General features: G+C 48.7%; 6 protein-coding genes across 20 annotated transcripts in view; 2 read left to right on the top strand and 4 right to left on the bottom strand.

Annotated features, from left to right (window-relative positions):
• prag1 (PEAK1 related, kinase-activating pseudokinase 1) overlaps positions 1-14,412 on the top strand; it is a 20,419-nt gene extending 6,007 nt beyond the window's left edge. Inside the window, exons 3-6 of the mRNA XM_084483095.1 lie at positions 1-470; positions 8,085-8,242; positions 9,738-10,687; positions 12,666-14,412. The exon at positions 1-470 is cut by the window's left edge and continues 1,368 nt beyond it. Coding sequence (XP_084339221.1) covers positions 1-470; positions 8,085-8,242; positions 9,738-10,687; positions 12,666-13,871 — 2,784 coding nt within the window. The 3' untranslated portion in view covers positions 13,872-14,412. The remainder of the gene's footprint in view (positions 471-8,084; positions 8,243-9,737; positions 10,688-12,665) is intronic.
• A 4,132-nt stretch (positions 14,413-18,544) lies between these two features.
• On the bottom strand, positions 18,545-22,959 carry edf1 (endothelial differentiation-related factor 1). Its single transcript, XM_084483096.1, has 5 exons — positions 22,742-22,959; positions 21,874-21,925; positions 21,268-21,428; positions 19,768-19,861; positions 18,545-19,168 (listed from the first exon to the last, which is right to left on the bottom strand). Exons 1-5 carry the CDS (start codon positions 22,817-22,819, stop codon positions 19,104-19,106), a joined length of 450 nt encoding a protein of 149 aa, XP_084339222.1. The 5' UTR covers positions 22,820-22,959; the 3' UTR covers positions 18,545-19,103.
• Positions 22,960-22,962: 3 nt separating this feature from the next.
• On the bottom strand, positions 22,963-26,907 carry LOC311363150 (uncharacterized protein). The gene is made up of 4 exons (XM_084483097.1): positions 26,772-26,907; positions 26,032-26,167; positions 24,682-24,786; positions 22,963-23,659 (listed from the first exon to the last, which is right to left on the bottom strand). Exons 2-4 carry the CDS (start codon positions 26,164-26,166, stop codon positions 23,495-23,497), a joined length of 405 nt encoding a protein of 134 aa, XP_084339223.1. The 5' UTR covers position 26,167; positions 26,772-26,907; the 3' UTR covers positions 22,963-23,494.
• Positions 26,908-27,185: 278 nt separating this feature from the next.
• prrc2b (proline-rich coiled-coil 2B) lies at positions 27,186-57,353 on the bottom strand. Of its 15 annotated transcripts, none has more exons than XM_084483080.1 (31): positions 57,215-57,353; positions 53,355-53,533; positions 52,620-52,794; positions 51,795-51,912; positions 51,501-51,564; positions 51,231-51,374; positions 50,479-50,861; positions 49,932-50,062; positions 49,650-49,813; positions 49,154-49,241; positions 48,400-48,574; positions 47,012-47,423; positions 46,244-46,515; positions 45,147-45,345; positions 44,100-44,304; positions 41,009-43,378; positions 40,215-40,363; positions 39,656-39,762; positions 39,307-39,448; positions 38,937-39,013; positions 38,072-38,374; positions 37,618-37,719; positions 37,013-37,193; positions 36,513-36,652; positions 35,673-35,800; positions 34,683-34,923; positions 33,778-33,927; positions 32,511-32,599; positions 32,260-32,332; positions 30,802-31,017; positions 27,186-30,223 (listed from the first exon to the last, which is right to left on the bottom strand). In XM_084483080.1, exons 2-31 carry the CDS (start codon positions 53,467-53,469, stop codon positions 29,978-29,980), a joined length of 7,359 nt encoding a protein of 2,452 aa, XP_084339206.1. In that variant the 5' UTR covers positions 53,470-53,533; positions 57,215-57,353; the 3' UTR covers positions 27,186-29,977. The 15 variants fall into 15 exon arrangements, with proteins under 15 accessions (XP_084339206.1, XP_084339213.1, XP_084339216.1 ...); XM_084483087.1 differs by having other exon boundaries at positions 27,186-30,220; XM_084483090.1 differs by having other exon boundaries at positions 32,520-32,599.
• Positions 57,354-59,770: 2,417 nt separating this feature from the next.
• On the bottom strand, positions 59,771-64,906 carry LOC311362804 (inactive phospholipid phosphatase 7-like). The gene is made up of 2 exons (XM_084482684.1): positions 64,256-64,906; positions 59,771-61,716 (listed from the first exon to the last, which is right to left on the bottom strand). Exons 1-2 carry the CDS (start codon positions 64,758-64,760, stop codon positions 61,328-61,330), a joined length of 894 nt encoding a protein of 297 aa, XP_084338810.1. The 5' UTR covers positions 64,761-64,906; the 3' UTR covers positions 59,771-61,327.
• Positions 64,907-66,383: 1,477 nt separating this feature from the next.
• Positions 66,384-69,315, top strand: part of fam78ab (family with sequence similarity 78 member Ab) — a gene marked incomplete at its 3' end in the record, with an annotated part of 4,249 nt that continues 1,317 nt past the window's right edge. The window contains exon 1 of the mRNA XM_084483450.1: positions 66,384-68,049. Within this exon, the coding sequence (XP_084339576.1) occupies positions 67,727-68,049 (323 nt within the window). The 5' untranslated portion in view covers positions 66,384-67,726. The remainder of the gene's footprint in view (positions 68,050-69,315) is intronic.

The raw sequence follows: 69,315 nt of genomic DNA, 5'->3' as shown, positions 1-69,315 counted from the left end.
CGCCGGAACAACAAGACAACCAACCACCACGGCTCCGCCTGGAACTGCCGCATCGTGGAGGAGGAGGAGGAGGAGGGGGGGGAGGAGGGCGGCGGCGAGAGGAGGGGCCGGGACGCCAAGAGGGAGGCGGGGAAGTCGGCGAGCACCTCGCGGCTGGTCGGCATGGCCAACACCGCCGCCGTCTGGCGGGAGACGAGAGATTGGCGGAGCCAGGGAAACCTCCCACCCGTGGTAGGAACGGGCACGGCCCCGGGCCAGCCGCCGACCTCCCCCAACAATGGAGTCAGTCAGGGGCGGCGGGAGGCCAGCGGAGCAGGGGAGGAAGCCACCAGGCATACTGGGAGCATGCTGGCCAAGGCATCGCTGCTCGCCGCCTCCACGGAGCTGCTGCTGGCAGCGGGGAAGAAGCCCGCCGGCTATGAGTCCAACGCAGCAGTGCCGCCGCCGCCGCCGCCCAAGAAACACCACAGGTAGGAGGATTTACGGCCTCTCTCGGTGCACGGCCGCTCTCTTGTTTCCGCAGTCCAGGGTGAGGTGTCCTGTGGGGTAAGATCTGATAGGGGAATAAGGAATGATTGATTTGTGGTGTATTTTTTTTTTTTTTAATGGGTGGTAGTTATTTGAAAGCGCTCGTAAACTGGGGGAGTGTGTGTGTCGTTGGGCAGGGCAGAAGCTGTGTGAGAAGAACCCAAATAGTATTTTCTTTAAATAATCAAGATGCATTACTGTTTTATTAGGCACCTGTTGATCGTAGCCTTTCCTATTTCCAATCATAAGTGGGTAGTGATGGACATTAATATCATGCCTTTGTATAATACGTTTATGAGTAAATGGTTGATTATAGAAAAAAACATTTACATTCTATACACACCGGCATGCGAAAGCTGTAAGCACATTCAGGTCCAATTTCAACTCCTAAAATGTAATTGCTGGCGGATTCAAATTCCGTTTCAGTCAGGAAACATATTTATGGATGATTTATAGCATATTGAGTTGTAACCCCATGTCACACTCTCTCTCCCACACACACTGACACACACACACTAACACACACACACACACACACACACGCCAGTGTCCCCCCCCCCCACACCCTCATTCCATGCGAACCCCACTGTGCCCTCTCCTTTCATAGCAGTCTTATTCAGTTTTTTGCGTCAGCCTCCATTGGAAAACCCTCGCAGCGGCGGCGGCAGTACCAGGGTGCTCCGCCAATGAATCGCCTGTTTATTTCAGCGTAGGAGTGTGACATTTTCAGTTGTCTTTTACACAAAAGTCTCTTAAACAGACCCCCACAGTGCCATGCTGCAGTCCATTTGTCTTGGCTGCTGTACAATAGACACGAGCAAGTGTTAAGAAAAAAAGACACATCCCGACGCCCCGCTGATATTGACACACAAAGACAGACGCCTCTTTGTGTCTTGCCGGCGTTCCTTCCCAACTGATGGAGTCGCCTGGCGGTTCTTTATGTGAATCCAATATTAATCATGTTTAAATTTGACGGCTCCGTTGTTCTTTACACGCTCTAGTCACGCGTTGGACTAATCGCCTGTTTGAGATTTGTTTTATCGGAATAATTTATTTATCTAAGTGCTACAGTTCACGTGTGGCTTGCATTGTTGTCATTGTGGACTTATCTGTTGTTTTAGTAACACTATCTTGGCAGCACTTGCCACCGCCCATCAACCAGCGTTAATACAGATTTTTTTTTTTTAAACAGTCAAAACAAACACTTGTGTTTGAACCGCGTCAACACTAGACTAACAATACATCGCGCGAAGGGTAGCGTTACACTTCACTTAGAGGATTTAAATGATCTGCCCCCAAATAAAGCTTTTTGTTTTATGCCTCGACAGGGCTGTGGGGAAGAGCCGGTACGTTTCGTGGGGCTTTGTGGACTTATTTATAACCATACGCTGCTCATAAACGCCATGATCGCCAGGCGTTAATATAGTTTATAGAACAAGCATGGAGACTCCTTTATTCAGACGGTATTTGCTTTAGTTTAGTGTTGTTATTGTTTTGTTGTACTTGTTTGTCTTGGTTAAAATGAACTCTTCAGAAATCTGCAATTTTCTTTCAATGAAAAGTGCTTGAGAATTGTATTAATTACTGTTATTATAAGTATTAGTTATGGTAGCATGAGTAGTAGTAGAGTAGTACTGCTCAGCCAAAGTGCAGGCAGCGGTGACTCAAAAGTACGAAGAGTAATACTTCAAACAAAAGTCTTAACGTCGGCGAAAAATGCAAACGATCACGTCTTCTCCGACATTGATTTTGCCGAGCTGTGTTGTGCGTTGATATCCGAGCCCAGCCCAGCCCGGCGTGTCTGCAGCAGCAACACACCTCCATTGCCGCCCGCCCGCCAGTAGCTAAATAACACCTATGGGCGCTCATGTTTCAGGGGGCTTAATGTGCATTGCTAATCCTAGCTGGGATAAGTCTCCACGCTCCGCGCTTTGATATCGCTGGCGTTCAGCAGACTGATTAAAATACACTTAGCGGAGATGCACGTGGGAACGTCTCCCCGGTCCACAGCCGCCTTAGTGGGGGGATATGATATTATTTTATGTTTAATCAACAAGTGCGCGCACACACACACACACACACACAGACACACACACAGGCAGGCAGGCAGGCTTGGAAGAAGTGGAGGATTAATAATACAAAAGCACACACGGCCGTGTCTTTGCAACGTTTTAAGCGTTGGATTGACTACCTTGGTCTAAGGCTTAACTCTGACAGCTACTTCAATTTCAGGATTTAATACAAATGTGTGAATGGAGGAGTTGATAGATTTATAGTGGATGATTTGGTCCCAAAAAAAGTAAAACATTTATATATATATTTATGTATAACATGATAGAATATATAAATAATATAGACAAAATACATATTTACAGTATTCATATCATCATTTATAAATACATTTAAAAGATTCATTCAAACAGATATTTATGTAATAGTTATGATTATTGACCGGCTGCCCTGGTGTACCAACACACCCACCCAGTTTTAGAGAGTGTTTAGACGTGCTGAATCATTAAGAGACCCACAGATGGCCGGTTTTGGAGGATCATCCTCCTCCATCGATGCTATCACACTGGTGGATCAGTCAGAGGAATGCTCTTCATCTCTATCTGATCCCGGCCTTCCGTGTTACTGTGTATTATACTGAAGGTATAGGTTTCCACTGAAAAAGGTGTGTTGTGTTGTGTATGTGTGTTTGTCGAATGATGCATTCATGTACGTGCGTGGATGTGTGTGTGATTCATCTGTGTGTGCGTGTGTGTCTGTGTGTGTGTCTGTGTGTGTGTGTGTGTGTGTGTGTGTGTTGTAAGACAGGCGTGTCAAGCCAGTCAAGGAAGCAATGCCCGGAGGGGGGTGTGGCTGCTCCACGGAACAGATTGTTGCCCGGGGCAACTGACAAACTGTCCCGGCCCGGGCTTATATTCCGTTGCCACCCATAGACCTAGAATCCATAGAACACCCATGTCCGTACAAAGAGCGCGTCGGACAACCCTGCTCGATGATGTGCTACGACTCGCTACCGCATCGCCTCCTCTCCATCCCACACAAAGCCGACCCGATCTCCGTCTACAGCCCAGATAGCGTCTCGCTGCTGCCCGACCGAGGTTAGGGAAAACTGCACTAAAAAAAGCTGCGCGCTGGCAGGTAGTCCCGTTCTATTCTATCGCGGTGCTATGCTCAAGATACATTTTCATTCGGTGGCGTGTTTAAGAGTCACCCGTAGCTTTTTTCCCTGCTGAGAGGGACTTTAAATACACTCATGACCGGCGCCGGGGCCCGGGTTGTGTTACCACAACGCGCGCCGACGCGTCGATGAGCCAACGCGTCTGAATCGGGAGCGTTAATCTGTCCGGCACAGCCTCACACAGGAAACCTCCGATGCTCTCTGGTGCGAGGTAGGTAACGTAACGGCGAGTGTAGTACTTTAAAAAAACTAAACAGTACAAGTAGTTTGAGACGCAGCCGATATTTTTGATATCGAGCATTGTAACTTAGCAGCAATAGTGAGTGTCATTTTTGCTTTGTGCATAACATCATTGGACCCAGTGGGTGAGAGATTGTACTCAACTGTCTTGTTAAAGGCTGAGAAGTTGGCATGGGTGGGTGGGGTCAAGGTGTATGCTGGGGAGATAAGGGGTCGGAGTAAGGGTTAGGTAACGCTGATGCAAGGAAGATGGTAAAACGTGTGTGTGTGTGTGTTTTCACCCCCCCCCCTTTCTTTCGTGCATTTGTCATGTTTACCTTCTATTCTGTGCCTTCTTGCTATTTCTTAATAACCCTGGGCGTTATGTGGCAGTTGGAGGGACTAATATTTTGTTTTTTATAGATTTGATTGAAGTGTCTTTCTCTTTCTCTGTATAGCTCTCTATCGTTCAAACCTTCTTTATCTAAATATCTCTCTATTTGTCCATCTGCAAGTGTTCAGTGGCAAGTTGAAATGCATTTATTGATTTTTTTTTTTGAAGTAGACCAAGCGAGATACGAATGGATTCGACCACACGGACTGAGATGCAGTATCTCTCGGTTAAACATTAGGTCAAAGCTGGGCTGTATATGGCCTTAAAGATACCACAGTAAATATGTTATCTAGGAACAGGGAGAGTGCTTTCCATCCCCGCTAATGGACAGGCCGTCTGTGCTGTTTTACAACATGCTGCCCCTATTACGGCGGATTTAGCCTGCATTTCTTATCTCGAAAAAATCACAATCATGTCAAATGCAGGGGAAGTGTACGCATATTTGCTCAGCATTGTATCAACTTTAATGCACATATTTAGATTCAGATCGAATTATTTGCAGAACCCCCTCAAACAAAAACACATAAAGAGCACGTATACCATGGCCACACAAGTTAATATTGTTAATATTAATATTGATTTAGTCAATATATCGATTATATGTACGGACGCTCGTGTGTGTGTTTGTAATATCAACAGGTATAGATGCATACGTGTTTGTCTAAAACGCCGGTCTCCTATTAACACCGAGGCCCCGCCAGACGGCTGCAACCTGACCTAACGTTTAGTTTAGTCACCGTGACACAACTATCCCCGAGCTCGTTAAAGCCTCGCCCCTCCCCCCCATCCTGTTTTAAACTCCCCCACCGCATGTCACTCAAGCTTTATTAATACCACATACCATAATAGCATGTGTCCACATATACAATATGCCCGTGGCGTGCTTGTTTACGTTTTTCCGCGAGGCCCAGAGCGAAACCGCGGGTTTGGGTTTGTTATTAGCAGTATTATGCTAATAACACTGCTAATAACAAATATGCACCCCCCCCCCCCCCCCCCACCGGCTCTGCCTGCGTGCCTCCAAATGGGCTTCTGGCTGTGATTTTGTAATGCATGTTTTTGTGCATGAAAAACACAGCACTACAGCACAGCACACGCTGCCCAGCGGGCGTTTCCCTTGTCATGTGACACATCAGACTGCATGCGTTAGATTGACCCACAATGCAGTGCGGTGCACTCCTGTCATCTATCATTTAATATCTTGCGCGTTTTAGAGGGCTGAGCAACACCGTGCACGCACGCACGCACACACACACACACACAATCCGCGCAGGCGTCCTATCAGATCACAGTTCAGGAGAGCGCTATTATGGTATTAAATCAAGAGAAAAGCAGGGGGAATCCAATTTAATATTTCAAAGGTAAAATCCACGGGAACTAGACTAAAACCCACACATGCACGTGCACGCACACACACACACACACACACACATACACACACACACAAATACACTCGCGCACACACACGTGCACTCACACACACACATACACACACACATAGACACACACACACACACACACACAAATACACTCGTGCACACACGTGCACTCACACACACACACATACACACATATACACACACTCATGCAGACACACAATCACACGCACGCATGCATGCACACACACACACGCACACACACACACACACACACACAGCTGCCGTCATACTGTTGAATTACCATTTCACCCCTGCATCTCTATTTGCGCTGTCTTTCATCCTGCTGCTTATATTGTCTGCTGATATAGAGGATCCTGGAAGCTCAAAGAGCATTAAGACCTTGATCTTTCCTCGCTTCCCGGTCTGTCTGTCTCTCTCTCTCTCTCTCTCTCTGTCTCTCAGCCACTCTCTCTATGTTTCTCTTTCCCCTTCTCTCCCTGTGTTTTCTTTATTCATGTCCTTGTTGTCTTTATCTCTGGCTGTCTCTTTGTTCTGATGATTTATGTGCGGGAATGAAAACACAACGATCGCTCGATTGACAGAAATAGGAGGAGCCAAGTTCACCTGTGACCATTCCCATGAACAATACGACGCTACACACACACAACAACAACAACAACAACAACAACAACAACAACAACTCCTTTTTAATTGGACACCTTGAGCGGTTATGTTTTTTTTTTTTTTTTTATATTCCGGGCATGTCGCCATGGCAACAGGCGAACACAGGGAACGGAGCACATTAGCCGACCCGGACCCGAAAAGACTCCTTTCAGGTAGATAACTTAGTGGCGTTTCCTTAACACCGGCCCGATAAGACCGGAGACAACACAGGGCATTGTGCCTGGCTTAGGGAGGAAGGGCCGGGGGGGGGGGGTGGAAGTACAGGGATCACATCCACCTATCTGATGGGTTCTGAATCATGCCATTGTCACCCACCCACATGGGCGCTCTTTATTTGCCGAGGGTATTAAGTCCGGTGACGTTCGCACGCAGTGCTCGCTATACTGTGTTAACTGTGTATACTGTGTTTGTCTCGTTAAAGGTGCTGTAGGTGAGATTTAAGATATTGTTTGTGTGTATTTTGGCACAACCAGTGTGCGTCAGTCAGCTGTTAGTGAGTGAAACAGCGCGGTGAGAATATCTGTGAGAATATCTGTGCACTGCGTCGCCCTCTTGCATGAGAAAATGTAGGTTTTAGACGACTCTCGGGGTAATCTCTGACCAATCAGACATCTCTTCTCCGATTGGGTTCGGAGAAATCTTGCTTTTCAATCACGGTGGCGTGAAATGTAACACTTTTCGACGACCGAGAAACGCAGCGAGGGAGCTATTTGAGGCTCTCTCTCTCTTCACACCTCTTCGCACCGAGCACCTTGAAGTTCATGTAGGACTGCACTTGTACGGATGGAAGCCATGAAAACCAAAACCAAAGAATAAAATGAAATAAGATAAGAGCTAAAGTGCGACGAGTTGATGCGCGCGTCTGGCCGGTTTGCGTACATTTCTGTTTGGTTTGGAGGGCTATCCCACATTGCGCAATAACCCATCTGCCCTGTGACACCAAAAGACAAAGCTGTCTGACAAACAGATGGCTGTTAATAATTTCAGTGTCCATATTGTTTTCTCATTGCCCTTGACTAACTGATTACACTGACTTCAATGCGGTTGTCATCTGACCTCTCTCTCTCTCTCTCTCTCTCTCTCTCTCTCTCTCTCTCGCTCTCTCTCTCTCTCTCTCTCTCTCTCTCATCACTCAGTGCGCACGGACAAGATTCTGTACAACTGCAAACAAAACACACATGTGCATCGAAAAACCACAACGACAAAAAAATTAGAACACGCTAATCCGACAAGATCCGACCAATTCAATCATCAAATCACGAGCGCCCAAATCAGGGGATCAAGTATTAATGCCTGGTATTATCGCCGATGGTGTTTGCACTATTAATGCCTGGTATTATCACCGCTGGTGTTTGTACTACCAATCTACAACGGGAAAGAAAACCGACGGAATTCTCCGAACTAGGGATCGACCGATATGGATTTTTTTTTAGGGCCGATACTGATATGCTAACAAATCTCTCCATTTAAAAAAAGGAACAATTATTGAACTGTCTGTGACTCATGCCGGGAATAAAAAATAATCGGCCGATGTCGAAAAAAAACACAAATATCGGCCGATATTTATCGGTCGATCACTCCTCCCAACGCGTCACCAAGACTAAACTGTCAACGCTACCTCCTAACCATTCCTTGACCCTGGTTAACTCTCTCTCTCTCTCTCTCTCCCCCCCCCCCCCCTCCCCCCCTGCAGGGTCTGCGGGCGTCTGAGCGGCAGCAGCATGGACCTGGAGCGCTCCGCCAGCAGCCAGCCCGGGTCGGTGGAGAGCCTCACCCAGTCGTTAAGAGGAGGGCTGGGCAGCCCCACGCTGCCCTCCGCCTCCACCGACAGCCTGGCCGGGGACGCCACCGGTGGGTACCGCTGATGATGAGGAGGGGTGGAGGGTGGTGGGGGTGGTGGTGGTGGTGGTGGAGATGTGGAGCAGGAGGTTGTTTGAGGACAGTCGGGGACATGAGCAGCATGCTCATGGTTCAGAAAGGGGTGGTTATGCTCGGTCAACTGAAGAGAGGTATTATGGGAAGGAGAGGAGATAAGGAGTGGTTCCGTTGACGTTTAAAATCACTAGGACGTTTGTGTTTAAAGCACTGCTATGTGCTTACGTGCTACTCTGTGCCTACTAATAGGTGGGCTGCACAGTAGATTAAGATTTTACATGAATTGAATCCTCTCTCTCTCTCTCTACTGTCCTGTAACATTCACTGTGCAGTAGAATAAGATTTTACATGAATTGAATCCTCTCTCTCTCTCTCTACTGTCCTGTAACATTCAATGTGCAGTAGAATAAGATTTTACATGAATTGAATCCTCTCTCTCTCTCTCTACTGTCCTGTAACATTCACTGTGCAGTAGAATCACACACTGAGGTTTATTCATACTTTGGGACCCGCTATTATTAGCATCTGGAACATGGCTGAACCCATTTTTGGATCTCAGTTTGAGTTTAGTTTTCCTGATTTGGAAGTTTTTCAGAAGAGACGTTTGAAAGAGGAAGGAGGTTTTGTGTCCACCAGAGGTGCGTCTCTCTCTGCTCTTCCTCTTGTGACGTCTCTGTGACCCTAAAATACTGAACTGCTCGCCAGTTTCTGACAAATCTCTTCTTTACGTTGCTTTTCAAAGTTCCATATTAAAATACTTTGAATCCGTTTTTTAAGGTTAAATCACATTTGAGGGAGGTTACGTGTACAGTTTCAAAAAACAGTTCATACTTTGAAGTCAACGTCATCTGCAAAATCGTCTTTATCTAAACTTCATGAGGCTCGCATTTTCTTTTTAATTGCAAGCACTTCGTCAGGAATGTTGTTTTTTAAGAGATAATTATGGAATCCGATGACGAGTCAAGAGCGTGGCTTAATCCTACGGTGAATCATTTTATTTAGTCTCCGCCCACGCCACGAAAGCGCTTATTTTCGTCGATAGCACGCAATTATCTCTGCGTGTATCCCCCCCCATCCACGTGGACTCCCCAACCCACGGCCTTTCACTCACTACTCGGTGGCACTTGAACAGGAGCCGTTCTGTGTGCCACCCTGGAGTCCAGATCTCAGAAGCAGAACCTTCAGGAAACTCGTAGGTTGGGGATACAGGATAGTTGTGATAATCAGCAGGGAAAGAAAACGACTACGTTTCAGCCACTTTCTACTGTAGGCCACACATACAGGCAGAGGAAAAATCAACCGGTCGCCGTTCTTGACTCGACGGTCATTACTTCTACGTATGACCGCTTGAATGAAGGAATTAAAACGCTTTTCATGAAAGTCAAAAAAATCGAAGAAAGGCAAAAACTTCAAGTCAGATCCTTCGATTGTTTTCCCCTCGTGACTGACGTCCTCCCTCTGTGTCCCCCAGGTTCCCGCGACGCGTCCAGGATGGCCTGCTCCTCCCCGTTCGCCCGGAGCCCGCTGGCCTCCAACCCGGGCTCCCCGCAGCCCGACCTCTCCTTCAGCTTCGCCCACAACGCCACGCCCCCGCCCCTCCCCGAGAAGAAGCTGGTCAACCGCACCGTCTCGGCGCCGGACAGCGCCGGCGGCGGCGGCGGCAAACCCTTCGTCCGTGCGTATCCGCGGCTACCGTTCACCGGCTCCGAGACCAACGTGTGCCGGTCCGCCGCCGCCGCCGACCTCGGGCCCCTGGGCTCCGCGGCGGGCTCTGTCTCGCGCTCCAGCCTCCCCTCCAGCCCCGTGGACCCGCGGGGCCCGCTGATGTTCTCCTCCAGCGAGTCCCTGGAGCGCTGCCACACCAGCGCCGCTGCCGCCGCCGCATCCTCCACCGCCGTCGCCGCCCGGACCACCCGCTCACGGACCCTGGACGAGCCCCCGCCCCCACTCAAGGCCCGCGGCCTCGGTCTCGGTGTCAGCGGTGGCAGAAGCGTGGGCGGCGGTGGCGGCGGCGGCGGCGGGCGCCTGGGCGTCCACCCTCGAGGCAGCGTCACCTGCTCCTCGTCCCCGCAGCTCAGCTCGTCGTCGGCCCCGGAGACGACGGCGACCGGCGGGGGGGCGGCGGGGGCGGCCCCGGCGGCGGGCTCCTCCTGCATGCAGCTGCACACGCTGCTGAGCAACATGGACAGCCGCGAGGGCGTGTACTCGAAGCTGGGCGGGCTGTACGCCGAGTCGCTGCGGCGGCTGGCGCTCAAGTGCGAGGAGCACTTCACGCGCGCCCAGCGCAGCCCGCTGCGCTTCGACGAGAGCAACTGGTCGCTGTTCAAGCTGACGTGCAACCGGCCCAGCTGCAGCGCCGGCGACGCCGTGTACTACTCGGCCGCGTGCGCCTCCGACGCCAGCAACCTCTACGCCGTCAAGGTACGCAGCCGGAGGGGGGACGGGGGGGGGCAGCGCCGCTCGCTAAGGGTTCAAAAGCGTCCTGTGATGTCGTCCGTTACGTTTCGTAGCAAAAAGGGGAAAGGCTGGGAGGATGAGTTGAGAAGTGATCGGGTGTGGATCAAATTAGGGATGGGTCAGAATATTCGATTATTCGTTCCCGAGGGTCAAAGTCGATTTTTAACATTTGGACCGATAACATTTTTTCCCATTCAAATAAACAAGAATTAACGGACGGAACTAATGTTGGCTCTGTAGCACTATTATAATTTTTTTATTATTATATATATTTTTATTATTACTAATCATGTACAGAAAAACAATATACACAATACACAAGCATAAATATTAATATATATGCATACAACACAAACACTGATCACTGTTAAAGTTCGTTTTTTTTGCGTTTAAGATATTAAGTGATTTCTTGCCGATGATCCATGGCTGCCTTTGTGAATGTCGGCACACATCAAATAATAGATTATTCGTTCATACCACCCACTGATTATTCAACCATGAAAAATTTGTGTTATTCACATCCCTAGATCAAATGTGGGTTGTATCGGGTTTTTAACCGATTCGTTTAGGGTGAAAAAAGGAATAAGCACCATTTCTCGGCATATATATGTCAAAAAGTGTCTTCTATCTTCTAAAACTGAATTTCAAAAGCAGAAGAAATCAGCTGGAAGTGAGCTGAACCCATGCATTGGTAAACACTGCTCCCAAAGGGGACGGTTCATATTTGAATAGTTATTAGTGGTTAATTGAACTGTTATGTTTAATCTGCTTGTCTAAGGTCTGGTGGGTCTGGTTTGATCCCTGAGGTCGGTGTGTGTGTGTGTGTGTGTGTGTGTGTGTGTGTGTGTGTGTGTGTGTGTGTGTGTGTGTGTGTGTGTGTGTGTGTGTAGCCCACCAATCAAGCGGTGTGGATAGATTGATGACATTGAAGACAAAGATTTAACCAGAGCTGTGACTGCCTCTGCAGCAGCCAGCCAGCCAAGACAAGCAGCCGACAGGTCCTCCTGCTGCAGGCTGTTAGAAAGTTGCTCAGGTCCCACCATTACACAACCCCTCAGGGCGAGAGAAGACCGGCACAAACAGGGTGTGCTGCGACCTTTGTCCTCAGTCATTAACAGTAGCCATTTGTGTGTGTGTGTGTGTGTGTGTGTGTGTGTGTGTGTGTGTGTGTAGTCCTTGACAACAGGAGAGGGGGGTGTGTTACTATAAATCCTGCCTGGCATGTAGAGATGAATGGTTCCAGAGACATAAAGAAAGAGTCTGGGCACACACACACACACCTCCATATATAACCTAACCACACACACTTGTATCCAGCTTCATCTTTACTGTCTGCTTTAAATCCAAATATAGAACTCGTATGGATAACATATGAAGTGTGGGCATACTCTGTGGAGCCGGGCTATCAATGTTCATGTTAAAACAATAAACAGTCGGACACCTCGCCGGGCAGAGCGCGGTGTACCATATAGACTCAGTCCTGAACGTGGTGACCCCCGGGTTCGACTCCTGCCCTGTGGTCATTTTCCTGCACGTCCTCCCCTCTTATCGCCAATACCTTCCTCTCTATCTCACTCTATCAAAATGAAAAATTAAATTGTTTAAAAAAAAATAACATTAAACAATACTATTAATCATCGGGAAATGGATGAATCCGCTGTTGTGATTGGTTCCAATCATGTGACGTGCAAATGCCTCCTCAGAATCAACATTTGATTTGAGCAGTGCGTGTCGCGTGTCGATAAAACAAACTGAATTGTAATTACCGCTCAAACTGTAAACACGGTTATAAACAAAAATTGAAAAAAACTTACTACCTACAGAACACTTTCCTCGTCCAGCCTGACGTGTCGACGAACCTACACTCTCGATAACCCCCTCTCCCGCCTCTCTCTCCCCCCTCCCCCCCCCCCCCCCCCCCTGCTCTCCTCTCCATCTCCAGATCTGCAAGGGCCCCTCGGTGGAGGCGCGGCAGGCCCACCTGTACGGCCTGTCGGTGCAGCAGAGCATGCCGTCCCACTTCAACGTGCAGCAGGACTGCGGCCACTTCAACGCCTGCGTGCCCCAGAGCATGCTGCCCACCGACGAGGCCCCCACCACCACCACCTCCGCCACCGCCGCCGCCGCCGACCAGGAGCGCGTGGTGGTCATCACCCGCGAGGTGCCGCGGCAGAGCGCCGCCGACTTCGCCCGCGAGTGGGAGGCCTACCACCGGGCGCAGCCCGAGGCCTACGAGCGCCGCGTGTGCTTCCTGCTGCTGCAGCTCTGCAACGGCCTGGAGCACCTGAAGGAGAGCGGCGTGACGCACCGCGACCTCTGCCTGGAGAACCTGCTCCTGGTGCCGCACCACCGCCAGGCGCCCCCGCTGCCACCGCCGGTGGCGCCGGGGGCCGGCGAGGGCGCCGCGTCACCGTCACCGTCGTCTGACAACCAGCGCCACCTCCCCCGGCTGCTCATCAGCAACCTGGCCAAGGCCAAGCGGCGGACGGCCGAGGACGCGGCGGCGGCCGGCGCCGACCCGCGGCTCCGGCGGGACCACGCGCGGCTGGCGCCGGAGATCGTGTCGGCGGCGCAGTACCGCAAGTTCGACGAGTTCCAGACGGGCATCCTCATCTACGAGCTGCTGCACCAGGCCAACCCCTTCGAGGCCAGCCCGGCGCTGCGCGAGCAGGACTACCGCTGCCGCGACCTGCCGCCCATCCCCGCGCTCTCGCTGTACTCGGCGGGCCTCCACCGGCTGGCCCAGCTGCTGCTGCAGCCCGACCCCATCAAGCGCATCCACATCCAGGAGGCCAAGCGCGTGCTGCAGAGCCTGCTGTGGGGCCCGCGGCGGGACCTGATGGAGCAGCCGTGGGAGAAGCCCCGGCCCGGGGGAGGTGGCGGAGGAGGTGGAGGAGGAGGAGGAGGAGGAGGAGGTGGTGGTGGTGGAGGTGGAGGTGGGGTGTTGTTGGGGGACGGGGCCCGCCACGAGGGCCTGCTCAACTGGCTGGACGTGAAGCGCGCGCTGCTCATGATGAAGTTCGCCGAGCGCTCGCTGGAGCCCGAGAGGAACGCCGAGCTGGAGGACTGGCTGTGCTGCCAGTACTTCTCGTCGGCGCACCCGCTGTCGCTGTGCCACACGGCCGAGCTGCTCTACTGCCTCAAGTGAAGCGCTCGCTCTCTCGCTCGCTCTCTCTCTCGCTCTCTCTCTCTCTCGCTCTCTCTCTCTCTCTCGCTCTCTCTGTCCCCTCGCGTACACACATACACAGACGCACCCCAGCCCAGGGGGCGATGGAGAGAGAGAGAGAGAGAGAGAGAGACCCTGTTGGGTGGACGGAGAGAGAGAGAGAGAGAGAGAGAGACCCAACGATGGCCCGGGTCGTGGATTGGTTCGTTCTTCGGATGTTTTTTTTTTTGTTTGCAGAGAAAACGAAACGAGGAAAGACACTGGATCGGAAATAATGTGAACCTGCCTGCACATGCTAATGCTAATGCTACATGCATGACAGCCTGCTTCCGCCTCTCTACATACGCCCTTATATAGTCGTACTCTATTGCTTGGTTTCACTGGACTAACTGGACTGGCTGACACTCACCGCGTGGACTAAAGACAGGCCTGTGTGTGTGCGCGTCTGCGTGTGTGTACACGTGTGTGTGTGTGTGTGCGTGATGTGCGTGTGCATGATGTGCGTGTGTGTGTGTGCGTGTGTGTGTGTGTGTGCGCGTGATGTGCGTGTGCGTGTGTGTGTGCGCGCGCGTGATTTGCGTGTGTGTGTGCGCACGTGTGTGTGTGTGCGCGCGGGTGTGTGCGCGTGCGTGATGTGTGTGTGTGTGTGTGATGTGTGTGTGTGTGTGTGTGTGTGTGTGTGTGTTTGGCGCAGCCGATTGGGATGAGTTGAGTGAAAGGCTCTGCCGTTAAACCGTTGAAAACAACACTCAGCTCTAGCTGAGTGTGGCCATATGGAGCCGTAGCAGTCAGGCCAACAAGCGTTTGGTCCGATCACGGACAACTGTAATCGTATTCATCCACTAGCAGCCGCACGTCACGCCACCAACACAACGTTATAACACGTAACATTTTGAATTCGATTTTTTAAACACGCTCTGCAGCTCAGCTAAAGTTGTATTATTATTTAAAATGCTGATCACAGTAAGGTCTTCATCAGTTGTCTGATAGAACCGTACTTTACTTTGTCAGGCACACGCAAGCAGATAAACACAGAACTACACAAGCTAAGTGGAAGTGGAACTTCACCAAACTGCTTGACAATTACTGGTCACTTCCTTGCAATCAATAAAAGTCTTAATTGGGGAAAAAAGTGTCAATGTCAGAACATATTAGCCCAATCCTACTCAATATTTGATGTGCTAAAACAATATTTGCGTCCTTAGTAAATAGGATTTGTGTGGTTACAGTCCTGAAAATACATGTTTGTTTTTATAACTTGAGTCCCAGTGCCTTTTTTGTTCTCTGTATACGTTACAGTGACTGCAAACCTGTATATGTACATGTTTATATTTGTTTCTTTTCTTGACAGATATATATATATATTTGTGAAACTGGACTTTCACACTGTGTTCTGGAAATAAAAGGCAGAACTTTGTACAGACATTTGTAGATGATTTGAATAAGAGTTAGCCCAAGCAGGTCTTAAAAGTAAAAAAACAAAAAACTAAACTGTGGATGTAGCAGCAGTTACTGTTAATATTTATGACGTATCATTTGTTGTCCTGTAGTTGCCACTGGAACATCGTTTGTTAAAACTTTGACGTAATGTTTGTTTTATATTTCTTTCTGATCCGCAGCAGATGTCCGGGGCGGTTACGTTTCTCACTCTTAGCTCCCCCCGCCTAGGATGGGCTCGCTAGAAGTATTACTTAATTCATTAATTCATTAATTAAAGAACAAAGTTTCGTGCTGCCACAATTGTAAAAACAAAAAATAAAGTCCACATGCTGGGTTTTCACGGCGTATGTTGTGTTGAGATTCAGTACATGAGGACATGTGATTGGTTGGGCCTCACCATCATCAATAAACTTGCATATATTTTCTCACAATTACATCTGTGTTCATGTGTTTGTTTGCGAATATGATACCATAATGATAACTAGGGGAATATTTCAGTAGCTCATGCACAGTTTAATTCAATTGTGATTCCTGGGTTCACGATTTGATTCAAAATTGATTCTCGATTTGCAGCGATTCTCGGTTGTGGTTGCTATTAGGGACCTATTTGTTCGTCCGGTAAATTATAGCATGAAAGCAGAGTAACGTGTGTTTAGGAATAGTCATTTTTTATACTGTATATCTTATATTTTTTTAGATTTTGATTGGTCAACTAATTGCATAATGTAAACACACAAATGAAAACCTGACACAAAAGGAGAAAACAATAAATAGAAATCAATTAAATAGATTTTTGGAAGAAGATAGCAATTGTGATTCTTACATGAATCTATATTTTCCCATCCCCTACTGATTACAAATCGAACCAATGACTTTGTTCTTCCTAATGATTCGATTCATAGATCAATATGTGACATGCTTCAGCGGTTACAAATTTGATCTTCATGAGTTAGTAACCACTTATTGGGAATATAAATGCAACCGATTAGCCCGCTCCCTTGATGGATATAAATAAACAGAATAGGTTTTACTCTCAGAAGACAGACAAGAGCCATGCCCTTGATGTTTTGCTTCCGTATTTTCTCATCTATAGCCCATTTGTGATTACAGTGCAAACCCTATAAGAGCCGACAACATCAGAATCACCTGCTTCAGGCAGCTGTGGGTAATCCTGTTCAAAAAAAGGCTTCCGTTGAACAAATGTGCATATTTTGTGCCAAACAGACAACACCTGTAGGTAAACTATTCATTTAGATGTACCTTCATCCTAGCAAATGACGAGTTTTGTACATAATCAAAAGAAAGTAGGACTTTGAAGAAATCAACCAGTAAACGGGCTGTGAAATAATTCATTATTATGGTTTATTGTCTTTGAATTGTAATGTATCGTCATGGAATGAAGATATGGACTTATCGTGATGCCCAGTTTTAGTCTACATTGATTACAATGACAATATATGCACTTAAAATGATCCAATATGAGGTGCTAAATGTCAGTGAAAAAGGAACCGTAGTTTTAGTTTGATATCATTTTTTTTTATGACCACTGACCCTCAGTTAGACCATTTACAATGCATTTGGAAATCATTAGCATATCGTGATATTTATTTGAATCCTGTAAGGAGTTCCCCATAGTTATCATGTTAATACGTTTTCCAGGTCTCCCGGCCCTGCTAGTAAATTATACAGACAGGGGGGGTTGTGGTTGTGTCTGGGAGGAGGGGGGGGAGGGGGGGGGGTTGTCCCTGACTCCTCCCGTCTAACTTTCTGCTTCACATCACTGCTCCAAAACCACTGGATTTCTGTCCCATCATAGGTGGAGCCTTGTTGCCATGGTGGCGGTTTGACCAATAAAATGGCATTCCTGGGAATAACACGAAGTCAGTCACTCGAGAAACATTTTATGTTCCGCTTTTGATTGAACGCGGGCAGGCACACGCACACGCGCGCACGCACACGCACGCACGCACGCACACACGCACACACACACACACACACACACACACACACACACACACACACAAACAAGCTCACACGCACAAACCATGACAACTTTTTTTTCTATCTTTCTCTCAGACAAAGACACGCATACAAAGACAATACGTTGTGATCAACCATTAATTATTCCAGAAACTAAGCCTTGTTTGCCAAGTAAACACAAAACAATATTTCCATTTGTTTGTATTTTTTAAAAAGCCTCTACTGGGCTTATTTAACTAAAGCAACACAACCTCCAAGTTCCAAGACAAGTATTGAACTACAACAATCGTCAGTCTTCTTCTCAAGCTCAGACTGAGCGTCCTCGTGGTTCTCTGAATAAGTCACAATGCGCCATCTGCTGGTTATGGGTAATCGGTGCACCAGAGTGCTTACCTTTGTACAGGAACTGGAGCCGTGAACCACGTACGACCAATTCACGACTGGGCTCGCCACACCTGAACACTCAAGGGGCAATTACCTTTATTTAATTTGCTTAAATAAATAAATATAAACACATTTTCAGTAAAACTCTGGATATTTAGAACACGTGGATATTTATGGTGCGATAATGACACCTATTGGCTAGATTGGGCAACTACAGTTTTTGTCAACTGAAGAATCGAGCGATCACAATAATTATTCAAAGTGGTGCCATTTTAGCACCAGGTTTGACGTTGATCGTCATGACAAACCATTTCAAAATCAACGTGTCGTTTACTCAATGGAACAGCTCAGTGCTAAAGAACTCGTAACGCAAGGCTGCTATTCCACCTGATTAGGAATTAACTTTCAGGTCAAAGTGCATGTTATGGTTACATCTCAACAGTGGTATCCCACAGCTGTTGCAGAACTCTAGGTGAGGAGTTCCTGTTTAGTAAGTAAGTAAAATTTATTTATAAGGCACATTTAAAAAAGTTTTCACTGGCCAAAGTGCCGGTGAAACTGGTTTGAAAATGTCTTATAAATTTAAACTAGTAACTACTAGTTTATTTGGTCAATACTGTCAATTAAATGAGACTATATTACTTCTGACCGTTGTTGACAATGAGATCCCAACTGATGGCCACATCCCTTGTTTAATCGCCAGGCTAATGTACTCCAGCGAAACACAAAACCTTACAACCAGACAATGTGAACAGGGATTGTGGCCTTACTACAAGGTAAAGGTGCCACATTTCCATTCAAACTTCTTAACCAAACATGTGCCTCGGACAAACGTTTTAAAAACACATGAGTGATGATTTCCCAATTTGCCAAACTTTATTTGAACACCAATTGAAGCACAGCGATCATGCTCAACAAGAAGTTCATCTAATACCTCAAATAAAAAGTATAAAAATCAAGCAAATTGAAGTTCGATTCAGACCGTTCCGGTGATAGAAATCAATGCATTTGGCCATGACAAAAAAAATAAAAATACAACCAACTTAAAACAATAAAAGTCATACTTCTTTTATCATCATGCCAAAAAGCATAGAGCAAGCAGTAAGAAAAAAAACACGGCGGCGCGGTCAGCCTTTATAACGGTCACGTTTCAGCACAAGCGGCGAATCATTCGCTTATGCTGGTCGGAGAGAGAGAGAGAGAGAGAGAGAGAGGGAGGAGTCGTTGTAGTGGGTGGAGCCGGGATGCGGGTTCTTGTTGTTACTGCGGTGAGGAGCCAGCGTTCGGATGGTGGTCCGGGGGGGGTTCCGCTGGCCCCCGATCAGCCCAGACAGGAGGTGGGGGGGGGGGTGGCCTCCTGTAGGTCCCTCTGAAAGGCGGGACGGCGGGGCTGATTTCCGAGGCTTGTGCTCATTTCTTCTTAGGGGCTGGCGGGTCGACCGGCAGACCGATCTCCTTGCCCCGCAGCTTCAGGCCTGTGGCAGAGAGAGAGAGAGAGAGACGTGTGGAGGGGTCAATGGTCGAAGGTCAAAAGGAAGGACAAGAGCTGCGCATGAACAAGCTTGTATTCGAAGCCTCTGCGATACGCAGAGTTGATGTTACTTATTTAAAAAGGGGTGATATTATGCCACCGGGTGTGAGTGGGATTAGCCATTACAAGGAGTTTGGAAATCGACCTTTTCCCGTGTGTGAGTGACATCACAGGTGGGCGTATCCAACCAGATCCATGACGGATGGATGAGACAACATTTGTCCAACAGTCCACTGGGCAGGCCGGTAGACAGATATATCCAACATGCATCTAGATGGACACTCCCACTTGTGCAGTCACTAAACCACAGGAAAATGGGGATTTTAAACAGCTTGTAATGGCTTATCACACTCCCGACACGGGTGGCACAACATCACCCCTTTAAATCCTTTGTGGCTTCCTTGCCCCGGTGACGAAACGCGCGTGAGCGACGTCCAACCAAACCACGAGCGGGCTGGAGCTACAGAACATGGCAGCTGTGCCACCTTCAGCCCGGCCTGCACGCGCCCGGCGTGTCACGGTGTGACACAAGAGTGAACTCACCGATGGCCCTCTCGATCTTGCCCATGACCTGGTTGTTGGGAATCGCTTTCCCGCATTCATAGTCCGCGATGATCTGTGGTTTCTCGTTGATTTTCTGGGAGGAGGAAAAAGAAAGAAACAAGTCATTTTCATTGAAACACACGTTAATGGTTTCACATTTCCCTTCCAAATATGTACGCTTCCCTAGCGTCCTAACAATTCTGTGATAAAACAGAAGTGATCTTCCTCGTTCACTCATATTTCTTCTAGATTTAGTGTGTCGTTTCAGAAGAGTTCATAGCACCAAAGTTATGCACCAAATTGCGTTTAACTGCAGAATCGAGCACGAGTTACACTTTCCAAAGAGCCTGTTTACATTGTCTGCCAATAGCCCTGATTAAGTCGATGGAATGCAGTTAGGCAATCCTGTGTGTGTCTTTTTTTGTAGCACAATCACGCAGGACAGTTCAAACAATAGGACTACCTCGCAACCAAGGAATGAGCATCGCCCGAATGTTAACCGTGGCAAGGGGAAAACAACCAACAACATTCTGTACATTCTCAAAACACAAACTACTTATCTTTTTTTATCCGAGATTGATTTCCAATGTCTGCAGCCCGCCTTAAGGCGTACTTGAGCAAGATGTCCAAAAAATGAAATCCCTACAGGTCGCGTCGGATTAAAGGGATAGCTTTGTTGTTGACTATACAAGCCATTTCAACACATGGGAGTGTTCACCAGATCAGAGTACCTGTTGCAACAGGCGCACTGGGTAGGTCGGTCGGTCGGTTTATGCCCCACACATCTGGGTGGACGCTGCCACTTGTCACTATAGGGTTAATCTTTGGTACAGCAGTCCTATGTTATAGCCGAACTTCTGGGGCGAGACGGCACAGAGCGTCACGCCCCGTTTTTCAGTTTCGATGGGGAGATGTTCTCATTCTCGTTCTCAAGAGAAACTCATTTGCACGAGAGGCGGAAGCTTTCAAAAGGGGATTTTAATGAGGAGTATTTCTACATTATGAAGAAATTTCTACTACACAGTGTTGATTTTAAATCTTTATAAAGACACCTTTTCTAGTTTACGTTCACTGTTTAGCCATTTAGCCGCGCCTCCAGCAATGCAATGTTCATCTAGATTTGAGTTTGTCTGCTTTGGGAGACTACTAAAGGGTAGAATTCCAAATGTAAATTGTAGTCAAAACAATGCTAGGGCGGACCCGGAAGATGAATAACATTTTAGACCGTTCCTTTGTAACTGCTTCTTCAGAACAGTTAGTGATAGCGCAGTCCACAACACTGCATTCACCACTCAGCTCTCACGCTAGCGTAGCCCCGTTGCCGTGCACTCATCAACTACAACGACGGCCTTGACCACATTCGTTTTAATCCGTGATCGGATGGGCTAGTGTGCAGATCACACGACCACACAACAAATAAAACGCACCCAGTGCATCCCCAGCATCCCCCCCCCCCCCCCACTGGTTTGTTTGCGTTGCCCCAGCCTGCTTGGTACTCACGGTGGCCAGGTCCTTCTGGGTCAGGCCGTTGTTCTGCCGGCCCAGCTGGATCACCTTGCCCACCTCCAGAGAGACCCTCTGGTGGTGCAGCTCCTCTGTCTCACGGTCCAGCTTGGCCGTGTTCCTGGTCACCAAGTGCTGCTTGTTCTGACCCGCCGACCCTGGGGGGGGGGGGGGAGAGAGGAGAGGCCGACGGGCGTCACAGTGGCATCGCGTCAGCAGAATTCACTATCATGCGGCAAACGTTTGTGTGCTCCCTACTTTCCTCTCCTGTGGTTGTTATTGTGCGTTAAGGAGGTCACCCTTGCATGCATTCAACCTCAGAGTAAGTCCTTGTGATTGTTCCTAGCCTTATTGAACAATTGCTTTGGAATAAGGTGCGGCTAAAGGGCTATGTTGGTAACTCAGTGTTGCAAAGAGTCTGCACACTATCGCTCCAACAGTATTTGTTTTTATAACCATAAATACAATATAAACATTTAGATCACCTTTGAATCTACGACATGAAGGCAACTAGTTGGTCACTTGAGATGTGACCAACTAGTGGAGGCTAACTTGGCTGAAATAACATGAATGGAACCGATGCCAAGCATGGCAGCAACTTACATTTCTTGGTCGTCTCCAGGTCCTCCCCACGTCTCTGAGCAGCATTGATGGCCTAGAAAGAGCATGGGCAAGTACACACTTGAAACATGTCGCTCTGCGAGATCAAAACTTGTTTCAATGCGCCATAATGCACCGTGAGCGGCGATCCGGATGATGCAATATCCTGTTCAGACAGGCGGCCTGACCACCCGTGAGCTTCACTGAAGCAAAGAACTACATCTGCGTAGTAAACAAGCCATCACCATCGAACAAAACGTATAATCTCAAGTCTTCGAACTGAAACTCGGGAGTCGTATGTCGTCCCTTGGCACACATCTTCTGCGCTTCTACATATTGGATTTGCTTTGCTTTGTTTTGCAACATCGTGCATCTTTCACCACTGCGACACAAACGCGAAGAGAAAGGTTTTTTGTTGGCTTAAGAGCAGGGTGCCATTGTACGGTTCGAGCGGAGGGGCTCAACGCATGGGCCGTGTTCACGCATGCCCTATTGTGTAGTCTGGCTGGGCTAACACGATCGCTATCTAGTGGGGTAGACTACAATTGCAGGATATGATCGTAACCACTGTTTTAGGCCCGTCTGACCGACAACACAACGTTAAGACGACAAACGGGAGCCCACGACGCAGGTTACCAGATGGAGAAACGCGAGTTTTTTTTAAAACGAGCGTAACCCCAGTGTTATGGGATCGCTCCTCACAGCCCCGCGGATCCGTGGCGCACACGCAGAATAACACCCCCCTCCGTCGTCGGAATAGTCGTGTATAAGGTTTAGATTCGTGCGTCTGGCCGGTCTCGATATATACGACATTTTTGAGAGCCAGCCACCCGTCCACCCGAGGCGTTCGGTGTGAAATGGTGAACCGTACCTGCTTGGATTTGGCCTGGGCAGCCGTCGGACCCTTCTTCCTCAAGACCGTCACGGTGTCCCAGTCGCTCTCTGCCATTTTGACTTGGGTTTTTTGTTTTTTTTGTCGATATAATGTTACAAATAAGTTATTTACAAGGACTAAGTGCTCACTATGTGTGCGTATTAACTCGGCGCTACAAGACTGTGCGACGATACTTCTAGAAAAACAATCGCCACCCCTGGAAGTGTCAGCGTGCTACCGTAGCTTTATTTATAACGGCGTTGCCGACAGTAACAACAACGTGCAGGGAACACAGCGCCCCCTACGGGTACAATTTGGTTTATCTTATAACCTATCATGACCTCATCCATCCAATGTAGGCCAATACAAATAAAAATTCATCAGAAAAATTATTCAACACACAATTATGTTAAGAGGTTTCCCCCTTCTTTTTTTTTTAACATTTGTTAACTCAAAAAACGTTAAAGATAATTGTTTTACCTATTGGTCGATACCTTCATAACCTTCATGAACTCCAGATTGTACATCACACAACCTGTACCATCTAGCAATGTATCTATAAAAATATAAAACTAGCACAAATGAATGTTGAAACATTACAAAAAAAGCCCCCTGGGCCCCAGATAATAAAAAGAAAACACAAACCCTTGCAATGGCCCGTAAAAAAAAGTTATTATGAATTTATTACGAACTGAGACAACAGATACTACTTCTCCATCGTCAACTTTCAACGCGGCGTCCAGAATCCGTTCACCAGGAACACGACATCTCAGAGCCGGCGTCGCTGTCCCGGCGCCGGCGCATGGTCGGCCAGCCCATCTCTGATTGGGCGTCGTCTGGCGGATTGTAACGCCCCCTGTGGGGGTTCTGCCGGGTCCCCAGCTTCCCGCCCCACGCACGAGGCTTGGGGTTCATCTGGAGGATGAAGGAACAGCGACCGTTGTTTGTGAGAACAGGACTATAGCAGAGCACAGACTCGTCGTGCTGTAGTGTACGATTTACAGGCTAGCTAGAGGAGCATGGATACTGTTATATTACTGAATTCATTGTAGAACATTACGGTTTACTGATTGGCCGAGTGAATGTTGTTGGGGATGGAACCCAGTACTTTTTGTATGGGAACCCCCCCCCCCAAACACTCTCTAAGCTCAGATAGCTCTAACAAACTGTGTGTGTGTCAAGCATGTCAATAGAACCAACTCATATTCACATAGACTGCATGTTTCAGCCTTAACAGCCACGCTAACTCATTACGCACATTGGCAAACACCTACAGCGACATGTACCACGCTACCAAGGCAGTGACAGGCTCACTGGGAGCAGTCGGGGGTTAGGTGTCAAGAGCACCTCGACACTTCGGCCGGGAGTAACCCAAGGATGGAACTGGCAGCCCACCAGTTGTCAGGGGGCTGCTGAGAGGTCCTGAGCGACTGCAAACCGACTGAACCCCTGAGTGAAACCAGAATCCCACTTTGTGTCCTGCATTCATACGCAGATCTGTGATGTTTGATGTCGCTTCTCAGAGAACCGTAAACCGTTTTCTGTGTCCCTTTCGCATGAAAAAAAAGGTTATTCGTTTGGGGAATGAATAGTGTAGTCAATAGAAGGAGTGTAGTCAATAGAAGGAGTGTAGTCAATAGAAGGCGTGTAGTGAATAGAAGGCGTGTAGTGAATAGCAGAAGTGTAGTCACAGCTGAAGGGGTTTGGGATTCGATCCCCACAGCCTACCTGGATGGATTTCCTTGAGCAAGATGCCCTTACCTCTCCCTACCTTCCCTTTCATTACCTGAATATCAATTCACAGCAAGTCGCTCCGGATAAAAATTCTCTCCAAATGAAAAGTGAAATATAATTGACTCTCTGTGTGAAATTCAACAACGACGGCAACTTTCATTTTGGGTTCCCACCACCTAAAAGGATTGCGACATGTTTGTTACCTGTGCAAAGATGGTCGTGTTCATCTGAAGAGTATCCACCCGCTCGGACAGATGGTTCAACCAATCGAGATGGTCCGCGATGGACTGGCTCAGGTCACTGTTGCTCTGGGAGGAGGGAAAATCATAAGTTCATAACATAAACATCACATCAGAACAATCCACCGCAGTCATATGTGGACCAAGTGTCTCTCAGAAGGTCGGTGTTGAAGGAAAGCATAAATCAATTATTTACTTCTAATCATGTTATTCAGGTTGTGCATTAACTTAAGCACAATATAATTGTTTAGTATATGCTACACATGAAACTCCTAAGATGGCGCAATTTGATTGGTTCGCTATCTCGGGATATCGGGCAATATCCCGAGATTGAGATCTCAAACTCGGGATATTGTTTTCATCGCGCGTGACGGTCGTCTCGTCACGCTAATAAAAAACAAATAAACCTCTAATGAAAACAAATAAATCCCGGCCAAAAGTGTTATCTTATTTATTTTTGTATATAAAAATTGTTAAATAACACCTCCCCGCATGGTTGTGTCTAGCCCTTTGTGGGCTCTATGCTACAGTTTGGGGGTTCCAAAACCGGCCAGGTGTTCTGGGGGCCTGCATTTTACTATTAAACGCATCAATCAAATGTATGCCGGTTTGCCAAGAACCAGCAAAGTTAACTGTCGACGATTCCTGTGTCTAGATGGAATGTTCAACTCCCCTCTTGCTGTTAATGTGCACTGCAGTAGGCTATGTTTTAATGTACATTGGGCAGTTAGCAAGCCATTCACATCCATTATTTTAAAGAATTCCTCTGCGGCGTGCTAGGATTCTGGTGTGCAGCTAGGAGGATTCTAGCTGCATGCCTCTCAGTCTCTAACGTTGTTGACCCCAGCAATTTAAACCCACACAAGTGATGATCAATGGGAAACAACTGGGGCGCCTCTTCACCAAGAACTTCTGAAAAATGTAAAATGAGTGCAATCTGAATCCTAATCTGCATTATAACATCTTCTATTTACGTATAAATTCGCCCAATGCCTATTTATTTTTTATTTTATTCCCTATTTTCTTTCCAATGTTTCTTTTCATTTTAATTTTTTATTAGATAACGTTCATAGCTATATAGGCCTAGTTCATATTTCACAGCTTTTATGTATATATATATATATATATATATATATATATATATATATATATATATATATATATATATATATATACACTTTTATATATATATATATATATATATATATATATATATATATATATATATATATATATACACTTTTACGTATTTATTTGAAGGTTATTTTAAGTTTTTGAATCCTGTTTACGACTGTCCACTTTAAAGTAATGTACCCCAGATGAGTCTTTGAGCTCCGTGGAGGCCAGGCGGAGGTGCTCCAGTTTGTCAATCTGCTCCTTCAGGCGATCGTCCAGCTCCTGCATCATCAGCAGCCCCTCGTCTGCCCTGACTCCGCCCTTCGTAGACATCCTGCGGTCAAAAACAAGCATTCCGACGTTACATCTGCGTCTGCATTAGAGTTTGATGTATATACACACTCCTGTATCCCACTTAAATGAATATAGCTTTGTTAATGTTTGCATGCAGTTGTTTAATTATGAATAGGCTATGAATCCAATCGTGTCAAAATATATATAGGCCTATTTTCACAAAAGCCTTTGCCATTTGGAAATGGATTACTTTTTTGTTCAGCAAAAGTCCCAAATAATACCAAATGGTTTGGAAGTTTGTGATAAATACTTTGACACATAATTTTTCACATGCATTGATCTATCACATTTGTTCTACAACATTGAATGCTACTTTTAGTGAAGTAATGTTTCACCAAGTTGGAACTAAGCAAACTGCGTAAAATACCTTCATGAATGTCGACTTGCGGTATAAAACGTGCGAATAATATGCCGAGCAGATAAGAATATAATCGGCGTGTTACTAAAAAGGTTGAACGGCATATTTTGATTCCAAGGTGTGTGCGTAAACTGCACACGAAGTCCCTACGAAGCCTAGGAACAGCGATCCTCTACCTGCACCACAGGACGGCGGACGCTGCGTTAAGGGTTCACATCGCGTTTACCTGATCCAGCAACTCTCCGTGGTGATTAGCCTACTCGATCTTGCTCAATGTGAGCGATATCTGTGAATGTTGCGGTCTTCCGAGTCGTCCACAAAGTCGGAGCAGAGAGTTCAGTACGGAGGAGTCTGGACAGGCCCCTTTGTCATCGGAAAAGAAAAAAAAAACAACTAAGGAATTTCCTCCCTCTGACGTCACTCCACCGCACTGCCACTTCGACAATTGTGTATGTGTTCATACATTATTTATAAAATATAATATTAAATATATTTTATGAAAGCAGACAGATATTTATGTATATATAGACAAGTATATATACTTTTGTTATTTCAGTGTTCAGCCAAAAGGGCACACAAAGGGATACCAAAATCAAGTCAACGTGTAGGCCTAATAAAATGTATGATTTGGTTGCAGAAACACTGGAAACTCGGATCATTTATTTAGAGAAACAAACTGAGTCTCACCGTTTACCTTAACATCAATAAAAAAAAAAAAAGGTCAACATCCTAAACGAAGAGTAGATTTGCAAAATCACCACCGCTTTATTTATTTTCTTTTAATAAGCTCTTTTTAAACAAGGAAAGGGGGCAAGTAATGACCAAAAATATCTGTAAAGGATGAAGATCTGATAGAATAGACCGCCGGAACAGCTCTAGAAAGCGCTGGTCCAATGATAAAAATGAAATATGCATCTCGAAAGTACAAAAAAAATATATAGACAGGGCGACATTTTGGTGCAGGTACAATTAAGTAGCATCTGGGACCTCAGCAGTTAAGGGTTAAAAGAGGTTGAAAAAAAACACACAGCCCAAACAAACTGAAATCTGTTCAATCTGTGCACACGTCAGTGCCCTTGTATTTTTTTTCCATTTTAAAACATCCACTTTTAACTAGTGATACAATATCCAAAAAAAAAGAGCATGTTTTACAACCTCCCCTTACTGACAAAAAGGTTGACTTTACAGTGGAGTATGGCATTTACAGATATACCAGTGAAACATGTTATGAAGGATAAATCATTTTTTTTTGTAGTGTCATGGAGTGACTTTATACTAAGCAGTGACATTAATAACCAGTTATGACGTTGGCAAAGCGAGGCTCAAAATGAGCATCCTTTACAAAAAAAAAAATATATAAAAATGAATAAATGATGCAAACGGATTTCACATTTTCCAAAGAGAACAGACACTTCAAAAAATTCCTTCGTAGTCCACTGGAATTGCAGTGCTCACAAAAAGCTTTAGCCAAGATCATACAGAAAGTCAACAAGCAACACTAAACGTCTCTCCCTATTATGATCAACTGTTAAAAATGAAAACTATAGGTATATATATATATTTTTGGACCATGGTTGTGATTATAGTTGGACTGCATTTATTGCTAGGGCCACTTGGAACGACCAGAAGCTAAATCGATCGAATTTCAGTTGTTTCAAGGTGACCTGCTTTTCCACGTAAACTGGTTTCGAATGGAATTACAGAGCATTGGTCTTCTGAGGCACCCTAAAAAAGGAAAATGCCAAAGCCCATCTTGGGACCAAAAGGAAAAGGGGGGGGGGGGGGGGGGAGGGAGGGGGGGTTCATAATCCATTTAGTACACACCCTGTAACAACAGAGGTTCAAACTCATGACAACCCAAACTGAAAGGTGACAACAAATCAAACATTTCCATTATCTTTTGTTGGAGAAGGGCGGGGCGTGCGGTTAACATCCATACGAAATGTTGTGTGGCCCACCTAACCCAGCCACCCCCCACCGCGACCCCCGTACCCCGTTCCCCCCCCCCCCCCCGACCCAGAACTACAGAGCAAGCACAGAGATTGGAGAGTGGATCAGAATCCACACGCTGTCACATCATGTTACACCGGCTTCTTCTTCTCGTCAAGTCTTTTTTTTTTTTCCTTTTTTTTCTCGTTAAAATGGTTTGCCAAGTCCCCCGAATGAGAGTCCTGTTAGTTTGCATACGTCCAGCCGGTCATGCACGCGCTGAATCGATGCCAGTGACGATCCCATGGAAGCAATATGATTTACGCCGAAATGTCAGCTTGATTTTTGCAGGGGTTTTATTTTTTTTTGAGTATTTTTTTTTTTCTCGCTTCGGGGTATACATTAAGAGCAAGCAACAAATTAGAAAAGAATTATGCAAACATCACGTTTCCCTTGGAGGAAAAAAAAAAAAAACGGAAAAAAAAGGGTTTTCTACCAATTGATGCAGTTGTCGGTTGTCATCGGGGAGCTTCACACCGGCCATGAGGACACACACGATCAAAAACTTCGGTTAAGATATCTTTTTTTTATTTCTGAAGAACAAGTCCTCGAGTGAGACAAACAGGTGACAAGAAAGAAAAAAGAAAAAAAAACTCCATACTCCATAATTGCTAAAAAAAAAAAAAAAAAAAAAAGGGTCAAAGGAAATAATGCAAGGTGTCTCCTCTGCATCCACCGCGTTGTTTCTTGAAAACATCCGACAGACTCGGGGGGGGGGGGGGGGGCAGGGGGGCATTGGGCGGATGTCGCGTGCCGAGAGTGAGTCTGTCCGGAGGGCAAAGTCCACTTTTAAAAAGACTACGGTTTGGCAAGACGGCGCGCCGAACAACAACAAAAAAAACGTGTTAATTAATAATCTGTGTGGGCCTTTTTCCTTTTCCCTTGTCCCCCGTCCCCACCTCCCACCTCCCCCGACTTTTAGAGAAAGCTAACATAAAAACAAATATATTCTCTCCACACCGTTTTATGCTCCGTTTCAAGAGAGAGAGAGGCGCGCGAGAGGAGAGAGAGAGAGAGAGCGGAAGAAAAAAAAAAAAAAAAAACAACACAGGACATCAGCGTTAATAAATAAAAGATTTTGGGAGGAGGTCTGCATCAAAGAGTGTCTATTGTGTCTGTATACATTTATATATATATATAATCATATATCTCTATACGTTTGGTGGAGTTATATGTGTCCGGTGTCAGACAGTTTTTTGTAGAGTGGGGGGGGTGGTTTCCCCGTCAGCATGTGTGGCCTCTGCAGCACCCACACCCACCCCCTTTGCTGAAGTGGGGTGGGGGGGGGAGACTAGCGAGGTTAAAAGGGGGTGGGGGGGGGGGAGGTGATGGAGGAGAGGGCCTGGATTAACAGGGCGGGCGGGGGGGGGGGGGGCTTCTTCGTGGGGCAGGACGTGGTGGGAGTCGCGGGGGGGGGGGGACCATGGCGGTGGCTACGGCCTGTCACTCCTCCACCATGGCGGGCTGTGGTTTGATGGCCCCGGTGCGGGGAGGTGGCGGTGTCGGTGGTGGTGGTGCTGCTGCTGCTGGTTTGGCCTGGCCTACGGAGGAGGCGGCGGCGGCGGCGGCGGCGGAGGAGGAGGAGTGGGGGTCTTGGAGCTTGCTGGTCGGCCCGCAGGCCGGCGGGCCGTGGTGGTCCTCCCCTAGGGCGGGGCGTGGTGGGGCGTCCCCCGCCGCGGGCTTACTCTGCTCCAGGAGGGAGGAGGCAAGTGGACTACTGTTAGGACCCGAGCAACAGAACAGGCAGTTCAAGGGACTGGTCAGCGTAGGCAGAAGGGTGTGTGGGGGGGATTGGGTGGGAGGGGGGGGGTGGGGTAAGGGTAGGGTCAAAGTAAAGTCAAAGTAACACAAGTGGCAGTTACCGTTAGCAAGTAGGATTCACGTCCTCATAATGTCATTTTGTACGTTAACCCTTATTGTCAGTGTAGTTCATCACCTCATCCATTCTACTTAAACTAGTATACACAAACGGCGACAGTGAGTGGACCCACTGGAACGGAGTCACGGTGATAATAAGGAACAAATTAAAAAACTACTAAAACTACAGTCACACAAATGTTGTTGTTTTTTTAACGCTCACTCGAGATCAACAGCAAAATTCACGCAATGCACATTTCAACCAAGGACAACATCAGAGGGGGGGGGGGGGCACCGGGGGTGGGGGTGGGGGGGGGAGGGGGGGAGAGAGAGACCCCCCGGAGATAAAGAAGTAGAAGAGTAGTAATGGATTAAAATCAAATTACCTATATTTACATGGGGTGGCTCACCTTCACGCAGTCCTCGGGCCCCTTCATCTGCTGCGGGTCGGGGGGGGCCGAGGACGCGGTGGGGTGGGGGGGCTCGCGGCCGGGGTTGGGGTACGGCGGGGAGCGCACCATCACCGGCTTGTTGACCTGCATGACGGGCCGCTGGATGGGCGTGGGGAAGGGCCCGGTGGTGGGGGGCCGCATGTGCATCACCATGCTGCCCTGGGGAGGGGCCACCTGGCGGGGGGGGAGGGGAGGGGGGAGAGGGATTAAGACGGGGGAGTGTGGTGTTCATTTGTCCACACGTCCGCACAGGTTTACGAACGCCCAGAGCTGTTTATCGGGCGCCATGGTTGTCTATCAAGTGCGTCTGCACGCAGCTTACAGCCAATGAAAATAAAAATTTTAATAAACGTTGCGTTCTAAACTACTTGGAACGCTATCTAAGGAGGCTGCGTCAAAAGGTGACTTCTCGCCTGCTGCCATGTTGGATCCACAGATATAAACAAACGACAAAAAAAATAAATAAAAGAATAATAGAAGTGACTTTCAAATGAGAATAATAGTCAAATCAAACTGAAGGGAAGCCACAGCCACACTCGGCTGTTTTCTACTGTGATGGTACCGCTTCAGTCGATGCATAAATGACACGCGCAGCCCCAACAAACTGAGGGGCTGCAGTGGAGTGGGACACGTTCACGTCCAGACAAGAAACGATGGAAGGCTACGGGGCGGTTCGAGCCTGGGGGAACGCACACCACCACTCTGCCAGCTGGGCTTTAATGAGCTCTGGCGTACGCGTCTCATCCTCCTCCAGGACAGACAAGACTTGTTCCAGCAGTCCTGGGATTACCGGCGTTTATCCAGCAGGGGGCGGTGTGAGTGCACAGCGGCTCGCTCTAGGGGGAGCGCCATGCAGGCACGTTGAGACACCACTAAGCTGGCGTCTGCCCCATGTGCCAACAGGGTTTCGCCGCTCTGATTGGCTGTCAGTTTGTCCTATTGCGTCCAGAGGCCTTTTTCGCCTGCACTCAATAGGCTCAATATTAATATTATCAATATTATCACGTGGAATTTCCCACGTGAGAAATGACACACAACTCCTTTCAGAGAGGCATGGCCTCTCCCAAACTACAACTACTCGTTCAAACTACGAGAAGTGCGCCTGTGTGCGACTTGACGTGTCTCTGACTAGTTCCGGCGGACGTTCTCAAGTCTTGTGCGTGCGTGCGCTCAAATGCAGACGATCTGAAACACGGCTATTGATAACGTGGCTTGGAAACACACACACACACACACACACACACACACACACACACACACACACACACACACACACACACACACACAAAAAGAGGTTCTGGACTACATTACGCATTTGTGAACTGATGCAGCGACGTCAGCGGTTTATCTCTGAAGAGCTGGGGGGGTGGGGGTGGAAAAAAACAAACACAAGTGCTGTGCTGTAGTGCTCTTTACCTGCTGGGTGTAGTGCGGCGGCAGCTGCCCCCCGGGGCCAGACGGCTTCCCGCTGGGGCTGGCAGATCCCGGCCTGGGGGAGAGAGGGGGAGAGAGAACATAAACACCTGTGTACGTGTCGGCAGGGAGGGGGGGGGGGGGGGGCCGGGCCAATGGGGGGGGGGGGGGGGGGGGTGAAGCTCCAGCCACGGGGGGTATTTCTGAATGTTCCACTGAGCTAGTGAGGAGGTAGAAACGTCTCGTGTCCATGCCTTGCCCACCTGTAGGACCCTCCGGACAGGCCCGGGGAGTGGCTGGGCTTGTCGGCGTACTGGAAGCCCTTCATCTCCATCTGGGAGGGCTGGGAGAGAGAGAGGGAGGGGGGAGAGAGAGGGTGGGGAGAGAGAGAGGGGAGAGAGAGAGGGTGGGGGGAGAGAGAGGGTGGGGGGAGAGAGGGGGTGAGGGAGGAGAGAGAGGGGGGGAGAGAGAGGGAGGGGGGAGAGAGAGAGGGGGGAGAGAGAGGGTGGGGAGAGAGAGAGGGTGGGGAGAGAGGGGGTGGGGAGAGAGAGAGGGTGGGGAGAGAGAGGGTGGGGAGAGAGAGGGTGGGGAGAGAGAGAGAGAGAGAGGGTGGGGAGAGAGAGAGGGTGGGGAGAGAGGGGAGAGAGAGAGAGAGGGGAGAGAGGGTGGGGGGGAGAGAGAGGGAGGGGAGAGAGGGTGGGGGGGAGAGGGAGAGGGGGGAGAGGGAGAGGGGGGAGAGAGAGGGGGTGGGGAGAGAGAGGGGGTGGGGAGAGAGGGAGAGGGGAGAGAGGGAGAGGGGAGAGAGGGGAGAGAGAGGGTGGAGGGAGAGAGAGGGGGGAGAGAGAGAGGGGGGAGAGAGAGAGGGAGGGGAGAGAGAGAGGGAGAGAGAGGGAGAGGGGGGAGAGGGAGAGGGGGGAGAGGGAGAAGGGGGAGAGGGAGAGGGAGGGGAGAGAGAGGGAGGGGAGAGAGGGTGGGGGGGAGAGAGGGTGGGGGGGAGAGAGAGGGAGGGGAGAGAGAGGGAGGGGAGAGAGGGTGGGGGGGAGAGAGAGAGAGGGGGGAGAGAGAGAGGGGAGAGAGGAGGGAGAGAGCGAGGGGGAGGGAGGGAAGATGGCGTTACACACAGCCAACAGAAAAAAACAACAACACAGAAGAGTTTTAACCCTGAGCATCACGTTAATGATGGGAAAATGATTATCGTCAACCGCTGTGCTGCAGACAGTCAGGCCAACCGTCCCGTCTGCAGTGGCCTTGATAATCGTTTTCACATGAAAAAATACGGATGTCCTATTTATTATTATTATTATTTTTTAAATGGACTCTTTGTTTGCCCTTTAACCACTACGGCTATTTCAAGAAGACAACTGTATAAATCAACCCCGGTCGCTGAATCCATTCATGTCTGTGGACGCTCACATGAGATGTCACAAGCTCAGACCACCGGCCATCTCTCCGTCATTACCACTGGGGTGGACACGCCCCCCAAATGGGGGACCGATAACTCGTGACTGGTCGGGAGCTCACCTCTCGCTGCTGGGAGCCCGGGGGCATCATGCGGCGCGGGGCCCCCACCGACAGGTTCTGCCCCTGCTGCAGCTGGATGGACTGGGGCAGGATGAGGTGCTGCTGGGCAGAGCCGTAGCGCAGCTGGGAGCCGGGCAGCGGCATGGCCACCTGGGGGGGGGGGGGGGGGGGGGGGGGGGGGGGGGGGAGGAGGAGGAGGAGGAGGAGGAGGAGGAGGAAGGAAGAAGGGGAAGGAGGAAGGAGAAGGAAGAGGAGGAGGGGGAAGGAAGAGGAGGAGGAGGGGGAAGGAAGAGGAGGAGGAGGGGGAAGGAAGAGGAGGAGGGGGAAGGAAGAGGAGGAGGGGGAAGGAAGAGGAGGAGGGGGAAGGAAGAGGAGGAGGGGGAAGGAGGAGGAGGAAGGAAGAGGAAGAGGAAGAGGAGGATGCGGTCAATATGGCTCAATAACCTTCAGTATAAGCTACACGTGAACCTCCTAAGAGGGCGCAATTTGATTGGTTCTCTATCTCGGGATATGGCGCAATATCCCGAGATTGAGATCTCAAACTCTGGGACATCGTTTGCATCGCGTCGTCACGCTAATAAAAAACAAATTAATCCCAAAAAAAAAAGTGTTATCTTGTTTACGTGTAGCAAAAGAATTAGCAAAACAATTATTAACACCTCAGGCCCCACTATTCACTTCGCCTTTCGCCGCATAATTGTTAAACAGCCAAATCTGTCATTTTCATCACATGAACAAAACGGTTTTATTCCAATTGACCGGATTTATATGCAAACACCATTTTGTCCAAAAAAAAAAAAAAACCCTACTTATAATACATGAGCCCGTCCGTATCAGCCCAGACACTTCATCTCCGCCGTGCACATCCCTGACTCGAGGTCCACTGAAGGAGGGCTAGCACTCACCTGGATGAGCTGCGAGTCCATGAGCTGGGAGGAGCCCATGCCGGGGCCCTGGCTCATCTGGCTGTCGTAGACCATGGGCTGGCTGCCGTTCATGGGCTGGTAGTGGGAGCCCGACTGGGACTTGACCATGTCCGAGGGCTGCATGCCGGGGAAGGGCGAGTAGGGCCCCTTGAGCGGGCCCCCGCCGGACAGCACCAGGGGGCTGGGCTGGGAGAGGTTGGGGTGCATGTACACCTGGGACCTGGTGGAGGTGGAGGGGGGGGGTGGAGAGGAGGACTGGTTAAACACTAATCCTGGATGTCGCGGTCGTACTGTGTTACAGGCCGGACGGAACGGAGCCTGACACCAGAGACTCGGAGGGGGGGGGGGGGCCCCCCCGAGTGGCGCCTGGTTTCCGGTGTCGTGACGGAGGGACGTCCTGCTGAAGAGGAACTCCTTTGTGCGAGGGGGGACGCGGCTCTCAGTGGGGTTGTGCACTTAATCGGATTTTGATGATTTTTTTTTTGGGTCAAACGATCTTCCAACTAATGTAATCAAGTTGTTTTTTTTATTATGCATTTATTTTTTATTTTATTCATTTTTTTAAAAAAGAACAGCTGGATACATATTTGTACATTCTTTTCGATTTGAACATGTTCTATTTATTTTCATTTTGTGTATTTATCTAAGGGGGGAAGTTCTGTTCCAACATGTATTTTTGGAGAGAAATGCTAAATAAATACATCATGTTCACAAACTCAAAAATAATCGTTTGAATAACTGTGATTTCAATATTGACAAAAATAATCGTGACTATGACATTTCCCCACAGTCGAGCAGCCATAGCTTCCAGAAGGGGATCTTCTCCAAAGTATTCCTAACGTGGTATCGTATACACCGCGTTAACAGCCAATCACAAACTCCGAGATCTCCGACCTCGAAGCAACACGATCGGTCTACACACAAATACGAAAACCAAGAGAAAAGACGGCATGTTCACCGGGGTCTCACCTGAACGGGGGGATCGAGTTGAACATCTCCTGGGACTGGGAGACGGGTAGGCCCCCGCGCAGCCCCAGCTGGGCCTGGGCCTGCAGGGAGTTGTGCAGGGAGATGGGGATCTGCTGGGCGGCCGCCTGCTGCAAGGCAACGGTCGACCCGGTTACAATCGCTGCGCGGTAAGGGGCTGATTATGGCCCCACGTGCACGCAACGCAAGGTGGGAGTTACGGACCCCCCCCTTACGTCCTTTGCGGACCCCTGCTTGCGTCCGCCGCAAGGGGCCGGACGGGCTGCGATTGGTCCACTCGCTGGAACCCGACGCAGAACCATAAAGGGTTCACGGCCGCGTCTGCGGGGGGGTCGTTGCGTCGACGTGGAACCATAATCAGCCCTTAAGGAGCGAGTAAGAAGCCAGAGCTACAGGCTGCTCGGCATTTTGTATTTATTACAATATATCACTTGAAGGACGGGATTTCATTGATTATTTATTAAACATTATGGAGATCACGTTCGAAAAAAAGCACTGAGTACAGATACGCCAAGGTCACATCAAGCTCGCACATCACAAGGGCACCAGAGCTTCTGCACGAATATCTACAAAGACATTTCCGCTCCGGTTTGTACTTATGCTAATTCTTCTGTCCCACATTTGTCATCATTTATTACAAAAGCCACTTTCCGCTTACCCTTCAATATTTTTTTTGCCTCAACAAAGCGTACACTTTTCACATTCATACACACCATTCACCGTTTGACATGCAGACATTCTTTAAAGCGGCTTCCATCGTTTAACGCACACGTAGCATTCGACACACATTCAGGAGGGACGGACGGACGGACGGAAACTTGCCTTGTAGCCCTGATGTAGGACGTGTGTAGGGCGGGGCTGTACCTGCTGGTAGCTCTGCTGCTGGGCCATGCTGGGGGGTACCAGGCGAGGCTGGCTGGGGAACCCGTGGCCGTCCAGGTACAGAGGGGGGATGTGGTTACCTGCAGGGGGGAGGGGGGGCAGCGACAGCGGGGTAAGGGCTCCGTTCAACGGCACTAAGCGCTTTAACTTTTAACCCAATTCCCACACTGTTGGATGAATCCTATCTTCAAAAAGGGTCACACAGGGCTGAAACAGATTGGATTACATGGCAATGAAACAATTCGATTAAATCAATCATGGATCGGAGGGTAAATAAAGACATAAAAAAAAATACTTTTCTTTACTAAAAACTGCAAAAAGATGACCAAATGTGAGGATAACCGGTCAAACTAACAACCAGACATAAAAAAACGTTATTCAAATAAATAAACAAATCCAACGCAGTGCAACGTTCAAAAAGGCAGGGGGGGGCCGTGTACCCTGCATGGACATGGAGGGAGCCACGGAGGCCACCGGCATGGGGGGCATGGACACCCCCCCGAAGGAGCTGTAGCTGACGCTGGAGGAGCAGGGGGGCTGGGAGCCCGACACCCCGCCCACGGGGGAGCCCTGCTCCGGGAGCGACTGGGAGTTCTCCCACGCCTTGCGGGCCGACTCCATCTGGGGACACCAGGAAGAAAATCAAATGTGTTAAAAGAGCCGTCGAATGCCATATTCAACCCTTCAGTCACACCGCTGTTCGGGGGGGGGGGGGGGGGGGGGGGGACAGCAGGGGCCACGCATCCAACGTGGCATGATTCATTTCTATAACCTTCTGCTGAGGCCTTCCCTAGATTAAAAGATCTGGGTTCGATCCCCAACGTCCACAGTCTAACCTGTGACAAAGTTCTTTGAGATAACGCCCCAACCCCTAACCCGCTCAATAATTAATTCACATGTTGTTTTGACGCAGGCATCTGCTAAAAAAGGACCAAACGAAAAGTAAAAGGAACGTGACGCTGCTCATGAGGGGCGGGGGTAGCCTGTACCCCGCTGCAGCCCCGTGTTGGTGTTGGTGCTCCGTGCGCAGGCCTGGGGAGCGTACCTTGAGTGTGAGGTCGGCGCTGGGGAAGGACATGGTGTTGAGGTTCATGCCGGGCTGCAGGTGGTTGGAGCGCAGCATGGGGATGCTCTGGTTCAGGGTCGGCTGCGGGAGAAGAACCACACCACCACCTCCGGGTTAACACAGCGGCAGGGGCTCCCATTAAAACCGCTCAGGCGCGTGTTTGAACGTTTGCATGACATTTGTCATCATCACCGTCGCCATTTCAACCACCGTAAGTTCCATCCGGTCCGCTATCAGACTCAAGACTATCACAAAACCTTGAGCTTTAGAGCCATCAATTTAAGATCCAATATAGATCCGCTAAGATCTAGACCCAAAGACCCCCGCAGGTCCGTCTGGGGTCTGTCTGGCTCTCGGCGAGACGCCCCCCCCCCCCCCCCCCCGGGCTACGGACGAGGGCCCCCAACCCCCCGGCCCTGCGGTTTCCGCTTACGTTGGCGTTGAGCGGGTCCTGCAGCTTGGCCACGGGGATGGACGCGGGCACGGCGGCGGCGCACGGCGGCAGGCTGAAGTCCGAGTCCTTGGCGCTCACGCCGAACTCGATGGGCGGCCCCGGCAGGCCCGGGTCGCCGTGGAGGTCCACGCCGTTGACGGGCGCGCTGATGGAGCCGCCGCCCACGCCCTCCAGCCGCTCCGACGCCTCGGGGCCCTTGCCGCGGTGCTTCAGGGAGCGCTCGTTGCCGATGGGGCCCGGCTTGTGCTGCTCCTTGGACTGCTCGGGGCCGGCGTCGGAGTCCTGGGAGGGGGGGGGGGGGCAGCAGGGGCCACATGGTTAGTCTGTTTAAGAGGGGCCGGTCGTCACGCAAGAGGCGCTCGGGAACCGCGCTACTACTACCACGGTCTGAGGGTTGCGTTATACGAGACGGCGGGTGAGTCGGTGGTTAGACACAAAAAAGGCAGAAAACTGAAAACAAATCATGCTGGAGTTGTTCATAGTTCATCGTCTGGGGTGGTCCTAACGGTGGCGGCGGCGACGCTAATGACGCAGCGATTGCCGATGTGTTTTTTGTGGGTAAACATGTCGGCCCCAATCGAGAGAGTGATTAAGAGCACTGATCGATTTTTTTAAGCGCCCGTGATGCGTTGTGTGTGAAATAAAAAAACGAATGCACGCCATCAAGACAGGCCTTTTCGTCTGGATAAATCATTGGTTATGGGTGCTGTAGGTTTAGCTCAGAGTTCTAGGTTATGTTGTAGGTTTAGCTCAGAGTCCTAGGTTATGTTGTAGGTTTAGCTCAGTCCTAGGTTATGTTGTAGGTGCTGTAGGTTTAACTCAGAGTACCAGGTTATGGGTTTACCTCAGAGTTGGGCTCGCTGCCTGTGTAGGACACTTGTTTGGTCCAGGAGTCTCCTCCTGAAGACTGCACTGACAGAGCTACAGGAGGAACGAGGCAAACGTTAGGGTTGACGTCAAGGAAATACACTACAATGGCTCATCATCACGTCCAGACTTAAAGCGTTAGAAAAGGACTAAAACGACATTGGAAACTAAAAAGAAAGGTTGAATTAAATTAAATGTATTTATAATAATCCCATTCATCTAGGACGCCATTACTTATGTCCTAAATTTAGATTCATTCTACTATAAAAAAAAAAAATTAAAACACCAAGCCAAAATGGTTCTGCTGGGTCCACACACACGAACACCCACACATGCAGTGTCCTCACCTGAATTGTTGGTCTCCCAGATCTCCGTGCCGAGGTTGTTGGCCGACAGAGAGTCCTCCTGCTGCTCCATGCTCATGCTGCCCTGCTTCTTGGCGAAGCGGGGGGGCATCTTGGAGGCCAGCGGTCGGCTCTTCAGTGGGACCTACAAAAAGGAGCAGGAGTCGATTAACCACCAACACTCACACTGCGTACTTTATGAACTCTATACAGGACCGTAACATGGATTCAACGTTCAAAGTAACGCCGCAGTTATCGCAGAAACACGGCCCTTTAGAGCCACCGTGTTGGGACGAGACACGTGGATGTGGATGACAGGGAGGTGCCTTAATGTACGACGGGGAGGTCTTACAGCGGTCTGCTCCTTCCGCCGGCGGTCGTCCTCCTGGGGACGTCGCTGCTTCTTAGACAGGGCGTCCTGGTACGAGTCGGAGCCCTGGCCGCCGGCGTCGCCCTCGACTGTGAAGTGATGTTACAGAATTATAGAAAAAAATAACAAAAAACGTGTCTGTGTATGTGTGTATCCAGGAGTCAATCACATAGGACCAATTAGGGAGCATACATTTGCATCTACTTGCACATGCATTTACTTTTTCACTTTGCTAAAGTGACCGTGCATGCATGCACGCGCGCACTTTTCCTGTCGTGGACCCACAGACACCGAAGGATAAATGGTAAATGGGTCATGGCTCTTATGTACCAGGGAACTACAGGGTGGACTAAACTAGGGACGGCGTCACACATCGACCACGAATCCTGGTGAACAATCGCAACAGACACGTCGTTTGCGGTCGTCCTACGAAAAGGGTCTTTTGCGTTCTCACTGGAGCTCATTCATCATCATCCACACAGTCGTGAATCCTATCAGAATTAAACGAGGGCAAACGACTTGACACACGGGAGGGACGTACTCGGGTAGCTGTTGAGGTCGTACTGGGACAGCGGCTCCGCCATGTCGGCTTTCCCCGAGCCCGGCTTGAGCTCCTTGTCGAGCTTCTTCCCGGACGGGTCGCTGGGCTCCCTGTCGTCGGGCTGGTCCACATAGGCCTCGGGGCTCCTGCTGCAGAGGGAGAGGGAGGGAGAGAGAGAGGGAGAGAGGGAGGGAGGGAGGGGAAACAACCCGGTCAGGCTGGAAGTTTGGACACAGTGTACTGCGGTTCTGTGGTGACAAACCGTTCCACGGCGGTTGAACGAAAGGCAACCTGGGTGTGTGTGTGCTCAAGGCATTTGTAATGGCTACAACCGACTCCCTTCACCGTGAGAGGACGAGGGACACACATAACGGAACCGCAAACCACAGCTATGGATATTTTTCCATAAATAGAAGAAGACCGGGTTTGAAGCAAAGGATATTAAAGTATTTTCTCAGAATACAATTCCTTTTGCACGTCCAAAAAAGGGTACAAGTGCTGAACTGTACCGTCATCAATAACATCCGAGCAAAACAGGATTTTAATACCAAAACGCATCTGCCTCGAGGTCACCTTGAAAAGGGCACTGTACACAATACGCAAGAGCCAATATTCTGGCTGTATTTGATAGAAATGGCCAAGCCATCCGTCCAAATATCCGTTTTGTCAGTTTTCTCTCCCTCCCTCCCTTTCTCTCTCTCGAGTTCTGAACCTCACCCAGCGCGGCTCTAAGGGGGGGGGGGGGGACGACGACGATGGCGGCGGCGGCGACCGGCCTCCCGACAACCACTCACCTCTTACACGGCGCGCCGCCGTTCTGCCAGCTGTCGGCCCGGCCGGACGGGGCCTTGCCGCCCTCCAGCAGGATGGGCTCCCCCTTGCGGTTCTGCCGCTCCACCAGGGGCCGCTGGCTGGAGAAGCTCCTCTTGGACATCTCCCGCTTCTCCCCGGCGTCGCCGTGGTCCGAGGGGGCGTCGCCGTGCTGGCCCCCTCCCCCTCCTCCTCCACGCTTCTCCCTCCAGTCCCCAAAGTCGCTGTTCTCAGAGCCCGACTCCCAGTCCTCCGCCTGGCCTCCGTGCTGCGCCGGGTAGTGCGCGGCGGGCCAGCCCTCCTCGCCGCCGCCGCCCTTGGGGCGGTTGGGCCAGGGGTTGGCGAAGCCGCCCTCGCCGCCGCCGCCGCCGTTGGCGTACTGCTCGCTGTTCCACTGGCCCGAGCCCGGCTCGTTCTCCTGCCGCAGCCGGCGGAAGCGCGGCGGCTTGTCCTGGCGCGGCGGCCGGCGCCTCCGGAGCGCCTGGCGGTCGCCGCCCTCGCCGTCCGGGTAGTACTCGCCGCCGTCGCCACCGCGCTCCTCGCCGCCGTTCTCGGCAAACGCGCCCGAGAACTTGGGCGGGTACTTCAGGGCCTCTCGCTCCGCCGCCGGCGCCGGCGGGGGGGCCTGCCGGCGCTGGTAGGCCGTGTCGGCGGCGGGGCCGTAGCCGTTCTCCTGCATGGGGCCCCCGGCGCCGGTGTACTGGGCGCCGCGGCCCCTCCAGGTGGAGATGTCCCGTGGGCCCCCGAAGCCTCGGCTATAACCTCCTCCTCCTCCTCCGCTGCTGCTGGTGCTGCTGCTACCGGTGGGCGCCGGGGCCGTGTTCATCCTCGGGGGCAGCGTGCGGCTCACGAAGCCCCCGCGGCCGGCCTTGGCCTTCTCCTTGGCGTCGACGGCCGCCTGGTCCTCAGCGTACGTCTTGTTGGACCTCCAGGAGGAGTCGCGGTCGGCCTTGCGGACCGCCTCCGCCGGCTCCGCGTAGCCGCCGCCGCCACCGCCGCCGCCTTCTCCGTTCTCCGAGCCCTTCTGGCGACGCCGCTTGGGCAGCTCCTCGTACTCCGACGTCTCGCTGAGGGTCTCGCTGACGTTGCGGCGCCGGGGCTTGCCCCGCTGGATGTCCTCCGCTTGGACAAAGTCTCGGGGCGGCCCCCTGCCGCGGCTCACGCGCTGACCCCCGGCTCCGCCGCCGCTGCTGCTGCTGCTGCTGATGTTGCCTCCGCCGCCACCGACGCCACTGTTGTTGTTGTTGTTCTTCCCATAGCCGCCGCGGAGGTTCTCTCCCCCTTTAGCCCCCCGTCCTCCCCCTCTTTCTCCGCCTCCCCTTTCTCTTTCTCCGCCCACGCCTCCTCCTCGTCCGCCGCCGCCGCCGCCGCCGCTCGAGTTAAACTCCCGAAACCCTCGGCCGCGCCCCCGGCCCGTCCCCCGGGCGCCGGCGAAGGCCTGCTCCTCGTCGATGAAGATCCAGTTGTTGCGCCGCGGCGCCTGGGAGTCTCGGCCCTCCGCCTCGTCCCTGGAGGAGAACTGGCCGCTCTTGTTGCCCGTGTCCCAGCCGCCGCCGCCGCCGCTCTCCTTGGGCGCGTCCTCCGTCTGGGTGCTGATGGCTCTCTCCGGCTTGGCTGCCACCGCCGGCTGTGGCTGCTGGTGCTGGTGCTGCTTGTCCTCCGGGTGCGGGTGTTGCTGCTGCTGCTGCTGCTGCTGCTGCTGCTGCTGCTGCTGCTGCTTCTCGACGGCGGGCGAGGCCACGCGCCGGCTGCTCACGGGCTGGTTGTCCTTCTTCAGGTCGTAGACGTTGGTGAGCACCTCCTTCTCCAGGCGGTACGGCACCGTCTTCTCCTCGGGCTCGGGCCGGGGCTTCTCGTTCTCCTTGTCCTTGTCCTCCACCTTGAGCGCCTTCAGCACCGGCTTCTTGATGGGGCCGGTCCTGCGGACCAGCGTGCGCCCGCTGCTCTCCGGGGGCTGGCTCGGGCCACCGCTCGGGGGGGCGGCGTCGGCCCACTGGTCTTGCCCGCCGGCGGAGCCTCCTCCTGCTCCTCCTCCTCCTCCTCCTCCTCCGTCCTTAGCCTGGCCGCCGTCTCTCCTCCAGCTGTCCTTGGAGGCGTCGAAGGCCTCGTCACGCGGGTCCTGGCCGTCCTTGGGGTGCTTCTCTCTGGGGTCGTGCTTGTTGTGGTAGTCGCCGCCGTGGCCCTGGGCCTGGGCCGTGGTGAGCAGGCCCTGGTCGTGCCGCTGTTGCTCCCGGTCGGCGGCCCGCGGGCTCTGGTGGTAGCCCTGGTGGGGGAGGTCGTCGGCGGGGTGTCCGTCCAGGCACTCGTTGGGCCTCTCGTCGTAAGCGCTCTGCTGGGGGCAGCCGAGGTCACCGCTGGTGGTGGTGGTGGTGGTGGTGGTGGTCGGGGGGGGGGGGGGGGGGGGGAGAAGGGGCGAAGACGAGAGATAAAGCGATCAGAAGTGCAACGTTACCATGCGTGTTTCTGTTTCAAGTTCCAAAAAAATAGGTCAGGGTGGAGCGTCTCACTTCATGCCGTTGTACCGCACGCGTTACGTCTTTCACACGTGAAAGACGTAAAATTGCCAGATTACATTCCCCCCCCCGGTCAACGGTAGCACTTTCCGTTTCGCTCTTTAACGGAGCGCTACCGTCGTCGTGTTGTTGGAGTCCGCCGTTGCCATTCCCCCGGAGATTATGCTCGGTTACCTTTTGCGCCGGGACCGCTGCGGTTTTGAACAACAAAAAAAAACACGATGGGGGTCTGCCCAAATTCGCTAGTTTTGCTAATCCTTTTGATTAAGCGAGCGCCGTCACCACCTTCTCGGTGGACGTCGTGATTGGCCTCACGAAGGATCAACAGCAGAGCGACGAACGGCAGCACCTCGAGCGATCGTGCCGTTAACCTAAGCGGGCATAGTTCCCCGCATACGGTGACAGGGAATTTGGCGGCAAGGATTCGCCGGCATTTCCCATACCGGGCCGTTCATCCCCCCCTATGCCGCCGCTCGCCCGCTTAAGTGATCAGCACGAGCTGCGCGGTGGTGAAAAGAGGCGTGCAACATTACGTTATGAGACGTGACGTTGGCGGACTCACCGGTCGTCTGGCCTGCCGCCCTCGGAGCTCTCGTGCTGCCGCTGGTAGGGCGGCGTGAAGCTCCGCAGGGGGTAGCCATCCTGGTTCCACATGGGGTAGGGCTCGGTGGACGGAGCCCGCCTCTCCTGGTGCATGCTGGGGTGGCAGCCGTCGTCAGAGCCGGGGCTGTTGAGGTGGTCCGGGTGCAGCATGGGCTTCATCATTCCTAGAGGACGAGACGAAGCGTTAGGGGCCGTCGCGTCGTTGGGAAGTATTGCATACTTTTAGAAATCCAGATTAAGGCATGAAATGTATCCTTGACGGCCCCTTTTTGCGTTTTCATTTCATATTTATTATATTAATACATTACACATTTTTTTTAATTTCTTGCGAATTTTTGCAGATGAACAAAAACTCGGAAGAATAATCATGAAAGACGACGTGATTTTCTTTCACCATATTCAAGCGCGTGACATCGACTTCTTCATCTCTTGAACAAGAACCATGCTTGTGCTTTTCTTTTGTCTTTGATCCTCAAAATAACTTTCCCCCTCCAAAAAAAAGAAAGAAATGGCTGAGGAGACCGCCAGACTATCATATCAATCATAATCACGATTATTTTGGCCAATATTGAAATCTCGATTATTCAAACGATTATTTTTGAGTTTGAAAACATGATGCATTTATTCATAATTTCTCTCCAAAAAAAAAAAAACTTTGTAAATGAGAACTTTGAAATTTCCCCTTAAAAATATACACAAAATGGTCAAATAGAAAATAAAGTCCAGATATGAATCCAGCTGTTCTGCAATTTCTATTAAAAAATAATAATAATGAAAATAATAATAATGAAAATAATATATATATATATATATATATATATATTTTTTTTTTTTTTTTTTTTTTTTATCGTTTCAACTCGATTATATTAGTTTGGTGATCGTTTCACTCTGAAATCGAAATCGCAATCAAAATTCGATTAATCGCCCCGCCCTACGCCAGACTCCCCTATCCGCCTTCTGTCTTCCATCAACCAGCAGAGGGAACCCCCGAGCGGTCCGTGCCTACCTGACGAGTGGACAGAGTTGGGGTAGTAGTCCACGGGGGACCGGCCCTGGGCCATGCGGGGGTCCATGAAGGGGGGCATCATCATCCAGCGGGGGTCGAAGCCCAGCACGTGGGAGGGGTAGTAGCCCCGCTGGGGGTGGCTGGAGCCAGAGCTGGCCGAGTGGCTCGACTGCCAGTGCTGCATCTTGTACACTTGCTCCTGCGGGAGGAGGAAGAACATCAGCAGCAGCACACCATCAGGACACCGGATACAAGCAGAGGATTTGGCATAGGAGCGTCTTCAGCTTCAACGTGTTACAAATACTGAACGCACACTTCTGTGTGCGAGTGTGCCTGCAAAAAAAGAAATACTCCAACTCAAGTAAAAAAAAAGAAAAGAAAAAAAAAGCTGGCCAGGTCAGTAGGAGTGAATAGCTGTATTATTTATTGAATAAAACCAAATACTTGAATAATTTAATTGGGGCTTTACTGACTTGGTGGTTTCACCTGCACGTATCAGCTCTACTAGCCCCGAGCAGGACTTATCCTGTGCGCTACCGAGGCTTTCATGCCAGTGTACGCAATTTATTTTACAAGCATTTCTGCTTAAATTTCTGAACATATTGATAGCTATCAATAAATCAAAAGCTCTGGGGGGGGGGGAAAAAATAACAAAATCTGGCAGTTGCAGGCCTGGACCGGTCTGTCTTCCACCCTAATCAACCACCTGTGTGTTCTAGGCCCCTGCACTCATTGCACATGACCGGAGCGTCCATCAAGGCTGAGCAGACCCATCACTAAAGCAAGCGGGCCAGCCACTTGTTTTGGGGGAGTGGCTTTGGAGGGAGGCCAGAAGGGAGGGGTGGGATTCTTCCTAAATCTAGCTGGCATCTCCAAATTGCCTACCCCATCTTTTTAAGCATGGGCTAGGGGCATCACGAGCTCCAAAGGGGCCACACTCCCCTTGGCAACCCAGGTCTATTCCTCATAGTTTCGACATGACAAACGGAAGCGTCCCCTTGCAAGTGTTTGCATGCTCGCTCCACGTTCTCTCTTGCCACACTCATTTAATCACGCCCCCCCCGGCGCCCCCAACACACTAAATAAAAAGGACTGACCTGCTGCTGCTGCTGTTGTTGTTGTTGCTGCTGCTGTTGTTGGTGCTGCTGCTGCTGTTGCTGTTGTTGCTGCGCTGGTTGTGGCGGGGGTGTGGACTGCTGCTTCTGGAAGCGGGGCGCGATGGGCTTGGAGGCGGGGCGCCCGGCGCTGGCGTCGCTCATCGGGGACGTGGGCTCTTGTGCGTCGTCCTCGCTGGCGCGGTAGGCCGGGAAGCAGGGCTCCTCGCGGTACTCGTAGCCGGGGGAGTGGTCCGGGGGACACTCGCTGGCCTCTGTGGGGAAGGAGCGATTCAGGGGAAAAAAAAAAAAAAACGGGAAAATGATTGCACTCGTTATTGCGTTATTGTCGCGGATCGAGTGCTTTGAGGCCGTTTGATGTTTACGATCAGTGCCTCGCCGTACGGGCGATAAAAGGGTTATCGATCCAGTTTCTTAACTGGTGGGAAAATCGCCAACACCAGAAAACACAAGGAAGCGCACTCTGACCGCAGTTAAGCCCACATTTTCTACAAAATCTACAAAAACACAAAATCGCCGCGTGAGCCGTGATGACATCACACTTGGTTCACAGCGGCTCCCACGGAGTCACTCACGGCGACATTAAAATGGAGGCACTAACGCTTCCTGCCCAGCGACGACTTCAGCCAGGTCTCCGGGCCAATAATGATCCGGCCCCCAAAACATCCACAGTCCCAAACCCGCTAAGCTTGCCCTACCCCCCCCCCCCCCCCACACGACACAACCGGTGACCCCCCACCCCCGTCTCACCTTTCGTGGCGTACTGCCAGCTGTCCTGGTGGGCTTTGCTGGGCTCCCTCTTGGGGGAGACAGCGGCGGTGGCGGCGGCGGCGGGCTCCTTGCCCTCGCCGTCCTTGCTGCCGTCGTCGGAGCGCGAGGTCTGCCGCTCCGTCTTGCCGAACTTCTCGTCCAGACGCTTCAGCTTCTCGGCGCAGGCGGCCAGCCGCTCCTCGCGGGCCCGCCGCTCCTCCTCCTCGCGGCGGCGCCGGGCGCGCTCCACCGCCTCAGACAGCTCGGGGGACACGAACTTGGCGCGGGGGGCCGCCGCCGCCACCGCCGCCTGGGCGGGGTGCAGGTGGTCGTCCTGGTCCTCGGGGTGCTCCGCCTGGTGGGGGGCGGCGGCGGTGGCGGCGGGGCCCGGTGCAGAGCTCTTCTGCGGGGCCTGGGGGGGGGGGGGGCGGGGGGGGAGAGACAGAAACCAATGCGGCGGGGGAGGGGGGAGGGGGTGAGTTTTCTCGCAATGTTTCTTGGAAGTATTTGGATTACACACGAGGCAAAAATTGCATTGGTTTCTTGCGCTGCCGTGTGTCATTTTATACTACTGTATAGTAGTACTATAGTAGTATTGAAATACGGGGGGAGGGGGGGGGTGTGCAGAGGGATAAAAGTAATTAACAAAGGTTATATTTGGAGCCTCCCAATAAAGGAGGCTGAACGGTGATCTAATTGGTTGGAATGCTGTCCCCGCCACGGCCAGGATGAGGTCATCCATCTTGTCAAGCGTGTGTTCATTAAAATAGTGATTTAAAAAAAACGGGAAACGCACACAATTTGTGCGGTTTTGAAGGCCCGGGTGCGTAGAACGACGAACCGTTTGTACGCCGGCATTCTTTTGTGTTTAACTTTGACGGTTTTCTTTTTTTATACAACATGTTGCCAAGCAGAGAAGGAGACATCCATCACCATGGTAACTGCAAGGTCATTTGTCCTAATTAACAATAGCGTCTCACCCTGGGAGAGAGCAAAAAACACACCGTGCCCTTGCTAGGGCTTGGTTCTGCCATTCCCCTCGACAGCCACGCACACACACGGGTGACGCAAGGAGATACAACATTTATATAAAAAGGATCTTTAAAAAGCCCTTCAAGATCATGATACTTTTTCATAAAAAAATTAAAATAAAAAAAAAACATTCCGGAGTACGCAAATTATTTTCAATGAACCAAGAAAGCCGCCACCTGGACCAAGTCGGAATACACGCCCCCGGTTTTACACTGGGGAGACGGTGAAATTGCAGGGTGTGCCAAGCTACGACTGGACCGGCTTGGCGCACACAAAACGCCTAAAGACATGAATCCGACAGGCAGTGAGTGAGTGAGTGAGTGAGTGAGTGAGTGAGTGAGTGAGCGAGTGATTACCTGGGTTTCGGAGGGGGGGTACTTTCCGTTGGCTTTCCTCTGGGGCTCGGTGTGGTGGAGGTGGTGCTGCTGGGCGTAGATGTCCTCGACGGCGTCGTGGAGGTAGGCCCCGTCGTTGGAGCTGACGGAGGCCTGGCGGTCTCGCTGGCCGGCCCTCTGGCGCTCCCACTCGGCCCTGGGGAACCCGGGGGAACCGGGCGTGGTCAGTACGGGGACGCACTCGTCGATGAACCAAGAATGACGGTGGGGCACCGCGGGCCCCGGGCACAGCGCTGTGCAACTCATCTGATTTTTGATCGTGATTTCGATTTTTGGATCAACAATCTCCAAATTAATATAGAGTTGAATTTTTATTTTTTATTTTTGAGTATTTATTTTATTCATTAAATGTTTTATAGAATTTTTTGCAGAACTGGATACATACTTTTTTTACATTATTTTCGAGACAGAAATGCTGAATAAATGCATCATGTTTTCAAACTCAAAACTAATAGTTTGAATAATCGTGATTTCAATATTGACCAAAATAATCATGATTCTTTTTTTTCTCCAGCAGCCCTACCCCAGCATGCTAACAGAGAACACCACATGGTCCCATTTCCACAGATAAAATGGCCTGGTCCATATCAAACCAAATCATTGGGCTTCCATCGCGACAGGCTTGTAATCTGCCGAAGTGGCCGCGTTGGGCCGTAGTTCGGCAGCTAACGCAAATTCAATTTTGTTTTTTTCAGAGTGGTACGAAAAGACTCACCACATCTTGCCCTTCTTATTGGCGCCATGTTCCTCTTCATCGTCACTGAATTTAAGCTTCTCTCCGTAGTCTACCTCTTCGTGAAGTCCTGTGCGGGGAAAAGTCACAAAACCAAATGGAGGATAAAATTAACGTTTATATCCCAACGATAGAAACGAGTTACATTGTATTACTTTATGGACGTGTTTGACCGTCTTATGGCTAGAGCTTCACGGGTGACTGCGACAAACGATGGAAACATAATTTTTTTTTACAAGCAAGAACAAACACTTGCCAGACACAAATAACTCCATGCCACGGCTCTACAAAAATAACCTCAACAGTAACATCATGAGCTCTTAATCATTCCCCTCACACGCAAAATCAGCGCAAACCATGTACGGCCACCGTTAAATAAACTCAATAGACCGAGGAGGAGGAGGAGGATGGCATCGGAGACCATCGGTTTGACCCCCGGCTGGCGGTCCGGACACACAAGCACCGTCGTCTACATTACCTGCCCAGCCGTCCTCACAGTTGACGTCCAGCTCGTCCAGATCCCTCAGGTCCTCGGGGTTGATGATGGCGGGCCGCGGGGGTCTCTCTCCGGGCCGGCGGATGGGCTGGGAAGAGGGCCGAGTGGGGGCGCGTACGAAGCGGGTCTCCCGGCGCACGTCACCGCTGCAGACGGAGAAAAGGAGGAGGAAAAGGTCGGACCGCGCTCCAAGCAGGACGAGTTTAGGAAACTAAAAAAAAGAACGGAAGTGTTTCAGGGGTGGGGGGGGCTGTTGGAACATACTTGACGTGCTCCGAGGCGTTGGTGAAGTTCTGGCGGGCGGGCCTGTTGTCGAATCGTGCGGGCGCCGTCACCGTGGCGACGGGCGTGATGTCTGCGGCGCCGGGGGTCTCGCGCGTGTCTTTGGAACACATCTGGTCGGAGTGGACGTGAGAACCATCAGAATCGACACGGCAAACAAGTGTTGATGTGCCTTTGAATGCACTTTGAAGCAAGCACACAGCAAAGGGTGATTCGGTGCGGCGTAAGATAAGGCAAATTGTGTTTAAGCATTAGATGCTCATGCATTTCCTAAGAATGGGCTCAAGTGAGACGGGCCCAAAGTGTGTGTGGAACGGAGCAAAAAGACTGCCAAGAGAGGCGTGAGTACTCGTTAATTAAACAACATTTACAGCACTCTACATTTAGGTTTACAAAAAAAATCCCTCTAAATAACACAATCAGTCTTTGGACACTTTGGACATCGCTTGGCTGAACGTTGGCCGCTCAGACATGACTAGTGTTTCCCCCCCCCCCCCCGACAGCCACGCAGACCACTGTAGACACTTACGAAAGCGGGCAGCATGTCGTGGTAGACGGCGTTGGAGGTGTGGTGGAGCTGGTGCTGCAGGGCGGTGGGGACCACCGTCCGGCGCAGGGGCTGGGCGGGGCGCAGGGAGATCTCCTTGGGGTCGGGGACGGAGGGCTGGGCCAGGGCTAGCGAGTGGGAGGAGGAGGAGGAGGAGGAGATGCCGGGGGCGATGGCGGAGGAGACGGAGGCGTTGGAGGAGGAGGCGTTGGAGGAGGCGGGGACGGAGGAGGAGGAGGAGGAAGGGGCGGGGGAGGCGCCGGTCTCAGCCGCGGCGGGGGGCTTGCCCTCGGGGTCGGCTGGCAGACCAAGGGGCGAGGAGGGCTGCAGGTTCCTGCCACCACCCTCCCTCCAGCTCGTCACATCTGGGAGGAAAGTGGACAAAAATAAAAATCGGATTCATGAGGGAATAAAACTTTGTCCCGTGCCTTTGCGGTTAATTGTTTAATGGAATAATGGAATACACGACGCACCCAAAATAAACATTTTTAAATCAAATGTCATTCAGCAGACACGTTTATCCGGAGCGTGTGAGTGTGAGAAAGCAGGGACACGCCATCGAGCATCAAGTAGGAGCATCTTGCCCGAGGAAACTAAAACCGGGGCGGGTAATTGACACCGAAAACCCGGTTCCTGCGAGTCGCCCGCCGCCTAGTCACTACCAGGACAACTGCACTGCTTTGCCCTGAATGCTGGGTAAACGGCGCCGTGGGGGGGGGGGGGGGGGGACTCACTCTGCGGGCGGAGGCTTGGTCCTGGCCCATACGACGGATCGAAGACGCTTCTTTCCTTGCCAGCCTTGTCCTGTTCCCCAGCGGCCTTCAGCGTGGGAAATTCCTCGTGAGAGAAGGGCTGAAGTCGGTTTAAGACCCTTGAACCTGCCGGAGGGAAAAATGTGGACGGAACGCTTAAAAGGTTTGTCCAAAAAAAGTTGTCAACAATTTATGTAGCGGCCCTAGAGAGAGCAGCACACAGACCCACACCCACACAAGAAGAGGTCTTACCATCTAGCTCTTTCGCCTTTCCATTTAGCTGGGCCCATTGCTTCGGTCCACCTGTGTTTGTGCTCTATGGAAAATTGAACACATTTTGATCAACGTCAGCTCAGGAACACTTGGGCTCAACCTGCCCTGAACCTTTTCTTCAAATTCAAGCCTGTCTATAAGTGTGAATGGCTCACACAATAGATAGAGCATCGTCAAATTTAGGACCGCTGCTTGGAAATAAAGTACTCCTACAATAATGTATTGAAATACAGTGGTAGTACTGCAAAGAGGGAACCAATTCACTCAACAGACTTGGGGTAAACGGACCTCCTGGCTGGCTACTGGTGTGGGCTTCTGAAGATTGGAAACGGACTTCTGTGAAGCCAGCTGCGGCTGCAACTCCGGCAGCTGTGCTGTTGACGCAATAGAACTGAAACCCAAAAAAACAATTATATCAGTCGCCTGCAACTCAGAAGAAAAGGACAAACACCAAAGTAAACACTCCCCCGTGTTACCGTCCCCTTCGTCAAGATGAAATCTTTTCCTCGCCCTTTCTCCAAAGACAAACTATATTAAAAAAGGCACCGGGTTTTTTCCTATAGGCACTTCACAATCAGTGCACCTTTGCATACCGCTATTCACTAGTTTGATGAAACCTCCTCTCTACTCCTAGACACACAAACTGCATTGATTCAATGTCTTCATTGATGCCAGTAGGAAGATAAAAAGATCTAATGAAAGACCCATCAGGAAGCAGACTGTGTCAGGAATTTTTCCCTTACATCCATCCACTTCTCCCAACTTTCTGCCTCAGCAAACCACACACTTTTTCAAGGTTGGTGCATTCGGTGGCTAAAGAGTCAAGTTTTTGCCTATTATGGAAAATTACAATCAAATAAGAATTCCTCTTGGTGACGTCCTCATCATATATGGTTTGCTGAATGCCTTCAGTGTTATTTTCCCCCGACATTCTTTGCCAAGATCGTACTTCACCAGGGAAAGAACATGGAATGAGCGGCGACCCCGACACGTGATACATTTGTACAATGTGAGCTTTGAACACACACACACACACACACACACACACACACACACACACACACACACACACACACACACACACACACACACACACACCTCTTTTGATCCGGTTGCTCCTGCTTGTTTGCCCATCCTGTTCCGTCTTTGGGCACAATAATGACGTTGGGGTCGTTTCCTTTGTTTTCAGACTTCAGGCTCGGCAGGTGAGCGGGTGGGGGCATACGCCGGGCTGCGGCCACTTTGCCAAGACTCTGTAAGCCATGTCGTGGAACTGCCAGGGGCGGGGGGCAATCGCAACGCAGGGAGGAAAGGCAACAGGGAATGAGGTCGGGTCATGAAAAGAAAGCGGTGCATGAGTTTAGTAACGTTTGGGAAGGGTGAAAGAGGGGAAAAAACATAAGTCTTGTTGGGTCGGTTGTATTAAGAAACATCAAAAACAGTGGGATAATATGAATTAGTATATGCTACATGTGAACCTCCTAAGATGCCGCAATTTGATTGGTTCGCTATCTCGGGATAATGGGCGATATCCCATGATTGAGATCTCAAACTCGGGATATTGTCCAGCGCGCGTGACGGTCGTCTCGTCACGCTAATAAAAAAAACAAATAAACCTCTAATAAAAACAAATAAATCCCGGCAAAAAGTGTTATCTTGTTTATTTTTGGAGTGTTCATGTGTAGTATATACTAAAACGGTACCTCATGCTCAGTGAATAGTGGCAAATAATTGTTCAATATGTTATGTAATAATAATCTGCAATCCACTCAGGAACAGAATCCTATTTGACAAAACAAACACTATAACAACGTCACCGGCTTGATGACTTACCTGCGTTTTTCTGAGTTTCTATTGATTTTCCCTTGTACTTGTCAAATAGACTGAGCGTGGAGTACTTGCTTTTCCCATCCTTGGACTTGGTTATTTGCCCCAAACGATCGGACATTGCGATGTAATGTCATCGAGTATGGAAATTTTTTGTTGCGCCTTTTCCCTAGTGCCTTCTGAATCTGTAAGGAAACAAGAGAAAACATATCAGAACCCATGGACAGCCGAGATATTTCAGGGGAGGCCCAAACGGGCCTCAAAGGGTTTGCACACCAGTACGGAAGTTGTAGAATATTTGAGTCACGTGCGTCAAATCTGGGCGTTGGGTTTTATCGAAAGCAATTTGTTCTTTTATAGAAAGTAATTCTTGCATTATTGGCATGCCACGGCAGCAAACACTTTCCAACGTTTGGAGCACGAGAACACTAGATTCCCAGAGTCCACACAACCTTTTTTCTACCCATCCCTTCAAGACAGAAGATCCCCCAAAAAAGGTACCCCGACATACACAATCACCCGTCCGACCCGGCCACTCAGCTCCGCCACACTGCCTGGCAACATGATGCAGACCAGAACAACCCATCTAACTCATGACTCTTCCCCTCTCTGGACCGACAGGACATTTGCGTCTCAATATCAGGGTGACAGAACTCTTAATCGCTGCATCACAATAGAACCGGGGGGGGGGGGGGGGGACAAAAGTATCTTTGCATCAGCACCACCTACACTGACCGTAAGAATTTGCTGTGGAATGCCGGGCTGAAATCCATGACGACAAAGTGTTCTCTGCATGGGATTGCTTGTAAAATTCTATTAAAATAATAAACCCATTGTTAACGTTGAAAAGGGCCGTGCTGAAGCTAATAAAAGAACAGTATCAAATTGCCCAATAAAAAAAAGGAATTCCAGTCAGCAAACAAAGCCTTGGCACGACCGGTACGTAATAAGGACAGTATAATATAAATTTGATTTGGGAGACTGTGAAGCAGTAATCTGTCCGACACCTGCAAATCCTGCAAATCCACTACGCTGGCCATCCATCACAACAGGTGCGTGAAGTCTCCATTGACCAACACCTCCACCAATATGTATTGTCCGAGCTATATCAAGCAGATAAACAACTTTTCCCTGCACTCCTAGCAAGGTCTGGATTTAGCCATGATTTAATAGTAATCATTTTGACATTTTGGGTCACAATCTCAATGACCGTTGTCCCAAATCCATCAATCATTTCCAGAGGGAGCTGTGATTCCGTCGTTTCATGTCTGAATAGTCATCAACGTGAGCCCCAAAGAAAATGATGGGATTGGTGAAACGCGTTGTTAGAAAAATCATGTCAGAGATTTTGCCCATTGTTTTGGTGGGAGACGTTTATCAAATTGTTCACTGGGAGGAAAAGTCTAAAATTATGCCAGCAGTCAGTTACATGCCTGTGGTTCAAAGTGGTCCAAATTATTTCTGAAAATGTACCATCAATTGTGGTGGAGAAGAGTGGTTCTTAATTGCAACTACATACAAACAACATTTAGGGTTATGGTTAGAAAAAAATAATATACATTTACATTGTTACAGATTACATTAGTGTGTCAGAAACCAATGGGTTTTTACCATCTTAAAAATGAGACCTAAGGGCTGATTTTGAAAACATGTATTTTGGCAGTTGAGACAAGATGGAACTTTGTGTCAGACCCTACAATTTTAGGAAATTTGATCATCTTAAAAAGATTTAAAATATATATATAAATAGTTTGTCATTTAGAAAAATACGATCAGGTACAATTTTGTGCATTATTCTGTTTATATGGAAATACATGGTCGCATGGTTTTCAAGTCACTGTTTTACATTATTTGTACAGTGACTTTAGATTCCTTCCCTCAGATGTCTCTTCATCAGTGCAACTAGCAACTGTAGCCTACATGAATACTTAACAACCAAACTAAACACACAGCCTTCCAGATTGTTTTCATATTCCACCCACAACTTGGGTCAGGGAAGTTAGTGGGATGTAGGGGAATCCCTGGTAAGTTTGAAGTGGGTGAACCAGCCATAAATATATTGGTCTTAATTCATATGTAACCAAGAACTGGCCCATGCCTTGGAGCAGAGACAAAAAGCATAGTTTTTGGACCATAGGTAAACATCTTGCTTGCCAGCCATAACTGATCGAGATTAATAAATGTTATAAAGGCTATGGGATAGAATTTACTGGTAAAGCGACTGGCCAAGGATTTGTAAAATGATGACGTATTGACACAGTGAGGCCTATATTACTGTAACCGTTACAAATGCCCCTCCAATTTAACAGCCGGTTGGGATAAATTAAAAATGATTTCCGAGCCTAAATGGGGTTAAAATTATTCAACGTGAAACTGTTTTAGTGCTGTACTTTCATGTCTGCAAATAACAATTGACATGATAATGTTGCCATTACAGATTGACGTGCCTTCGGTCTGTGCCTCAAAGGCCCGATCACGGATTCGTGATTGGTCACGATGACCAAGTGCTTACAATTTTATTAAAATGAAGAATCCAAATGGCAAAATATGACATTTCATGATCGGCTAGATTTCTAGGCAAGTGTATAGAGTTATTTACCAAATGATCATCACTGATGCTGATATTTTACAAAGACCGCTTACTTCAAAGCCAGCCCCATTCAAACTATATCACCATAGAGCGTTCAATAAATAACGACACAGATGCACGTAAACAATGATTCCTTTAAAAACGAAACGCGCCAATCGATAAAAGCCGAGACCATCACCCACCCAACATCATGATTTCGACCGAAAATGTGTTTTGTTCCAGCCCCCCAAAAAATGCCCAGGGTTGACGCTCACCAAGTTCAAATCAGAGGGACGCCATTGCGGCTCGACGCTTCAGCATGGAAACTTTTACGAACAAGCATCCTCAAATCCGAATAAAAATACGTGAAGGAAAAAACCAGAGTGCCACGAAAAACGTCGACCGTCCAGGTTAGGTTCTGCGGGAGTCTGTCCACCACCCCCCCACACACAAACAGCCCGCTTGACCTCCCTGGAAGTGGACGATCGTCACCGACAAAAAACCCCAGCGTTCATCCGAGCTCCATGAAACTGACACCGGTGGGCAAGATGGGCGAGAAAACCACCAAATGGGATGGGATGGGATGGGGGGTGGTATATGGGGGGGGGGGTGTCGGGGGGTCTAATGTTATGAACCACTGAGTCCACCACCACCACCACCAGGGTACTGATTAATGGGATCGGTACCCGTTCAGGAGACCCCGACGGGAGCGAACATCAACAAGGCCCTAGGACGTTCTGTCCGCCCGCCCGGTACTGGCGGTGGGGAGAGAAGGGCGATGTAAACAGCTCCGTGTCCGTGTCACAGCGGCCGTAGGACGCGACTATTACGGCAAATATAATGACAGGTAGACGGTGGACACCTATAGCCGGGACATCTGTGTCTTTGTTTCCCGAAAAAACAACAGAATCGGCGGATTGAGCATCGACCAGTGAAAAAGCAGGCTCAGCTTGTTGTACAACTAGGGCAACTGGGTTAAAAGTTCCGGTGTTTTACCGAGCCGCGAACCAAACCCGACCGCACAGGAATACGTCGTCGTGTTTGTTTTTTTTGCGGGGGGTACAACTGACCCGTTTTATGTTCCACGGGGATCGGGGAGGGGGGTTGTATGTGCGGTGCATGCAACGCAAATCGGACGTTTATAGGCTTTCGGTGCGTCGGAAGAAGGCGATGGAAAGACAGGACAAGGCGATTAAAAATGGCCGCCGCTCAGAACAAAGCCACAATAAAAAAGAGAAGCCGGAGGAAAGCGGAAAAATGTCGGCGATTCCCACGTTAAAACAGACCCATAACTCACCGTTTGGTCGACGTTGTATGTTTCCAGATGAGTGGTGTTGGTGAATATCCACAAAAGTGTGATTCTTAAAAGGATGGATGGCGATTGTACAGCTGTATAGTCGTATGCTCTCTTGTAAACAGCGCTGTTGCTGGGACTAACCCGGCCTAGAAATGAGATTGGAGTGGAGAGGGTCGCCAGACTGCTTTATCCGTAAAGGAAAACGTAGGCGGACTATAGGACGTAAAGTCAGCCATACTGCCCCTAATGGTTGTAGTTCACATACAATTAATATATCCAGTCAGTGGGAAGTAGGCCTATTTGTAAATAAATGCACACATTTTAAAGGGATTGCGTTTTAAAAAAAATAGTTTAAATCAAATGACAGGGGGGGGGGGGAGAAAATGAAATGAAATAATATAATAATGTTCATAGGCTAAAGGCTGCCTTATTTGTGTCAAGTATATCATAGGTTATCCATTCAGATCCATTCCATTTAAAGGCAAATGGAAAAAAATATGTATTTTTATTTATTTTACAAACATATCATCATCTCATATTGCATTAAAAAAATATATTTGGATCAAAGTGAGAGGTCTATGATGCAAGACACAATTATGTGTCACAATTTTCTTCTGCTTCAATCACCTTGAACCAACATTTCAAAACTACTGAATTTCTTAGATCTGAGCCTAGGATTTTCCAAAGACTCCAAAAGATCTGGAGTGGCGGTCATAATAATAAAAATAGACAAGAACTTCAGATCACAAAGAATATGAGGCTTTGCAGCAAGACCTTATTGCATGTAAGCCTGGTGTTAAAATAGGGACTCTTTCAATTAATTGCATAACACTCAAATAATCATATAACACTCATATAATAACTAATATATCAACACATAATAATATAGATGATTGTATAACAACACGATTTCCCTGTTCTCCTGCACCCTTATAATGATAAATATATAGGATCCGAAGAAGAGGAAATCAGTTAGTCAGTTTATTTGACGATAGACTTCACCGCATACCAGTGCTGTTGTACTGTGGAACTTTAACCTCTAGATGGAGCACTTGTTATATTGCATGATGCACCTGCGTTAACGGCTCTTCATCGGTATAGGCCTACGCGTGGACGCAATGAGGACGTAACGGGTCTCCTTGCGTTGCGTCAACGTGGAACCTCAAAGAGCCTCTTAGTTGATGTAATGCCTCACAAAAACAGTTTAACGAGTATAATCGATTATGTTACTTTGCTGATGTTTTTCCAACATTCAATTATTTTGTATTTTGGGCAAAACAAAACATCAGTTTGGTTTAGGATTACAATAAAATACAATATGTAGGCCTACAGCCTTAATGATCACTCGATTAATGACAGGGATTGTCTATTCCAAAAACATTCAACACTGGCAATGAACCCAGATTCTAACTTACGATTTATTTGTCCAATCATCTGGAGTAGATTTATTGTACCACATCACAGTAGAGAGATTTACATTTTCAGCACTGCACCCGCACATAAAATACATCATTCCCACAAAGGTAATGACCAGGCAAAAAGGGAGTATGCGTGCATGCTAAATTAGTCTAAGCTTAGATGATGGGCCACTGGCTTTGAAGTAAACGTACATTGCAACATATTGAAGTAATTTGAAAGCGAAATTATGGTTGTATTACCACAACCAAACATGCAGATTTTTTGCACGTTTTGCACGTTTTGTGTCTCTGCTTTGTTGAGAGATGTAGGCCTACTCCTAAGGATTTGTTTGACATACTGAGGAAGTTCACCTTTAAAGGCATTCTCAGTGCTTGTGATTGAGGTTTGAACTGTAGCAGATTAGGCCTTTACACCGTTTCCTGTCACATGACTTGTGGTAAGGCTATGGGGAATTGAAGACTGGTAGCAGCTAAAGTGTGTACAAAGTTTCAGACATTAGTGTTGAGACATTGGTGTCATGTGCGTTAACCACTTCTTCCCATTTGTCATTTAAGAGAACAAAATGTGTATCTTTTTCGGAATGCATTCAGAAAGGTTATTTTCAATATTAAAAGATTACATTTTGAGAAATTTGTCTGGGGTGAAAATGAACTAAACATTTTTTGTTGTTTTTTTCCACAAATTTAAAACTCAAATCAAACTGAATTATTGACACTGATTGTGTTTTCCCATTTGATATTTAACAATCTTTCAGATTCTAAGATAATTTTTGCTTCATCATTAAGTGTCAGAGATCGGAATGATGGAGATGAGGCTTTATCAATAACAGCAACGCGAATACCTTTGTCTCGTCTCTTCTGAATTTTGCATTAGGCCTACAGATCTATCTTAGTAGTCTTTTGGTTTTCCATGCACCCAAATCACAAAGAATGCATCATCTTAACATGCTGATTCTACAACCATAACAGTGACTTTTACACTCTTGTCTTTCCAGGGAACTCACATTCTCATCACCACCTGTGTTGTGTAAGTAAACACATGCATCGCTAGCATGAGTGAGCTGATGCAGAATCCAGTATCCATATTACAGACCCACGCACAACCAATCAAATTCAAAAGAAAGAGAAAAAACAAACGTATGATTGCCAATAACATATTTTATATGCATGCACGAATACAAAAAAATGTATAATAAAGAAGGCATTTTAAAAGGTCAACTCTTGAAGCTCATCGTTATAACTGAAAAACAGGGAAGCGCTCCGTAAAAACTCTATGTAGCTAACAAAACATGCAGATGCACAAAACAAGGTTTTCAATCAAACATTCTGCTACTAATAATATCCTGTTAAGTCTATATATTCATAGTTAGTCAATACAAAGTGTTAGAAATAGAAGTAGGCTACTATCATTTATCTTCAATGAACAGTTACAAAAAACGGAGTCATTCACTTCTAATATACTAATCAAAACCATGCGCAATGACAGTCCCACAGACATCCACTAACGCACTTTAGTCGTTTAGTGGAGCAGCCAGTTAACTATACGTACAAACTGAGTGTGTTCAGCCGTTAAGCCGATGCATAGACTGCAGAAGAGACAGAGAAAGAGAGTGGAAGATTGGGCAAAAAAGTTAAACTACCTTAAGCCTAAAATCATGGAGCGGAACTTTCCTAAATAAATTTGAACACATTTTATTCTAGAAAACAATGAATGATTAATATGGTGTATATTTTTGAACATTTCAATCAAATATTACGAATACAATGTTACACATATGTGAAGGACAGGCATTGGGTATGGTTAATACCACAACTTAACATATTCACTTACAGAAAATAAACCCTTTGTCATTTGAATATCAGAGTATCTTATTTTATCAGCATATTAAACCTTAGAATTTGTATTTATCTGTGTACTACACATATCTTGAGGAACAAGGCAAAGAAGAAGAGGAAATAAAAAAAATAAAAAAGGAAAGTATTTCATGCAAAAATGGATGCAATACTTTCAGCCAAGAGCGGGAAAGTATCGAAAGTACTTATTGTTAAAGTAAAACATTAACTTAAAACTTTCATAAAATGTTAATTAAAACTTTAACAAGAATACAACAGTGATACATACACTGTTACTAGCGGAATTAATCTATGATAAGCTTTGAGGTATGTGGGTAGTTTTATTGACGAGTAACTCACAACTTAAAAGCAATTCACTGTACTATGATTGATGTAATGAATTTTTGGATCTCTTTGCAAGACAAAGAAGCGTTTATGAGGAACTAAACCACGCCTTAACACACCTCTGTGTACAATACATTGCTGTAAACCGTAGAACGCAGCTTTAAAACCCAGAGAATCGTAGCATAGTTTACATTGTGTAAAATATGCTACAGAAACGTTTACACCGTAAAGCTACGCTACAAAGCCTCCCGCCCGTTCTTAGGACCACAAGGGTTACAAAAAAAACACAAACATCCGTAGAGCCTCACAGCCCTGAAAAACCTGAGTCTAATAGCATCGTTCACACGTGTGTAAACCACGCTACAGAATCGTTTGCGGTGTAAAGCTAAGCTACAAGACTACCAATCTTAGGACCACAAGGTTACGCGTCAAAACACCGCACCCTCCTTTACGGTCCAAGCAGAGCTTTCCGTGCACAGGCAGCCACTAAACTAACCAGACCCCGGCCCGGCCCGTCTTAAATGAAGGGGCCCCAGCTGAAGGTGCTGATGGAGATGAGAGTCTGGCAGGTGCCGGAGGAGAGCCACACGTTCTCCATCAGGCTGAAGTGGAGCAGCCCGAGCACAAAGCCGCACACCATGTCCGTCAGGTGGTGCTTGCCCAGCATCACGCGGGACACGCCCACCAGGAAGGCCCAGAGCACCAGCAGGATGCGCAGCGGCACGGCCAGCACCAGGTGGGACAGCAGGAACTTGGACACCATGGCGGCGCGGCTGGCGTGCGCGGCCGGGAAAGAGTACATGTCCATGGACACGTAGTCCAGGAAGCCGGGGGTCATCTCCCAGGGACCCCGCCTCTTCACCAGCCGCTGGACCCCCGCGATGGTCAGCACGTCCAGTAGCAGCGCTATAGGTAGGGGTGGTGGGGAGGTGGGGGGGGCAAAGGATTGGTTAAAGAGCGTCCATTGATTGTTGCAAGAACAAGGGAGGTGTGTCGGGATGCACCTCTGCTCAGTTGGGAGAAACATTCTTCTGTGTTAGGTGGTCATTGCCATCTTTTTTTGCTCCATATAATTTAATTTATCATTCATATTTTTTATACTGTTTGTATCATTTTGTTTGCCCTATTTGTTGTTGTTTGTTCTGTTTGTCGTGTCTTCTCCTTACTTTAGCGTTTTGTTTAGCATTATCCCTCAGCGTCTACTTTGTTGTATCAGTACTTTGTATTTTTATTGTATTTTATTTATCTTTATCCTGTGTTTTTTCTACTGCCGTTGGGCTACTGCAACAAACAAAGATTAATGAAGTTGTATCGTATTGTATATGAGTAAAAGGGATGGACAGTTGAAATCTGTGATGTACTTCTATTTATGTTATAAAGCTTATTCAGCTTATTCTACGCTGATAGAATGGCTGGAGAGTCTATTTTCCCTCTTGGCTACGTAGCCAAGCGGGTACCCCATTACTGCGCACTAGCGTGGCCAAACTAGCCTCTCGCATAACCGTGATGCTGCCAATTTACTGTGTTTTGGACATTGAAGACGTATAAACAACCCCTAAAGCATGGGGGTTCATACGACACCCCAACTGCTTTCCAAGGCTAACTTTTTTAGCTGACTTTGATATTAATATACGGTTTGACAATTTCCTGCCAAGATATTCGGTTGGTGTGTAAGTGAATACATCCCTCTGGGATACGGTATGGTTATTTTATGTTTTTAGATCTCACCCTGTCGTTGAAACATATTTCATATTGTAAATGTTCCCATCTCAGCTTTTTGGACTTTAACGTCAGTAGTGGGATGAAGGATGGTGTCAGTGGTTTCAGCATAATCATACATTTGAACGGCGATGGTTTACATATTATTATTTTACTATTAAGTCATCATTCATGGGCTCGAACCACAACCATTCAGCTAAGACACACAGAAAAACCAAAAAGCAACTTGAGGAAGACATGGCCAGTTAAACCCATCCATCAAAACACAACTTGTAATATGTTTGGAGGCTTGTTATTTAGTAGCACATGGAGGGATTTGGGCCTGTAATGTCAACACTGTCCTCAAGTAACGCTATTCTATTATTGATACAGAGATACTCCTCATCAACTTACAGGACTGTATGTCTGTACTCTGGGTTTGGAGACTGACAAGGACTATGTGCATTAACCTTACTTGACTGGATATGTTGAAACAGGTTTTAAGTCATATTTAAATATAGATTTGTTGTAATAGTACTAGTAATAGTCACTTTGATAATGCTGTTCATATGCATAAATGCAAAGGTCCTACGAAGGACCTATGGTGCTTAACATGGAAGTCATTGAGAAACACTGTCACAAGTTAACTGTACTTGTATTTGTACTGTATTTGTTGAATAAAATAAATAACATCAATAGAATTAAAATGTTGTCGTATAACTAGAACAATCCTGTCATTTCTCTATGATGTCATTACCAAAAATGCTGGTTTGGTAATAGTAAATATATCCGAATATATATATATATATATCCTGAATACTTCCTTCTTTGGTTGATATTGTTCAGTTTCAACCATTAACTTAATTTCCTTCTGTCCTGCTCTGTAAAGTAGGTCCAGGCTGCTTGGGTTTTCTGTTAAATTTGCCAGATGGTTTTAAATAGCCCTAGACTCATTAGTCGACTCACAACCATTATACTGTAGCGCCAGAGCCCAATATATCACCAGCTTGGTGATGATGTGGTACTTTGAATCAGGACTAGCTGGGCCCACACATACTGTGCCAAGCATCAACATCAAGCCATGGCGCCTTATATAAGCCAAAGCCTTAGCAACAGTTAGTCCCCATCTTCTTTGAGCCGTGTTTCTAACCTGATACATGTTGAACTACAGGAGACCTTCAGAAGTCTATGCAGGGTGCACTAGATGGCATTTTTTTTAATTTTGTAATTATGAGATAGTACATGTAATGACTTAATAACATGTTAATAAATGACTTAATATATGACTTAATAAGTCACTTTCAGTCACTTTCAATTTCTAACAACTAGACACAGGAATGTATATTCATGCATTTATCCTGAATACAGTGACTTAAGCATCACACCTGTTCAGTTGGGGGTTGTGGTTGTTCTGATTGGTGAGGGTCAATGGGTGAAGGTCTTATAGGTTCATATTTTTTGCTGGATAGGCCAAGGTCAATTTTAGAGTTATGTTTATGGTTAAACGACAGCCGACTTCTAAACTAAATTCGCCATGATGGAAATGTAATTGAGTAATGCACCAATATTAATGACAGACGTAATAACACGTCATTATAACGCAAAAACAAATCAGGTTTAACCACAGAAAGAGTTAACTTTGTTCCAGGGGAGCGAACCCAAAAACAGGTGGCACAGCTTAGCAGTGTGGGCTTTGAAATTGCACAAGGGCAGGATTAAGCAACAAGTGGAATCGAATTTAGCCTACCCAGTAGCAGGTTGACCAGGACCTCCTGTCCGGCCAGCGTGTTACTCCTCGTGAGACACACGATCGTGCCAATGATCCACGTGATGCCAAAGCCGGTGAGCTCCAGCAGGGCGACCATGGAGCGGCAGCCCCCCCAGGAAGACGAGGTGTAGGCGCAGACCCCCATGCGCTTGGATAGGCTGATGTCGATGGCTAGCAGTGCGTTCATGGCTATCCCCTTGAACGAGGGGTTGAGCAGCATGCAGTCTTCTTCGGGCATTTTCCCCGGCTCCTTTTTGTCCTTGTCCTTGATGTTGTTGTTGTTGTTGGCGCCGGTGTCGGCGGGCTCTTCGTTCGACTGACTGGTCTGGGGCTTGATCTGCGACAGTCTCCGGGAGCTGCCCCGGTTCTCCGCGGCGGGCGCACCGCCCCGCAACGGCTGGTTCAGGGACATGAACTCGGGTCTGCCCAGCACATTGTTGCGGTCCCGCGTCCGAGATCTCACGCTGTTGCTTGAGGACGGCATGTCGGCCTCGGGTCCGGAGAGACGCCAACCAACGCCTATGGTTGACAATGTGTTCTCAAGGCGTTTTAAGTAGTACAGGCGAGATCACAGATGACAAGTTGTCGCAGGAAGGAGCACGCTTGTAGAACAACCAGCTCGTCCTTAGCTGTAGCTCTCTATTGGATAAATTTAGACTGATTGGAATGCGCGTTAGCCATGCTGTTTATACACCGCGACCCGTGCAGGCACAGAGAGAGGGAGAGAAAGAGAGAAAGGGGGAGAGAGAGAGAGAGAGAGAGAGAGAGAGAGAGAGAGAGAGAGAGAGAGAGAGAGAGAGAGAGAGAGAGAGAGAGAGAGAAAGGGGGGGGGGTGATCATCTGCCTCGGCCAATCCAGCGAAACAGGGTCTACAGCGTGGAAACAAAATCACATAATAAGAACATTGTTGTTATTCGATAACGTCGCAAGCCACAATAATAACAACAACACAACGACACACATCTAACCACTGCGTTAGGCCAGATAGCCTAATCGGTGGGTGGCTGTAGCGTAGCCCTACATCTTAAGATGACAATAACAAACTCATGAGGTGTTATTTATTGTGCAGGAAATTGGCTACTTCGAACTGATTTTTACCAGACGATGGGTGAGATCGGCCCGTACGCCATCATCATCATCATCATCACTGGGATGTATCGCACGGGTTCTGCGTGCGTCTCGGCATCCGCGGAATCCTAGGCGGCACAAGCCATTTTTAGCGTGGACGGATATAGTCCTACACAAGCAAAGAGAAAAAAAAAAGAGACATATGCGGTTACAAGTATCCGGGGGGGGGGTAGGGACGGAGTAGGACGTTTCTTCACCTCCAGTGACTGTGCAGTGCACCACCTGTGTGTGTAGGGCTAGCTACCGCTAGATATGACGTAGTGGACGTGAATCCTCTGTTTTTTTGTTGCGTTGCGCCGGACGGGGAGTTGTCCAAGGTGCTTAAACGCACAGGAACACGGCACAAGCGCGCACTACGCTTGCTTCTTGTGTCGCGCATCTGGCAACCCACGTTCAGAGAAAAAAAGATGATAGAAAGTATTATTACCCTTTATATGATTATATGATCCCCTGATGATATGATTGACCATAAAACAAAAATAATTATTTTAAATGTTTTCAAAAATGGATATATTTGTAATAGCTCACGCTCCAGCCGACGCCATACAATAAGCTATGAAACTAGGCAATATGGGCACACCTACTTAATGATGAACTGTAGTTTATTAAAATGTGCTTCATTTTGTAACGATATCTGCTTTGAATACTATAGAATTTAGGCCAATTCATTATTTAGGCTATATTATATTATAGATAGTCAATATTATGGACTAGGCTACTCGTTATATTCCCATGTCAGTGCATAGGCCCCAACCCATCACTTTGAATGGCAGTTGATCATCCCCCGAGCTTGCCGTCACTCAATACAATTTAAAAAATACGGAAAAAAATCAAATCGATTCGATACGGAATCAATAGCACACTACAATTCCCATCAGGCACCGGGTCTTCTGAACGGAAGTCTCGTCTCAGATGTACTTATAAAGCAGCTCGCTCTGTCCAGGCAGCCCGAGAGAGCGAGCAGTGCGGGAGGGTGAACCTGCCGCGGACGTGGAGATGGGACGTGCACGGGGACATATCCGTCGGTGTGGGCATTCTGGATAAATTGACCCGGCGCGACGGCGGAACTCCGGGGGTGCACGCGTTCAAGTCAAACGATGTGACCGTTTGCATTCATCTCAAGAAGGACGCTGTTTTGTATTTTTTTTTTGTTTTGTTTAAATTTCAAATTATTATCATAGGGTGCTAGAATATCCCGGAAACTGGGACTAAAAGTTGACCTAGGTTGCCTTTGGATTTGACTGGGCGACAACAAGGGTGAACCCGACATGCGTGTTGAAGAGCGGCATGTGTGAAACGGAGGAATGAGAGAGCTGCCGTCCGCTGACAGAGGGGACGTGTGTCGGGAGATAATGGAATTACCTCTCTGACCACACACACGCAAAGTCCGAGGAACTGTATCAGGCTCACTGTGTTGAGTCGGGTTTCAATCCGGTAAAATTGCTGATTTTATATACTGCTGATTCTGCTTCTGCACCGTGTCTTAAATTACCAATGGAATAGGTCAAAAAGGAACCAGGGGGGGATTTGAATTGATCCATAGTGCTACCCCCTTTTTTGACGAGCATACTGCATATTCCAAGGATTGTAGCCTGTTTTAGTGCAAGCTTACACCAACGTCCTTTTAAGTCATCCCTTATCCAAAAAGAAAGTGCACGTTTTAACGAACACCTATGTCCCACAAGGCGCCGTGTGAGGCACACTGACCTTATCATGGCATGACACTTTTTTTTAAGTTAAGCTCGGTCTCAAACAGTCAGGCGATGCAGCGGCACTATTTTTATTGGGTGGTGTTTTTAGCACACAACTATACGCACAAACTATAGCATACTAACCCGGCTATCACACCCATAACAAGTTGGGTTTGCGAATTGGCCATCGTCTGCCACGACCAGAAGAGATGCATCCAGTCAAAGGTCGAGCGACTCCCTCCCTGCGCCCGTGGGTGCAGTAGCAGCGCACAGGAAACGGCGAAGAGTCGATAACTGTCAATCGACTTCGAGCGATACACGGAAACAGCACGTGGTTGCGTAAGCGCTTTTTTTTTTTTTTTTTTTTTTTGCATTGATGGAGTTTCGTTTTCATTCAGCGTTAAAGCATGTGCCCGTGAATGTGAAGACAACTCTATTTTTTGTATTCATTTTTTCCGACAGTAGCACTGGATGCTGGACTTGTGCTGGCACGTGCATGGCTGACACCGAACCCGCATTTTGACTTTCTATGCCTATCTTTTGGATTAGACCAACTAGGCCTACTACTACTACTATGTTGACCCAACTGTCGTGATTTTAGTTTTTTCTTTTTTGTTTCGCTGTTGTGTCCATGCATCTTTCCCCCCCAGACCTCTGGACGTTGTTGTGGACTGTGGTGGTATTCAATGCGATGGGCTGCATCCAGAGCATCAGGTGTAAACCCAAAAGCTTCCGAGACAGTGTCGTGGTGCTGGAGGTGAACTCGTCCATCGACCCCAACCCCACGAGCATCGACGAGTCCTCCAGCGTCGTGCTGCGGTACAGGACGCCACACTTCCGAGCGTTCGCGCGGGTGCAGGTGCCCCCCGTGGCCGGCAAGGAGACGTGGACCGTCGGCTGGATCCAGGCGTGCAACCACATGGAGTTCTACAACACGTACGGGAACAAGGGGATGTGAGTAGGCTCGCTGCTAGCCGAGGATCCGCGTCGTTTGCTCTATGGATTTATGTTGATAATCGGTTCACTGAACGCTTTTCAGCATAATATTTGATCTCCTCAGGCGCTGTTTAGCTGAGAGCTTACTCTGTCACATTGAGATATATATTTATCCATTTGATCTAGACAAAGTCGTAATCAGAGAACCCAGTGCAGTATATATGGTTTAGGATGTGTAAGCTATATATAGCCTATTTTTTGTAGATATCCCTCTCTAGTTGGGGTAGTGAGCAGGAGATGAATGTCTTGTATAGGGGGTTGAAATGTTAATGTTGCTTAACGACATGACGAAATTCAGACAATTTTCTGGGAGGGGCAGACCTTTAGACTTGAGACAGTAATTATTAAAAGTCATAAAATAACATGAATTAGACCTACTTTCTAAAGACATATAGCTTTGGTGTGCACATAAAAATGAGCAAATTTATTAATTATTTGATTATTAAAGGCCAATGCTTTCTCTGTATTAAGGGTCTGTTACGGAAAGATAAAACAGAGCGTTCTGGTTGTGAATGTGAATGAGCACAGACTCATGCTTTCAAGAAAGGAGAACAAGTTGTTGTGCAAGAGATAAGAAGGAATATTCAAACTTGCGATACATTGAGAGATTTACTGGGTTTGACAAATCCAGGCATGTCGTGTGTTTCATATTTTCCTCATAATGTCTCCCCTAAATAAAGTTAGAAACATAGGTCACACAGAGGTTAAAGAGTAATTACAGCAACTATAGTGAGTCGCCACAGTTGAGGGAAACAGTTGGTAATACGGACCACATAAAATACTAGGTTTAAAACAAATCTCAAATGCAGAAAATGACTTTAAACTCGTTAGTCCATGTCACTACCGTCACTATATTTGAGCCTGTTAGTCCAAACATAGGGCTGACATGGTTGCAGCTGTAAGCAGCTGTTTTGCTGCTTCCTGTATCTGTATTATTAGCACATGCTAGCCTTTGTGGTTTATCTGAACCAGTCGCACTGAAAGATGTTTGCAGGCCCAAGATTAACCCTTCCGGCCCCCTCCCCACCAGCTCCACCCCTGCTGAAGAAGTACAGAGAAGGAGAAGCAGAGATATAGAGAGAGAAGTAGAGAGAGAGAGAAGTAGAGAGAGAGAGAGAGAGAGAGAGAGAGAGAGAGAGAGAGAGAATTAGAGAGAAGTAGAGAGAGAGAGAGAGATTAAGTGAGAAATATATATGTATTGTGTTAATGGATTTTTTTATTATT

The sequence above is a fragment of the Micromesistius poutassou genome (genome assembly GCF_964030765.1).
Source record: "Micromesistius poutassou genome assembly, chromosome: 18".
Classification (NCBI taxonomy): Eukaryota; Metazoa; Chordata; class Actinopteri; order Gadiformes; family Gadidae; genus Micromesistius; species Micromesistius poutassou.
This window is presented reverse-complemented; position numbering and strand designations above follow the sequence as displayed.

What these genes read in the sequence shown, in the direction of transcription:
- prrc2b (XM_084483080.1), bottom strand. Translation starts at nt 53,469, where the DNA reads ATGTCCGATCGTTTGGGGCAAATAACCAAGTCCAAGGATGGGAAAAGC. An exon ending in GGCGGCGCGCCGTGTAAGAG is followed by an intron (nt 40,364 to 41,008) that starts GTGAGTGGTTGT and finishes CTCCCTCTGCAG; the next exon opens with CAGGAGCCCCGAGGCCTATG. An exon ending in TGGACTCGCAGCTCATCCAG is followed by an intron (nt 33,928 to 34,682) that starts GTGAGTGCTAGC and finishes CCCCCCCCCCAG; the next exon opens with GTGGCCATGCCGCTGCCCGG.
- LOC311363150 (XM_084483097.1), bottom strand. Translation starts at nt 26,166, where the DNA reads ATGTCTACGAAGGGCGGAGTCAGGGCAGACGAGGGGCTGCTGATGATG. An exon ending in AGCTCAAAGACTCATCTGGG is followed by an intron (nt 24,787 to 26,031) that starts GTACATTACTTT and finishes CCCTCCTCCCAG; the next exon opens with AGCAACAGTGACCTGAGCCA. An exon ending in ACACGACCATCTTTGCACAG is followed by an intron (nt 23,660 to 24,681) that starts GTAACAAACATG and finishes TTCATCCTCCAG; the next exon opens with ATGAACCCCAAGCCTCGTGC.
- edf1 (XM_084483096.1), bottom strand. Translation starts at nt 22,819, where the DNA reads ATGGCAGAGAGCGACTGGGACACCGTGACGGTCTTGAGGAAGAAGGGT. An exon ending in CCTGGAGACGACCAAGAAAT is followed by an intron (nt 21,429 to 21,873) that starts GTAAGTTGCTGC and finishes CCCCCCCCCCAG; the next exon opens with GGTCGGCGGGTCAGAACAAG. An exon ending in CAAGATCGAGAGGGCCATCG is followed by an intron (nt 19,169 to 19,767) that starts GTGAGTTCACTC and finishes TCTCTGCCACAG; the next exon opens with GCCTGAAGCTGCGGGGCAAG.
- LOC311362804 (XM_084482684.1), bottom strand. Translation starts at nt 64,760, where the DNA reads ATGCCGTCCTCAAGCAACAGCGTGAGATCTCGGACGCGGGACCGCAAC. An exon ending in CCTGGTCAACCTGCTACTGG is followed by an intron (nt 61,717 to 64,255) that starts GTAGGCTAAATT and finishes CCCTACCTATAG; the next exon opens with CGCTGCTACTGGACGTGCTG.